Source organism: Rattus rattus, chromosome 1, assembly GCF_011064425.1.
Source record: "Rattus rattus isolate New Zealand chromosome 1, Rrattus_CSIRO_v1, whole genome shotgun sequence".
In the NCBI taxonomy this organism is placed as follows: domain Eukaryota; kingdom Metazoa; phylum Chordata; class Mammalia; order Rodentia; family Muridae; genus Rattus; species Rattus rattus.
In genome coordinates this window covers 141,530,197-141,602,285 of record NC_046154.1, presented here as the reverse complement: position 1 = coordinate 141,602,285, position 72,089 = coordinate 141,530,197, and the positions used below count along the sequence as shown (strand labels likewise).

Sequence of the window (72,089 nt, the reverse complement as noted above, 5' to 3'; positions counted from 1 at the left end):
TGGCTATTATAAATAAGGCTGCTATGAACATAGTGGAGCACGTGTCTTTTTTATATGTTGGGGCATCTTTTGGGTATATGCCCAAGAGAGGTATAGCTGGATCCTCAGGCAGTTCAATGTCCAATTTTCTGAGGAACCTCCAGACTGATTTCCAGAATGGTTGTACCAGTTTGCAATCCCACCAACAATGGAGGAGTGTTCCTCTTTCTCCGAATCCTCGCCAGCATCTGCTGTCACCTGAGTTTTTGATCTTAGCCATTCTCACTGGTGTGAGGTGAAATCTCAGGGTTGTTTTGATTTGCATTTCCCTTATGACTAAAGATGTTCAACATTTCTTTAGGTGTTTCTCAGCCATTCGGCATTCCTCAGCTGTGAATTGTTTGTTTAGCTCTGAACCCCATTTTTTAATAGGGTTATTTGTCTCCCTGCGGTCTAACTTCTTGAGTTCTTTGTATATTTTGGATATAAGGCCTCTATCTGTTGTAGGATTGGTAAAGATCTTTTCCCAATCTGTTGGTTGCCGTTTTATTCTAACCACAGTGTCCTTTGCCTTACAGAAGCTATAATTAATGTTTTTAATGACAGATAAGAGGAAGCATCAGCGATGGTTGGAGGGTGTCACTGCATTTTGTTCTTTTCACATTCCCTTTCACTGCATATAACAGTGGGCAAACTCCCAGATAAACTCTGTGGCTACTCACCTTGCAAAACTGTTTCATTGCTCAAGAACAGATACTAAAAGGGGAAGGAAGTCAGGACTATGAAGCTGTAGCAAATATAGGAAAAAAAAGGCATTTTGAAGCCACAGACCAAGAGATCAGTTTGGAACTTTATACCGAGTGTTAGATTCAGTAATGAGACTTTAGCAGAATGGTCCAGAGACATCCCAGGAGGAGTTACTCAAGGTCCTGGGAGAAGAGTGCAAAGAACAGGGAATGTTTGTCTGATAACTGCGACTGCCTAACTTCTTCACCAAATTTTTCCCTGTCAGAACAAATCCACTACAACATACCACACATATAGTACTGTCCTAAGCTATAAACATTAGGACCTTGCTTTCGTATTAAATTTTATGTAATTTTTTAAAAGTAACCCTTTACTATCTGTAGTCCACCAGTAAGGATGTGTTCAGGGCTCAGGTATACTGGGGAAAGTTGTAGACCAGTGATAGAGCAGTTGTCTAACATATGTGAGGGTTTGGGTCCAGTCATGTCACATACATACATACATACAAACATACATACATCTTATAAGAGAATTAATGACCAGCATGTGTATATCATTTTTCTAATCTAAAAACAATTGTAACCATCCTTCTTCATAGCTGCTTTTTTAAAAATCTGTTAGATCAATTTCAGGAATATCGGGACCATACCCGGACATGTTCACTTACTCATCTACTCGTCTGAGCAGCTTTAGACTTAGACGATTTCTTCCCTAGTAAAGCAGCACGGTCCATGAAAGAGAACAGCATATGGTCAGTCTAGGTTGCTGTGGTTATCAATAATTGCCTTGTGAACTGAGTAAGCCTCTCTTGGTATAAAGACTCCTCTCTACAGCCACAGAGAAAGACCTCAGGCAGCATTCATCAGGCAAATGTGACAATCCCGAGTAATGCCACTAGGTAGCACTCTTGTCACAGCTCAATGCCACCAGGCAGAGCTCTTGTCACAGGGTAAAACAGATGGACTTGCTTTTCTGCAGAATGAAATCTTCTGTTTTCCTTCAAGTTTTGTTTTTTTTTTTTGTTTTCTTGGTTTTTTTTGGTTACGGTGTGGGCAAACAACATGTTGTAGCCCCAAATAGGTATCATGTGCAAATATGAAAATGTTTAATAAAAATTATTAAATAAAATGAGGAAAAATAGGAAAACATGTTCACAAGCAGATATTTGCAACATGGCTTGATACTCTTCAAAAGGAAAAAAAAGAACAATGTTTCTTTACGTGAAAATACAAAGTTGATATTTTAAAACTTCAATTAAACGATTGTATTTAATGAGTTATTGAGCTGTAATGGTAAGTGTGTTCGCTCTTTCGTTTGGGTATTAGGATTTGCACTGAGCAGTCTGTAGCAGGGTAGATAGAATCGGTAAGCAGCTGTAGTTTGTTGATGTGACACAACACTGGCAAAAACAATTGGGAAGGAAGGGATTTGATGACTTACAGGTTACAATGTGTCATCTAGGGAAACCAAGGCAGGAATTCGAGCAGATATCTCATGTCAGAAACTGACCCAGAAAAGTTTCCTGACTTCCTTTCCCAGCTTGTTCAGCTACCTTTGTACAGCCTAGTCAGTCACCTCTCCTCTGCACAGGGACGGTACTTCCACATCAGGCTGGACCTTCCCACGTCAATGACCAATAAAGAAAATGCCCCCACAGACATGCCATGGGTTAATCTGATGGAGGTAATTCCTCAGTTAAGATCCTCTTTCCCAGACAGGTTTGCTTTGTGTTAAGTGGACATAAACTACAACACCAACCCAAGAAAAAAGAGCCAGGCCCCATTTCTAACCTTTCCTGGCACTGCGAGTCTGACTTCCAGGCCTTGCAAAGCAGCCAGGCCACCATGAGTGAGGAGCAGATGGAACAGGCCATAGTGAGATATTATAAACATTTTGAAAATGGTTCCACAAAGCCAAGTGGCCTGTGGAGTGACAGTAGGAGAGAGGGGGAGAAAACAACATCCTGACTCTAAGACCACCCAGCAGGTGGCAAGCACTATCAAATGATGCCGGAGTTAAAGAGGGAGCTGCTGGGAAGTCCTTAGAGCACTATGAGGAGCAGCTGTCCTCCTGCTTGAGTCTGGCAGCCATTTTCTTCCTAGCACCTATTAGGTTAAGGGAAATCTGGGCAGGAGCTACAGTTAAGTCCAACTTTGCCAAAAGCAGGCTCGAAACTCCCAAGATGGTACTCATACAGGACAGGTAGGGTTAAAGCTGACTACTCAGTCTGCTATGGCTCCACAATCAAATCTTTCACTGTGTTCTCAGAATGTTTTCTCATCATTGCCTTTCTAAAAGTCACACCCTACTGAAGAGGCCATCACTTTGTGTCCTCGTGGTCCTTTTTCTACCTCCGACAGTCCTCAGCCTGAAGTGCCCTTCTACCCTCATGTCAAAAATCCTCCAAGGAAGAATCGAGCTGTTACTGACCTAGAGGCTTCTTCCCTGGTAGTTAGGACTCATGATGTCAACAGGTACCATGCAGGCTGCCAAGGGAGAAAAGTCATTAACAGTGCTGCCCAGCTGTAAATCCTGTCAACTACAACAATGACTGACCCAGCAATGCAAGAATGACACAGATATCTCTGGGGTTACCAATAGCTTTCTGTTTGAGCTTAAGGCCTACTCAGTCAGAAGGAATTGAAAGCCAAGAGTCCATGGCTGGGGAGGTCATAGACCTTAGAGAACCTACTGCTGTTGCGTGAAATTTTAAAAAGCCATGCTTTCTCCAGCTATGCGGCGGTCTCGCCCAGCCACCACGGCTAGCTCGGAATGTCAACAACCACTCTGGTCTCACTCAGCTCCCTCTAGCCCCATGAAAGGAAAACACTAGAGACTTATATTTATACCAGCCAGATTTGTATTGATAAATCTCCAACCCCAATATGCCCGTGCAAGGAATCGCAAACAGTTATAATATTTATAAGCTGATGCCTAGATTGGGCAGATATAACCCACACTACTCTACTCCCCAGCTATGAGTTAGATCCCTTGTTACTTGGGGCTCCTCCAGGTCACGTGGGTCTGTTCCATCTCCCTTCCACCCTGTCTTCCGCCATTTTCTCCCTCTGTCCTTGGTCTTATCATCTTTCCTTCCTCTGTCTCTCTCTAAAACTTCCAGCCGTACCTTTCCCTTCCACTGCCCAATCACAGGCTCTACCCTTTACTTTCGGTTAAATTGGGGATCAGGTTCACACGGAATCCCCTGAGTATGTGATCTGCTCCTTGTCTGGGGCAGATTAACACCAAAAGACAAACAGCACCAAGGCAATCCACAACGTATTACTATCATTTTGATAAACTGAAACAGTATCCAGCTGTCTTTGAAATGTTTATCCTTATGCCCATAGATAAATGTTGCTCCCTGTTCAAAGCAGCTTCTCTTTGCAGCAGGTAGAGACTATTACAGAGAACTGTAACTAGTAAAAGTTCAAAGAGGAAGCAACCATGTAGTGCCCACCCCCAAAAGGACCTATATAATCTATAGCACAACCCCTATACTCAAGGCTTAGGAAATTTCACAAAATAGGAGGCACCAAGGGAGCAGGAGGAGTGCTCTGAAATAGCATCTTCTGGACAGGACAGAGACATTGTGGCCTCAAAGGTATAGTGGCCTGCATGATACCGCACCAGTGAATGTTTCAGCATAGATGGGGAAAAGTTCACAAAGTTCTACTCTCACTTGAAGAGCTCCAAGTGGTTGATGCCTGCTGAAGGAGGAAGATCAGTTTCCTATAGAGGAAAGCCTAAGTGGTCAATATTCTACCTATTTGCATATTGCCATATATACTAGTATATGTGCAAATATGCATATAATATATATATTATATATGTATTACGCATCCTTAAACTCTCAATACCCACCTTTAGTGTCACACTTCATTCAACACACACACACACACGTGTTTTAAACTTTTTTCTTTTTATTTATTCCTTTTTTTCATACATCCGGACCACTTCCTCATCTCCCTCCAGTCCTCTCCCACACATCCCCTTCGCACCGGATCCACTTCTCCTCCATCTCCCTTCATAAATGAGCAGCCTTATTAGGGATATCAACCAAACATGGCATAACAAAATGTAATAATGCTAGGCACAAACCCTTATAGCAAGGCTGCATAAAGAGGCAGTAGGAGAAAAAGAGTTCCAAGAGTAGGCAAAAGAGTCAGACACACCCCCAACTCTCACTGTTAGGAATCTTACAAAAACCCCAAGCTAAGCTATCACATATTTTCAGAGGACCTAGCACAGACCCATGCATGCTCTGTAATGGCCACTTCAGTGTCCATGAGCCCCTCTAAACCCTGCTTAGTTGATTTTATGGGCCTTGTTGCCTTGATGTCCTGACCCTACTGGCTCCTAGATCCTTTCTCACAGTCTTTCACAGTCTTCCTAATGTTTGGCTGTGGGTCTCTTCATCTGCTCTCAACGGCTGCTAGAAGTCTCTCTGAAGACAATCGGGCTAGGCACTGATCTATGAATATAACAGAATAGCACTAGGAATCATTTCATTGACTTCTGTTTGACAGTCTTGTTTGGTTCTATTCTAAGTGTCTGGACCATCCAGGTTCTGGTTTCAGGTCATACAAGCATGAACTCCCATGAACTCCCATGAACTCCCATGTCATTGGTTGGCCACTCTCACAATCTCTGAGCCACCATTGCCCTAGCACATCTTGTGGGCAGGGCAGGTTATAGGTCAAAGGTTTTATGACTGGGCTAATGTTCCAGTCCCTTCACTGGAACATGTGCCTGGCTACAGAAGATGGCTGGTTCAGGCTCTGAATTCTCCATTAGTGGTAGTGGGAAAGAAAGGAGAAGCGGGCAGGGGGAATAAACCTGTTTAGAAAGGTTCTTTGGAGCAACTCCCATCAGTGTGGTCTGGAAATCAGCAGTTCAGTTCACAGGTCAGCTGGCAGCGGCAACCCAATCCACTCCCAAACACCTCACAAATACACCAGCAGTCCAGTTCGATAGAGTTGGGTTAGCACCAGCAGTTGGCATGACCTAGCAGAGACAGCCAAGCCTCAGCCTCAGCTCAAGTCAGCAGGAGGGACCAGCAGGAACACCAGGAGAAGTTCTCAGGTGTGCCTCTCTCAGGGAAGCAAAGATCAGTGAAGACTCTAAATCCACAATCGTTGCACAGTTGGCTGTACCAGCAGGCCAAGCTCTGTCTCTGTCACTCTGTGGAGTCCTATTTATACCCTCCAAACATCATGTCTTCCACATGTCTTGCCTCAACATGTGTCTTGCTTCAGCAAGCCTCAGCACATGTTTCCGATCAGCGTGAGTCCTTAGAAGAAACAACAAACTGCAGCACAACACCGGAAGGCTTTTGGTCCATTTTTCTATATGGCATCCTGACAAATGCAGCTCAACTACACAGTGTAAGGTGAACCAATACATGTGTGTCATTAGCAAAGAATCCTTCATCATATGTCCTTTCATGAGCTTGCTTTAGCAAGCTGCGTCAGTGAACCCTTCCTTCACGAGTCTGCCTTAGCCTTTCGCACATGTGTCCACTTTAAGTAAATGTTCCTTCACATGTTTGCTCTGGCAAAACACCATCCAACCAACTTTCCAAAGAACCCTTAAGTTTCCACTTCACCCCTTCCCTCACCTAGAGCCCTCCTTGTTACATAAAGGTCACACTTCTTTTTCTTTTTAAATTGGATATTTCTTATTTACATTTCAAATGTTATTCCCTTTCCTGGTTTCCTGTCCATAAGCCTCCAAACCCCTACCCCTCCTTTTCTATAACAGTGTTCCGCTCTCTATCCCCCCCTTACCACCTCCCCCCATGACAGTCCCCTATACTGGGGGTCCAACCTTGTCAGGACCAAGGGCTTCTCCTTCCATTGGTGCCCAGCAAGGCCATCCTTTGCTACATATGCAGTTAGAGTCATGGGTGAGTCCATGCATAGTTTCTGGGTAGTGGTTTAGTCCCTGGAAGCACTAGTTCGTTGGCATTGTTGTTCTTATGGGGTTGCAAGCCCCTTCAGCTCTTTCAATCCTTTCTCTAATTCCTCCAATGGGGTCCCTTTCTCAGTTCAGTGTTTTGCTGCTAGCATTTGCCTCTGTATTTGACATGTTCTGGCTGTGTCTCTCAGGAGAGATCTATATCCAGTTCCTGTCAGCATGCACTTCTTAGCTTCATCCATCTTATCTAGTTTTGGTGGCTGTGTATATTTGGACCACATGTGGGGAAGGCTCTGAATGAAGGCCACACTTCTTAAGTCTCCCCAAACAGTGCCACCAACTGGGAACCACCTGTTCAAATGCTAAAGCCTTTGGGAGATATTTATCATTCTCAAACCACTATATATGCATACATAATACATACACACAGACACATAATAATAACAAGATATGAATGTGAGGGGGGATGGGGTAGATGGGAAGAGGGAGGGTGAATTGCTGAACATACATTGCACTTTTGTATAAAATAAGGTAGAAAACAAAATAATAAAACAATTCTCTAAGACTGCTGAAAAGCCATCTCCCGAGAAGGTTCCTGGGATCTTAGGGCTGCCTTGAGAACGTTAACAGCACTCTACTTTACATCTCATTTAGACTCAGAAGCCCATCTTCTCTGGGTGGTACCAAGCTCATCTGTGCGCCTTGCACCTAGCCAGGGCCTGTTGCTGCCCCTACTTCAACTTCCATGTCTTTAACCTTTGTGTGCGCATCACCTCATTTTAATCTGTCATCAATCCAAGCCGATAGGTAACTCACCAGTTCTGCCACCCTTGGGTACATCCCTCAGTGACCCCCACTACTGAGTGAAAATAGTCTTGTCTCATTGGGTTGCAGTGAAGATTGAGGTGCATCTCAAACTTCACCCCAAGCCCCAAAACTGATAAAGGTAGATTGAAAGTCAGCCTAGTCTTAATGGATCTTCTTGACCATTACATTTAAAAGTTACTTAAAAAGAAAAAGAAATACTTAGAGCGAGTCTGTTAAAGAAGTGCATTAAACTCACTAATATGCCTGTCATTGATATTGTAGAAGTTGTAAGGATCTTTATGATTTAAGCAAATGAAAACCAGGTACATATTTTGTAATAGAAAAGTTGCTAGGAGACACTGAATATAAACCACTTGCGTGGACACCCATGGATTAGTCGGAGGCAAAAAATATGGTGCCTGTTTTCAAAAGAGTTTATTGGACCAACAAAAATTCTTCAAGTCACCTAATCACTATAGGGCACAAGCTGTGTTGAACTTGTCAGTCTGTGTTCCCCATGACTTGAATTCTTGATCAGAAGACTGTGCATTTTATCATTGAACTAGAATTTTATGCTAGAAAACACTATTGAGCTTAGTTTTGGAAAAGTTTTGGTTAAGTAAAAAAGAAAACCTCTTATCACAGAAAATCTCTCCCACAACAAACTTGATGGGCCTACGTATCCCAGGAAGGAATACTTTTTCAGGGCTAATGCACAATTTGTCACCTTCCTTTGTGTGATTTTGGTAAAAGCTGCCTAGGCCAGGTGCACTGCAATCTGAAAAGACTGGCTGCTCCTCCTATCCACTACTTTATGTAATTCCTCCGTTTATGCGTGTCCTGTCTAGGGGAATTCTTATACACAGACTGATACAGAGTGTTGGCTGTGTATATCAAACAGATAGCCACTGACAGCAAATCAATAATGAGCATTCATTTGCCTAGGAACAAAGGAGAGGGGTCGCATGGGGCAGCAGGTAGCAATGGTCCTTGAACTGGCAGTGATACACACCTGTAGGACCTCTTTTCAGAGCCTCGTCACTAACGGCACACATCAGGGATTTGTTGTTTGGTTGGTTGAGAACATGCTAAAATGGAGTGTAGGTTAGAAGGCAGATGAGGTGTCATTGCATATGTATCAGCCCTTATGTCAGCAAAGGTAGAAATCAGGAGCCATTCTTTCCCAGAACACCAAAATCCTTGGCCGGTACTGTTAGAGCCCCTCATGGCCAAACTCGGGAAACAAGTCAGAGAGGTACAACCAGGTACAGTAGAGGTGGCTGAACAGGCAAATCACGGTGACATTACCCAGCTTCCCTTCCTTAGGTTGTGCCCTCTGGAAGACCATCACCTATATCCTAGTGAGGCTGTCTGCTTCTGAAGAGAGCAGAACATGACTTGGTCCCAAACATTGCCTTCTGCTTTAATCTGTGACTTTCCCCCAAAGGAATACAGCAAAAGCTTCCTGTGTGCTGCCCAATTTACAATACAGGGGTGGTTGGTTCATAGAAAGGAATGAGACCAAACGAATGTGCTCCAACACTCAGGGCCAAACAACCAGGAGGTGAGAAATCCAGGGAGTGAGCTCGTAGGGAGGAAGAGGAGTGGTAAAAAGTGACTGCATTCAAAGATGCCTGCCTTTATAAAAAGACTGCAGTAATCAAGGCTGTTATTAAACATTATTTTAGGGTGGTTTTCCTTACTAAGTGCCATCAGAAAGCACTTGTCAGGGGGTTAAAGAGACAGCTCGGTAGTTAAGGCATCAGGGTTCAATCCCAGGATCCACACATTAGCTCATAAGCATCACATATGTAGCAGAGGATGGCATTATCCAGCATCAATAGGAGGAAAAGCTGTTGGTCCTATGAAGGCTCAATTCCCCAGTGTAGGGCAATGCTAGAAGCAGGGGTGGGGGTATGGGAGAGGGGGGAAAGGGGATGACATTTGAAATGTAAATACACAAAATATCCAAGAAAAATAAAATTAAAAAAAAAAAAAAAAGCAAGCGTATCTAAGTCCGGTCCTAGAGGATCTGGTGCCCTCTTCTGGCCTCTGATGCACATAGTTCACAGACATACATGTAGGCAATAAAACCATATACATTAAATAAATAATTGTAAATGAGTTTTTTCTTTTTCCCAAAAGGGAAGGAAAAAGAAAGAAAGCACTTTCTGAAGACAGAACCCATGCTAGGGGAATTCCCGACACAACTATAAGCTTTCATTTTCAGTTGGCCTTCAAACTCAGCAGGCGTAAATGCAAGCCAGAACAGTGTTATCAATGGTTTGCATTAGCATTAAAAAGGAGCCTTGCCCTGAGACAGTTTGCTTATATCTGGCTGTACTTGTTACTTTTCTGTTGCTAAAATAAAACACCGTGACCAAGGCAATGTATAGAAGAAAGAGTTTAATGGGGCTTATGCTTCCGAAGGGGTAAGAATCCATGATGACAGAGTGACAGCTTGGTGGCTGGAACTAGAAGCTGAGAATTCACATCTTGACTTGCAACCAGGAAGCAGAGGATAAACAGAGAAAGGCACATGCCTTTTAAGCCACAAAGCCAGCTCCCTGTGGCACTTCCTCCACCAAGGCTACTTCACCTAGACAGTGCCACCAACTGGGAGTCATGGGTCAAATGCCATAGTCTGCAGGCAACATTCTCATTCATACCACCACACTGTAGGATGTATTTTCCTTTATGTTCCTTTCTATCTTTTAAAATGCACGAGATATCATTCAGTCCAGTGTGAACAACCAGCACCAATAAATTCAAGGCCTGCATAGAACCAGAAAGCATAACTTACAGGAAAAAAAAAACCAAATATTTGCAGAAACTCTCCCTGAGGAGAAATGCATTGGAGTGAGTAGATAAAGAAATGTATTTTTTTATCTATGCATGCTGTGGTGGTTCAAATGAAAAATGCCCCCCATAGGTCCATAGGGAGTGGCACTATTAAGTGTGGTCTTGTTGAATTAGGCATGTCCTTGTTGGAAGGAGTGCATCACTAAGAGGTGGGATTTGAGGTCTCACAAAGTCTAACTGGGCCTAGTGGATCATGGTTCTCTTCCTGCTACCTGCGGGTCAAGACGTAGAACTCTCAATTCCCCCTCCAGCACCACATCTGCCTGCATCCCACTATGAGGATGATAGACGAAATCTCTGAACTGTATAAGCCAGGCCCAATTAAATGTTTTCTTTTATAAGAGTTGTTGTGGTCATAGTGTCTCTTCACAATAAAACTCAAACTAAGACACATTAAATAAATAATTATGTGCAATAATAATAATAATGATAACTATAAAATAGTAGTTATGAATCCATGTTAATGAATGTGTGCAAGTCTGTAAAATGTGACAATAATATAAGGGGAATGAATACTGTAATAAAACTTTGCTTTGACTTCATGTATGCTATCAGAAAGCATACCTTGGGCATAGAGCATGTGCTAAGATAAGTTCTGATAAGGTTCTAAGCTTTCTGTTCTGAGTGTGTACCATGCAGGTTAAGTTGGCATTCGTCAAGGTAAGTTTTTTAGGAAGCTATCTGAAACCTCCAAGTAGCCAGGGTAGTGGAAGTGACAGCAAAAGGAAGACTTCCACTGGGATGAAGAAAGCATTCAGGTTTTGGTGGTGGTTGCAAAATATTGTGTAAGTGCTTAGTGCAACTGGTTGTACATTTTAAAACTTTCATACTGGTAAATTTCAATTATTTTATCATAATAAAAAATAAGAAAGTTTAAAAAAAAAAAGAACAAAAAACCAGCAATATGGGCTTTGCTCACAAACTGTTCAAACTGCTACTGGCTTTGGAGGGGGGAGGGTACCCAAATCCAGTTCCACAGCACAGATGTCAGAGGAAATTTGAGACAATGCATCCACATTTCCTTTCACCATCACGTCAGGGGAGGGAGGAGGTAGGCAGGCATGGAGCAGCAAACAGAGAGCTCACATCTTACACTGAAAACAGCAGAGAGGGGACCCAAGTGCCATTAGTCCTTAAACAAACAGAGCCCACCTACTGTGACATACTGCCTCCACCAAAGCCACTTCTCTTTAGCCAGCCAAACAGCAGCACCAACTGGAGACTAAATATTCAACCTCCTGCATCTAGGAGGAATGTTCACATTCAGATCACCAAACTGAGTACTACAGAGAGGGATCCTTCTTGGCCTCTGAGGCATGAGGTCTGCCAGACCAGGAGCTACTAGAATGGATCTATCAACACCACTTGTCTGAATATCAGAATAGTTTACAATGTCCTGGGAGTATTTCTAATTTCTCCAAAAGGCAAAGAATAGCATGTAGACCTTTTTTGTTGGACAGTGAAACCTTCTAACTGGGGGCTCCAGGGATTTTTATGAAGCTGCTCCCCCCTTGCTTGGTGTAGGACATAAGGTCAGGCTGCACAGAAAAGAGGGGCTGTAGAGCTAGAGGTGTCCATGTTTGTTGGTTGCTGTTCGCTTTATGTTGTTCTTCTAAGACCTGAGAGCCCAGCCTGACTCCTGAGTTTTAGTGAATGACCTAGATTTTAGTGCATTTCTAATGCTCAGTTTTGTTTTTTTGTTTTTAAACTTTAAAAAGAGTTATCGGGTTAAAAGTGGAATAAAATAAAGTTTTGTGATAAAGAAGAGAAGGGGAAGGGGAGGAGTCAGTATAAGAGAGTGCTGACTGCTTTATGTGATACTTCTGGCTTGAAATGCTGATTTACGATTTTAAAAGAAATTTCTTACCTGAATGAATGTTCTTGTATTTTGTAATTGTGTTATTGACTTCAAACGAAAGTGACTTTCATTTGAAACAAAATGAAAAAATATCTAGGCATATGGTAGGACTTGCTACCCAGTGTGGCAGCTCACAGGACTTCCTGACAGCCTGCTTTAGAAGAAATGTGTGCAGAATTTATTCTCTGTCGAAGAGAAGTTGCTTCTTAATGTCTACTTCAGCATCTCGCAGTTCATGTGTCTGTCTTTGGCAGTTTCTTCTGTGGAAAACATTGCGAGGTTGAGAAACAATTATTTTGCGCTTTAAGACTTTTCAAAGAGCCTTCAAATTTGAATGCAAGCCGATTTGAACTGAAACATCAACAACACGAGGCAAAAGGAAACCCTCAAAGGACGCCCTAGATCTCGTGTGTTGCTGCTTTCCTAAAGAGGAAGGCACCGAATGGAATTAGGCTCACTAATCAGCTAACCTGGAAATGGGGAGATGATCTAGGATGACCCAGGCAATCCAATATAACCACAAGGGGCCTTGTAGGTGGCAGGGAATGCAGAAGACTCGGACAGTGGAATACTGGAAGATGCTATGCCGTTGGCTCTGGAGACAGGGAAGAAACAATAGCCAAGAACGGCAGGTAAGTCGTACGAAGTGGAGACTGCAAGGAAATGGATTCTTCCCAAAGTCATAGCCCTGTTAGCATCTTAATTTTAGCCTGCAAGTTTCTTCTGGTGTCCAAAACTGAAATGGAACCAAACTGTGCCATTTTAAGATACCAAGTTCTTAGTAAGTCGCTATCGCAGTAGGAATAGGACACCAGACATGAACATAAAACTGAAAAATCGAGTAAGTATGGCCTCTACCAGCTGACTAGACCATAGAGAGCATCTAAAGCCAGTCTCTGCACGAAAACCTTGAAATGCTTTGGATATAAGTTACATATAAGAAAGAGTTGGTGTTTTCCCAACTTATTAACAATTCAAAAGCTTTATGCAACATTACCAGCTGTAAAAAGGAACCAAATTCCATAAAATAGTAATGTAAAAAAGTAGCTCTTGACCTGCCATTTTAGTGCTAATTTTTTTCTACCTTTGTCATAGAAAAATGAGAGATTACAGAATAATTGTCAACCAACAGGCAGTTAAAGAAAATGAGGCAAAAGTGGAGAGAAATTGTTCCATATATCAGGGAATTAATAAGAAATGAGGCTGTTTTGATTCATTTTCTGATGTGTCATCAATACACTTTTTGGTGTTTAAATTTTGCTTTAATTTTAAAATTCTAAATAAATATCTAACTTGTATGTAATTTTTATTCACAGTCGTGTATTCTTTATTAACATTATACAAGCTTCCAAGTCTGTAAATCCAGATTGTACCTGGAGACCTGGGTCTCTTAAATGGTCATGGTCCAGCTGTCCTTACACTACCCAGCTGAATGTGGTAACCCAAGTTAATCGCCAAGGTCCCTACCCCAGGTCATTTAGTCATCTCAGAAGTTAAGCTTGTTTTCTTGTTCTTGCCTTCCTGCTCCTACTCTCTCCCCATTCCCTTCTCCCCCTCTCTCTCCATGTGCTCATGTCCGGCCTCTACTTCTCTCTTCTCTTCTCTTCTCTTCTCTTCTCTTCTCTTCTCTTCTCTTCTCTTCTCTTCTCTTCTCTTCTCTTCTCTTCTCTTCTCTTCTCTTCTCCTCTCCTCTCCTCTCCTCTCCTCTCCTCTCCTCTCCTCTCCTCTTCTCTTCTCTTCTCTTCTCTTCTCTCTCTCCCCTCCATTCTCTTCTCTTTTCTTTTCCCCCCTCCCCTTTCTCTGGCTCTACTACCTTCTCAACTCCCCACCCCATGACCTGAATCAACTGTATTCTAAAAAAGAAGGAGGAGGAGGAAGAGGAGGAGGAGGAGGAGGAGGAGGAGGAGGAGGAAGAAGAAGAAGAAGAAGAAGAAGAAGAAGAAGAAGAAGAAGAAGAAGAAGAAGAAGAAGAAGAAGAAGTTGTTGTTGTTGTTGTTGTTGTTGTTGTTGTTGTTGTTGAGCTTGAGTTTAAACTGGAGCATAATTCCAAGGCCTGCTCATTTGTCAAATAACAGTCTCCAGAATAAGATCTTAAATGTAGCGTGTTCTAAGCTGGGAAATGATCTGATGTTTCCATTTATTTGGGTTTCCAGGGGATTCTGACACACTACAGTTTCTGAACCCTTTCACAAGGTGCTATGACTTTCTAAGCCCTGCCAGAATCTCCTTACCTCTTCGTTTGCTTTCTCAGAGTCAAAAGATGCTCAGAGTAGCGATCTGCTGGATATATTGTTAAGTACCGACTTTCTTGTTTCAAAATGAAACTAGCACAGGGCAACCCATCTGGAGTTGTTTGTGGCTACAATGTCTGACAGCGAGGCGCCATCTTGTGGGAAAAAGATGGCCCTGCATTAAAAATAATTCCCGCCGTGATCAGTTGACTTTGCAGTTTTGTTGTTTGGTCTTTATATACCACAATATTTTATATGCAGGGGTAGATGATTTTGTAAAAATAAATAAAAGAGACATTAAAAGTACACAGAACATAGGGTATATTCTTCGAGTGTAATGGCCGTTTCATGTTCCCTCACATTTGTTTTCCCTCTGGGGCCAGTGACAACATGCAGACTAGCAGGACCAGGTGCTGGAGCTGCAATGTGCTGCACGACTGAACAGAAGTGAAATCTGCCCTCCTGGACACAAGCCCCTTTACAAAAAGGTTTCCCTCCAAAAACGGCTTCCTTCGTTGAACTGCTGAAAACCAGGTATGTTGTCTGCCTGCCAATAGAAGGAAGCAGCATGGAGTCAAAATGATTCTGACCCGTCCTTGCCTTTCATACCGAGGTATCTGGTATTTATTCAAACTTGCATTTGCTGTATGTGTTTGCTATTTGTTTCATATCCTTCTTGTATAAAGAACTGAAATTCCAAAAGCAATCTGTGCCTATGAATTATGTAGAGATTTAAAGACCTGTCTACACTTGCTTTTGTCTCCTTTGTTCATTACTCGTGTTTGACATTTTGGTGCCACTTACACGAGCCACAATTAAGTGCTGAACAGCTAGAATCCCCCCCCCCAAACAATAACTAAAACAAAAAGCCTTTGATTTTATCTTTGTTTGTTTTATTTTGTTTTGTTTCAAATCTAATGGAGACAAACCAACCAAAAAGTAGAAATCACCCAGGTGCTGTCTGGTCATCCTCTCTGGTGAACATTCCAGAAGCAGATATAGATAAAAATGCTATTGCTAAATGTTAAAATCATATCCAGAAGAATGAGGAACTGAAATTTGGAATAAGGGTTTCCTACTAACCAGTTGTCCAAAAAATATTTTAAAAATTAACAGAAGCAAACAGCAAGTGATCACAGTAACTATCTAGGCAAAGAGTTTGCTGGGCTCTGACCATACTCATATTTTAAACATGCATTCTCCTCATTACCTCTGAACCATGCATACTCACTACTCCTAAACTTTATATCTTTGGGGGAATGCAAGCTCCAAGTGCTCATTGAGGCTTTATCAATGTTTGAAGTGGTCTTCTCTTGAAAGTTTAATATATGTTTGTTAGCCTTCTATTTATTCTAGTGGTCAAATGTCTTTAAATTTGAAAGAATATCCAATTCATATTATTTATAACTTCTGAAAAAAGTAGTTCTTACTGCTGTAAACTGTTGTTGACAATGGTACTTGCTAAAGTATAGCAATATTAGCAAGAGACATAGCTCCCACCTCAAACGGAGGGCATGTTTTTTTCTGGAATCAAATATAAGTGACCATGCTTCAGGAACATAAATTTAGGTTTATCCAAATACCATGTTCCAACAAAGTAGCAATTTCATGAACTTTTTGTAGTAAAAGGCTACAAAGCTATCAACCAAGACACCTTTCAAATCCTGGTGGGTACATCAGGTATGTGGATTTTAGTGAGATAGGAGAGTGCTGCTGTAGGCTTTAAATGTTTGGAGACTGCACTGTTGCCCTTTTGCTTGGTGAAAAACTAGGGTTTTATTAAAGTTTATACAATCCAAGAAGATTTTTTTCATCCATTGATCTGTTATTTACAGAAGGTTGGATCTGACAGAGTGGGAGCAAGGAATAGCCCATTAGTAGGATAAAGATCACCCAAGATAAATTATAACTAGGCTCTAGACCTGCAACATTTTGGATCTCTGGAGTTTTAGTCATTCAATTAGCCTTTGCAGACACAGATTCTTTCCAGTAAATACCAAAGCTTTATCCTGGACCTGCTCACAAAGTAGACATAACTAGGAGGGAGAGAGTGTGTGTGTGGGCTCCACTCCACAGACCCACCAGGAAGTGCAAACGTATAGCTTTGGAGCAGTTAGAGTCTGTGGACAAAAATTATGAAGAGAAAAATGTGAGACCTGAAGCGAATTCCAGGCCAACTGACCACAGAGGAGTCTTGCTGAAGACTGGATAGTGATCAGACATCACCTAAGTGACAGAACACTGGGCAGTGATCAGACATCACCTAAGTGACTGATGGGGGAGGGGTTGAACACTGGACAGTGATCAGACATCACCTAAGTGACAAAACACTGGACAGTGATCAGATATCCCCTAAATGACTGATGGGGTGAGTAGCCAGGCCAGATATAGAACTTGATAGAGTATCAAAGGGGAGGTTTCTAGAAAATTTACTTAGCAGGATTTGCCTCCAGAAGTGGATTTTACAAAGAAGTACACAGGAGAACCTAGGACAAAGGGCAGTAATGGACCCAAAGTCAAAGTTTGTGTTTTCTCTTATTTAAGAAAGGATGAAGAAAAGATGGTGAGGAAAGGAGGGCAAGAGGGTGGGTCTGGCCACTGGGAACAGGTGGTCCATCTGTTGAGTAGGGCAGTAGAGGAACTCTGCTGGATGGTGACAGCAGCCAGGCCCTCAATGAAATGAAGTCCTGTGAAAACAAAACAACAACAGCAAATCCAGAACAGGTCTCCTAAGCCTTAAGTCTGGTCCCAGTCATCCAGTGAGACTTCTGGGCTTAAGCTCCAGCACCAACAGCTGGCTAACGGGTTAATGGTTCTGATGCACTTCCCGGCTTACGAGGTGATGTCTCTGGCAGGGGTCCAGACTTTCTCAGTGGCCCACACACCAACAGCGCCTTTGTCACCTGTATCTGATATGCCATATATGCTAAAACTCACACTAGTCTACCTGCTTTGCAGGGCGTGATGGCATTTGGGAAGCAGAAGCAGAAACATTGCCTTGTGTTTAAGGCCAGCCAAGGTTATACAGCAAGACCATCTATTTAAAAAAAAATTCACATTGAGACAAATGGACAAAAGAATTGTCTGCCCCAAATTGGCAGGATTTTGGAGAAAGATTGGCTCGTTCAGGGAGGCAGGAAGCATTTGGAAACATTAATTTAGAGGGCCAGGTATTATCTAACATTCAGTGGCTAATAAAACATCCAACAATAAGCAGACATAGAAAACACAAAGTGTGCCACAGTTTTCCATGGAAACAGTTTTTTTTCTTTACAGTCACCTCCATTTCTACCAAAGGTTGCTTTTAGGGCTTGTCAAACTTCAGACAATGTGATGTAGTCCAAAGACTGTCCATCAGGCTTCGTCACAAACCTTTGGATCCAATCTCACGTCTGGTGTTTATTATCCAGATAAACTGAAGAATTTACTGAAAATCTCTTGATTTAGCCACTTCGTTTTTCCTTACATTTATTTGTAGAGGCAGAATCTGTGCTTCAGTGGACATGGATAGGTCAGAGATGGCTTGTGGAGTTAGTTCTCCATCTACCATAAGTGTCCTGATAATGGCCTCAGGCTGTCTGGAGTGGCAGCAAGCACCTTTACCCTTTGAACCACCTCACTGCTCCAGTCCCTTTGTTCTTAGAGTGCTGATGTCTACTCACAAAACTTGCGCTAAATCAGGAACCGTCCTATGTCTGGTGACTTGGGCCTGCAAATCCAGCACACTGGATACTAAGGCAAAGAGAATATGTTTCAGGCAAGTGGCTACAGAGTGAGACCCTTGTGTGAAAAGAAAAATTAAAACAAAATGAAATAACCCAAGAATCTGCTTAACTTGGCACAGGATGTACATTCAAAAATAAAATGGTGGGTGTCAGCATTTAACTCTAATAAATGCCATAAATAGTTTCCACTTGAGTGCAGGTCAGAAATTGATTCATTTATTGATATTTTCATATTTCAAGGCATTCCACAAATGTTTTACAGCTGCTGAGCAAAACTTCTGATTTTGGACTTGTCATTTTAATAACACAATTCTACATGTTGATAGAGATAGGTGCAAAAGACTTTACAAACCAAATCTGCTCTGTGACTCCCTGAAGGATCCTCTTAGCAGTAATGGTGAATCATTTGTGCAGAGAATCAGTAAAATAAACAGAAGCCAATGCTTCCTGCCCTGTTGCAGACATTGGGATTGTTTTGTTTGGGTATGAGTCCATAAGGGGGCAGAAGTGTTCAGCTGGTTATGCTTAAGTTTTTTTTGTTGTTGTTGTTTGTTTGGTTTTTTTTTTAATTTTTTTATTAGATATATTTTTTTACTTACATTCAAATGTTATTCGCCTTCTGGGTTTCCTGTCCATAAGCCCCCATCCCTTCCTCTCCCCCTCCCCCATAGGAGTATTCCCCCATACATCTCCCTTACTGCACCCCCATATTACTCTACACTGGGGGTCCAACCTTGGCAGGACCAAGGGCTTCCCCTTGCACTGGTGCCCCAACAAGGCCATTTTCTGCTACATATGCAGTTGGAGCCCTGGGTCAGTCCATGTCTAGTCTTTCGGTAGTGGTTTAGTCCCTGGAAGCTCTGGTTGGTTGGCATTGTTGTTATTATGAAGTTGTAAGCTCCTTCAGCTCTTTCAGTCCTTCCTCTAATTCTTCCTCTAATTCCCCCCAAGGGGGTCCTGTTCTCAGTTCAATGTTTTGCTGCTAGCATTGACCTCTGTATTGGACATGCTCTGGATGTGTCTCTCAGGAGAGATCTATATCCAGTCCCTTTCAGCATGCACTTTTTAGCTTCATCAATCTTATCTATTTTGGTGGCTGTATATATATGGGCCACATGTATGTCAGGCTCTGAGTGGCCATTCCTTGAGTCACTGCTCTAAACTTTGCTTCCATATCCCCTCCTATGGATATTTTCCCCCTTTTAAGAAGGAGTGGGAGCATCTGCATTTTGGTCATCTTTCTTGAGCTTCCTGTGGTCTGTGGATTGCATTTTGGGTAATTCAAGCTTTTGGGCTAATATCCACTTATCAATGAGTGCATACCAAGTGTGTTTTTCTGTGATTGAGTTATCTCACTCAGGATGATATTTTCTAGTTCATTCCATTTGCCTATGTATTTCACGAAGTCATTGTTTTTGATAGCTGAGTAGTATTCCATTGTGTATATGTACCACATTTTTTCAATCCATTCCTCTGTTGAAGGGCATCTGGGTTCTTTCCAGCTTCTGGCTATTATAAATAAGACTGCTATAAACATAGTAGAGCATGTGTCTTTGTTGTATGTTGGAGCATCTTTTGGGTATATGCCCAAAATGTATTTTTATTTGTGTGTATATATCCATGTAGGTATATGTGCCAGCGGCCACACAGGCTAGATGATGCCCTGGAGTTGGAGCTTCTGAGCTACCTGACATAGTTTCTGGGAACTGAACTTGATTCCTCTCGAAGGGTAAAAAATGCCCTTATCAGCTGAGCCATCTCGCCAGCCCATTAGGCTTCATTTTAAATGATTAGCCAGTTCTATGTCACTCAAGCAGAATTTTCACTGTTGTAGTTATGGGAGTAGGAAGTATATGCCAACTGTTGAAAAGAGTTCACAAGAAGTGCTTGCTGACAGGAGCCTGATATGGATGTCTCCTGAGAGGCTCTGCCACAGCCTTACTGATACAGATTAAGATGCTTGCAGCTAACCATTGGACCGAGCACAGGGACCCCAGTAGAGGAGTTAGAGACAGGAATGAAGGAGCTGAAGGAGTTTGCAACCCCATAGGAAGAACAACAATATCCACCAAACAGACCACCCCACCCCCTGGACCTCCCAGGGACTAAGCCACCAACCAAAGAGTACACATGGAAGGACTCCAGCTCCTTACGTAGCAGAGGATGGCATTGTCTGGCATTAATAGAAGGAGAAGACCTTGGTCCTGTGAAGGCTCATTTCCCCAGTGCAGAAGAATGCCAGGATGTTGAGGTGGGAATGGGTGGGTAGGAAGCAGGGGTAGTGGGGATGGAAAACGGGGGAACTGGGAAAGGGAACATTTGAAACATAAATACATAAACTATCCAATTTTTAAAAAAAAGAAAGAAAAAGATTTCGTATCTGATTCTCTGATCCAAACATGTTTTCAAATGTGTGTTTTGTTTTGTTTTGTTTTGTTTTTAAATGAGTGAATCTGTGGCTTTATTATGAAAACCCCATCCTCAATGCTCAAATGTGACTGAGGCTGGGCTAGGCCCTTGACATGTTACAAGTTCTCAATGTTGTTCTGTTTGCACTGAGAAACTGAATTCTAGAAAGGGTGTGTAAGCTGTCCAAGACTACTTACCTAGAAAATGGCAAACTTGGACCTGCCTTTGAGAAGTGTTTCTAGCCACAACTCTAGACTGCTTCCTCTCAGTACACCTCCTTGCAGGCTACACACCAATCATTGACATATAATGCAATATAACCTCACATCTTGGCTGTTCTGTGGTTTTCCCATTTGTTTTAAAGAGAAGTTATCTTGATATGGAATGAGAGCTATACTTACCAGTGAGTATAAGGACTGATATTTAGAATGTCATGTGTGCTTATGTTAGTTTAGTAAAATGGTAGAAACCTATTCAACTACCTCGGGCTAGTGGGGTCATGGGTCTTGGAGGAGAATCTATAGCCATTGCCCTTCTTACTACAGTGCACTATTTTTTGTCTGCTGCCAAAGGCTCCAACCTCAATAGCCTGAATATTCGCCTGGACTTGTGGTGGGGATGAGGCAGGGAGAGGGTCTACAAAGCTTGAGGACCAGCCTTGTAGTAGCACGGCCAGTGTTCTAACCAAAGAGCAGAGGACAGTTGTCTTTCTGGACTTGTCTTTGATAGCCATCTCCCAGAACTTACTGGCAGTTCACCATGCAGTGAGAGGAGTCAAAACAAAGCTTGAAAATATGGAATGTAGAACCAGACATGGAGGTGTTCCTGCAAGTCCAGTGCTCAAGTAGCTATGGCCGGAGGAGCCAAACTCCAGACTTGCTTGAAGTACATAGGAGTTCTGGGTCCCCCCTGGGCTGGGTAGCAACCAAAATAGCAAAGAGAAACAGAATCTGAGAGAAATTGACAAGTCATAAGACAGATCATAATAAAACAGTGGTGCTCTGCAATATAGAACATTCTCTTCTTAAATTTTTATTTATTGATCTTGTCTCTGTATGATGTATGGCAAGGGATACAAGCTACCGCATGCATGTGAAGGTCACATGACACTCTGTGTAATGTATTCTTTCCTTTCATCTTTATGCAAGGTCTGTCAGGGAACTCAGGCCATCACACTGCTCTGCAAGAACTTTACCTGACAAGCAATCTCACAAGCTCTAGAAAATATTCTGTTTGTTTGTGTCCTCTGTTTTGTTTTGAAACAGTTTATTTGTAGTTTGGGCTATCCTGAAGCTTGCTATATAGTCCAGGCTGGCCTTGAACTCACAGAGATCTCCCTCCCTCTGCCTCCTGAGTGCTAGGATTAAAAGGGAGTATACCACAATGCCTGACTCTTAAAACATATTCTTTTTTTTTTTTTATTAACTTGAGTATTTCTTATTTACATTTCGAATGTTATTCCCTTTCCCGGTTTTCGGGCAAACATTCCCTAATCCCTCCCCTCCCCTTCTTTCTGGGTGTTCCCCTCCCCATCCTCCCCCCCTTGTCGCCCTCCCCCCAACAATCATGTTCACTGGGGTTCAGTCTTAGGGCTAATAGCCACTTATCAATGTTTTTCTGTGATTGGGTTACCTCACTCAGGATGATATTTTCCAGTTCCAATCATTTGCCTATGAATTTCATAAAGGCATTGTTTTTGATAGCTGAGTAATAGTCCATTGTGTAGATGTACCACATTTTCTGTATCCATTCCTCTGTTGAAGGGCATCTGGGTTCTTTCCAGCTTCTGGCTATTATAAATAAAGCTGCTATGAACATAGTGGAGCACGTGTCTTTTTTATATGTTGGGGCATCTTTTTGGGTATATGCCCAAGAGAGGTATAGCTGGATCCTCAGGCAGTTCAATGTCCAATTTTCTGAGGAACCTCCAGACTGATTTCCAGAATGGTTGTACCAGTCTGCAATCCCACCAACAATGGAGGAGTGTTCCTCTTTCTCCACATCCTCGCCAGCATTTGCTGTCACCTGAGTTTTTGATCTTAGCCATTCTCACTGGTGTGAGGTGAAATCTCAGGGTTGCTTAAAACATATTCTTAATGAGAGATTCATAAACACTTCAGCTTAACACTGAAGCTTTAGTTTGACAATGACTTGGAAAACTACGTTTTGTGTATAGATGGTTTATAGATGACTGCCCTTGAGGCATGACTGGGCCATTGCCCTCTTCAAATACCTGCAGCTGTGATTACCTGCAGGACCTGCTCATGATCCTGCCCCTCAACCTTCTGCCCAGGAGGTGTGTGGTGCTTATAAAATCCCACCCCTCCCCAAGGACTTACAGATCTGTAACGATTACTGGAAAAGATGATTTTCTTCTGTGGTTTCTATGCCCATGTTTCTGTAAGTGTCCTCAATTAAATTTGTTGGTTCACTAAATTACACTTGAGCTGAATCTTTATTTCTGTTGATGCCCTACCTGGGGTGAGTATCCATTTGTTCACCTTTCCTCAGGAAAAAAATCATGCAACAAATGCTTTGGTCTTTCTGTGCTGCACTGAGCCTGAATCATTGAGGTGAACGTTATGGGGCTCAGCAGGTCCTCATTCTTGAGCTGATCTATGGAGTCCTTTCAAGTTTGCCAACTGATACTTTCTTTCCCAGATAGGCATTTGAAAGATTATCCTGATCCAAAGTGCTTTGGAGCAGAAGAGACTTGCTGTGCCCACCTTTTCTGAATCTGGAGTCCTTGCATGCACATAATGTAAGACCATGCAGATAGGATACTTCATGTAGCTCATGCAGACAGCTTGGTGTCAGTTTCACATCATAGTTTAGTCTGACTGCATTTTGACTGTGACCCACCCACAGGCCAGATATAAAATTATTCACTTGTGTTTGTGTCCATGTCCAGCTTGGGGAGTGTTTAAAGTTTCGGATTTTCAGACCAACCCAAGCAAGGCTGAGCTGCTTCGATTCCAGCACACATTGCTAGTGACTGGAGACAGGGCCAGAGCTGTGCTGAGTGTTGAGCAGGTAAGAAAGAGCAACACATTTTTTGACAGCCGTGCAGCACACTACATTTACATAGAGAGGTAGATTTTCCTCTTTCTGGCCATGAGCTAGCAGAAAATGAGGGCAGGTCCCTTAGGAACATGCCTTTTCCTGTTCAGTAAAGTCAGCACAATTCAGATTAGATGTCAGATCTGGGTAACAGTACATGCCTCTATTTGTGTTGGGTACTTTTCTAAGCACTTTTAGTGATAACTGATCTTCTCCATGTGGTAGGAATTGTTTCTGCTCCCATTTGGATGGGAAAATGAAGGCATAGATGCTTGGTAACTTGTCTATGTAATCAACTCTTTTTTTAAAAAAAAAAACCAATTACCCTCAAATTTAATATTGCTGACATGCAGTTTTTAACTAATTCAGACACCTACAATGAGTCTTAGTCCTTCCATCCTTGTTCTAGAATCCACTACCCACCCACCCCCATTCATTAAAAAACTTCTGTTTCTTCACACTTCTCTCACTAACACTGAAAAACTGAAGAACTACATAGGCCATGCCTTTGGCTCCACCCCACCACCTCCTCTCTCACCTTATTCACTCTGCTTCTTCTTCATAAGCAGCAACTTGTGCCCACTCCTTAACCCCACGTATTCCTCAGCCGTGGAACTCTTGCTAAGCTCACTGCAGTTGCTAGCTCCTTCCTCCCAAGCTGGTCCCTCCTCCCGGTTTGGACCACTTTTCTTTTACTTCAAGTGTGTTCCCAGCCACCACTCTGTCAAGTCAGGCTCAGATTCTTAACCTGATAAGAGTCATAAATGTTCCTCCAACCCATTACTAGCAAAGAATCAAGATTTTTACCTCTGTCAAAAGCTCCCTCGGGAGTCTGAAAAACTTGAAGATATAGCTACACAAAAATTCTCTCTGATGCCAGAAGTAGTTTCCAGAAGCAGAGCTACTGGGGCTGCCAGGCTGAAGCTAAGGCGATGATCAAAAATGCATTGGTAAACTTTCCTGGGACTAGACAGAAAAAAAAAAAAAAGTCCCCGGTTCTTTGAAACACTGTGAAGAAAAGTCAAACTGAAGAAACGCCAGGCACTTTTCTAGGCTCTAGAACTTTTCAAAAACTAGTCTGATTTCTGAGTTCAGAAGGTGGTTTATAAACCAAAGAGGACCTATGTTTTAAAAACTTGTCCAATATATTGAATTTCTCATAATTAAATGCCAACACACAGAAACTGAGATCGCTATCATAAAAAATAAATAAATGTAGGTTCTAGCTTTCACAGAAACCCAAGGGAAGCCTACATCCTGACCTGGCTACGTAGACCAAAGCAAAGAACCCTGCCGGGACCCATTTACCTCATTTCCTTAACCACCTGGCACAGGAGATCTCCATCTTCTGTCAACTTGACACAACCACACACCCTTGAGAAGAGGGACCCTCAGCCGAGGAATTGCCTTTATCAGATTGGCTTGCAGACATATCTGTGGGGTGTTTTATTGATTGATTATTGATGTGGGAGGGTCTAGTCTCCTTGTGGGCCATGCAAGTCCTTGGCTGGTGTCCTAGGTTATATATAAAAGTAGGCTGAGCAAGCTATGGGAAGTTAGTCAGTAAGCAGTTTTCTGTCAAGGCCTCTGCCTCAGTTCCTACTTCGTCCTGTGACCTGTGGGCCAAGTTAACTCTTTCCTCTCCACGTCACTTTTGGTCATGGTGGTTATCACAGTCACAGAAACCAAACTAAGACACAACTCCAAGGTAAATGGCAACAAGTTTAAATACCATGTTGATGTCAGTTAGTTGGAAAAATTAAAGCAACTATAGGGTAGAAATGAAGTAGACAAGTACGTAAACACTGCCCTCACACAAGTGTATCAGTATCAATAATAACTTTTTCATTAATGCCCCTTCAAAAATATTAGTTTTATTTTATGTACATGGGTGTTTTGTCTGGATGTATGCATGTGTACTTTGTGCATACCTGGTGTCCCTGGGGGCCAGAAAAGGGCATTAGATCCCCCTGGGATTGGAGTTAGAGATTGTTATGAACCACTATGTGGGTACAGGGACCTGAACCCTGGAGCTGTGAAACAGTCAGTGCTTTTAAATGCTGACCCATCTCTCTAGCCTCTTATTAGTGCCTTTTGAATCATCATCTGGTTTCACATTTGGAGATGCAATGTGATCCTTTCTGTCATCCACCGAAGTTTAAGGTAATTGATTATAAAGTAGCAGGCACTGTTCTAGGCTCTAGAACTTACCAAAGAACAGTCTGATTTCTTGAACACACTATTTGTTGCAAGTGGATAGAACACTTACCCTATTGCAAAGACCAATGACTGGACGACTATGAAGCAAATTATGAAGGAAATGGGGTTAGGGTACTCTTCCCAACCAGGTCATCATCTTTGCAAAAGATAAAACTTAATAAAACCCAGTCACCTGTCCCTCAAACTATTGAACCACCTCTCCTTCACTCTGAAGATTTGGCTGACACACCTCACCCCTGGAGACAGAACACATGCGTGTGAGGCGGGAACAGAGCTGAGCCTGTGCTTCTTCAAGTGTCGGGCTTTGGTAACAGCCTCTTGCCTCTTCAAGAAATGGTGTGAAAAAGAAGTCGAAGGTTAGAAAATTAAGACAACTCAGGGTTTAACGGTGTCAGAACAACTCGCTTAGATAACACCGTTCTAAACGCTCAGAACACATTGTGCCCTCCAGGCATGATGCTTATGGAACAAGAGCACTTTCTTATGTGCAGAAGTTATAAAGAAAACATAATTTTCCTTATTCACCTCCCCATCTTTTGTTTTCTCAAATGAAAAACTTTTCTCTAGAGATACAAATGACAAGTTTCTTCTTGTCTTTCTTTTGTTTTGTTTGGTTTTTATTTTTATTGGATATTTTTATTTATAGTTCAAATGTTATTTCCTTTCCCAGTTTCCCATCCATAAGCCCCCTTTCTCATCCCCCTCCTCTACTTCTATAATGGTGTTCCCCCTACCCAAACACCTGTTCCTCACACCTCCCTGCCCTGATATTCCTCTACACTGGGGAGTCCAGCCTTGGCAGGGCTTCTCCTCCCATTGGTGCCCAACAAGGCCACCCTCTGCTACATATGCAACTGGAACTATGGGTCTGTCCATGTGTACTCTGTGGATGGTGGTTTAGTCCCTGGGAGCTCTGGTTGGTTGGCGTTGTTGTTCTTGTGGAGTTGCAAGTCTGTTCAGCTCCTTCAATCCTTTCTCTAACTCCTTCAATGGGGACCCCATTCTCAGTTCAATTGCTTGCTGCTAGCATTTGCTTCTGTATTGTCAGCCTCTGGCTAAGCCTCTCAGGAGATGCCTATATCAGGCTCCTGTCAGCATTCACTTCTTGGTTTCATCAATATTGTCTAGTTTTGGTGACTGTATACATATGGTCTGGATCCCTAAGTAAAGCAGGCTCTGATTGACCATTCCTTCAGTCTCTGCTCCAAACTTTGTCTCCATATACCCTCCTGTGAATATTTTTGTTTCCTGTTTTAAGAAGGACTGAAGCATCCTCACTTTGATCATCCTTCTTCTTGAACTTCATGTGGTCTGTGATTTGTATCTTCGGTAATTTGAGCTCTTGGGTTAATAACCGCTTATTGGTGAGTTTATACAATATGGTTTTTTTTGTTTTGTTTTTTTGTGATTGGGTTAACTCACTCAGGATGATATTTTCTAATTCCATTCATTTGCCTAAGAATTTCATGACGTCATTGTTTTTAATACCTGAGTAAAATGTACCATATTTTCTATATCCATTCCTCTGTTGAAGGGCATCTGGGTTCTTTCCAGCTTGTGGCCATTATAAATAAGGCTGATATGAACATAGTGGAGTGTGTCTTCGTTGCATGTTGGAGCATCATTTGGGTATATGCCCAGGAGTGGTATAGCTGGGTCCTCAGGTAGTAAAATGTTCAATTTTCTGGGGAACCTCCAAACTTATTTTCAGAGTGGTTGTACCAGCTTGCAATCCCACCAACAATGGAGGTGTGTTCCTCTTTCTCCATATCCTCGCTAGCATCTGTTGTCACCTGAGTTTTTGACCTTAGCCATTCTGACTGGTGTGAGGTGAAATCTCAGTGTTGTTTTGATTTGCAGTTCCCTGATACTAAAGATGTTGAACATTGCTTTAGGTGCTTCTCAGTCATTTGATATTCCCCAGCTGAGAATTCTTTGTTTAGCTCTATACGACATTTTTAATAGGGTTATTTGGCTCTTTGGAGTCTAACTTCTTGACTTCTTTGTATATATTTGATACTGCCCTCTATCAGATGTAGGATTGGTAAAGATATTTTCCCAATCTGTTTGCTGTTTTGTCCTAGGGACAGTGTCCTTTGCCTTATAGAAGCTTTGCAGTTTTATGAGGTCCCATTGTCAATTCTTGATCTTAGAGCATAAGCCATTGGTGTTCTGTTTAGGAAATTTTCCCCAGTGTCCATGTGTTCAAGGCTCTTCCCCACTTTCTCTTCTATTAGTTTCAGTGTATCTGGTTTTATGTGGAGGTCCAAGATCCAATTGGACTTGATCTTTGTACAAGGCAATAAGAATGGATCTATTTGCATTCTTCTACATGCTGACCACCAGTTGAACTAGCACAATTTTTTGAAAATACTATCTTTTTTCCGCTGGATGGTTTTAGCTCCTTTGTAAAAAATCAAGTGACCATAGCTGTGTGGGTTCATTTTGGGGTCTTCAATTCTATTCTACTTATCTACCTGCCTGTCTTTGTATCAATACCATACAGTTTTTTTTATCACTATTGCTCTGTAATACTGCTTGAGTTCAGGGATAGAGATTCCCCTAGAAGTCCTTTTATTGTTGAGGATAGTTTTCGCTATCCTGGGTTTTTGTTTTACCAAATGAATTGGCATATTGCTCTTTCTAATGCAATGAAGAATTGTCTTGGGATTTTGATGAAGACTGCATTGAATCTGTAGATTGATTTTGGCAAAATGGTCATTTTTACTATATTAATCCTCCAATCCATGAGCATAGGAGGTCTTTCCATCTTCTGAGATCTTCTTCAATTTCTTTCTTCAGAGACTTGAAGTTCTGTCATACAGACCTTTCGCTTGCTTGGTTAGTTACATCAAGGTATTTTATGTTATTTGTGACTATTGTGAAGGGTGTCGTTTCCCTAATTTCTTTCTCAGCTTGTTTATCCTTTGAGTAGAAGAAGGCTACTGATTTTTTTTTTGAGTTAATTTTATACCCAGCCACTTTGCTGAATACCCAGCCACTTTGCTGAAGTTGTTTATCAGCTTTAGTAGTTCTCTGGTGGAACTTTTGGGGTCACTTAAATATACTATCATATTATCTGCAAATAGTGATATTTTAACTCCTTCCTTTCCAATTTGTATCCCTTTGACCTCCTTTTGTTGTCTGATTCCTCTGGCTAGGACTTCTAGTACTATATTGAATAGGTAGGGAGAGAGTGGACAGCCTTGTCTAGTCCCTGACTTTAGTGGGATTGCTTCAAGTTTCTCTCTATTTAGTTTGATGTTGGCTACTGGTTTTCTGTAACTGGTTTCCAAGACTTTTACCATGAAGGGGTGTTGAATTTTGTCAAATGCTTTCTCAGCATCTAATGAGATGACCGTGTGGTTTTTTTCTTTGAGTTTGTTTACATAGTAAATCACAAATCAGCCATAACTCCAGTTACATGAGACACTGCACATTCTTTTCGTTTCTTTTACATGGCACCAGACATGTGTGCAGACAAAATATCCATATGCATAAAGTAAAGAACTCTTTGAGAGGGGGCAGAGAGAGGTGGTGGGGAGAGAATGTGAGCCCAGGAGCAAGACATTCAGCCGTGTTCCTCCATCGTCTCTGTTTAAGTTTCAACTTCAAGCTTTTGCCTTGAGTTCTTGCCTTAGCTTCCCTCAATGATGACATGTAGGAAGATAAAATCTCCTGCCCCCAGCATGCTTTAGGCCAGTGTTTCCGTACATCAAATAGAAATAAACAAGAATAGTGGGTCTTGCTGTTTAGTCAACTCTGGCCTTGAACTTATGACCCTCTTGCCTCAGCTTCCCAGAGATAGTGTTTCATGTGTGAGCCCCATGCCTGGCTTCTCTGGGATTTTTGAATATGATTATTGTAAATCTTTGTCTATATGTCAAAGAGGACAAATGTTAAAATTTATAATATACTTCCATAATACTTCTAAAGACAAAGGCACTTGTAAGTGTCTTTCTCTGAAGGGCAAAGGAATATACACATAAACACACAAACACATACCATATACTCAGTGGTGGACAAAGTCATAGGAGCTGAAAAGGGGGAGTAGTGTCTTCCATTTGACATTGACCTATAGGTCTTTGTGACACCAATGTAAACAGTTGAAAGATGATTAAAGCAACAACCTCGAATATTTGTGTTGAGTGTGGCACAGGGCTTTATCTGGTCACATCAGCACGCAGGAGGTAGAACAGTCTGGAGTGAAAGGTCATCACTGGCTACAAAGCAAATTCCAGGTTGGCCTGGGCTACCTGAGACCCTTTCTTAAAACAACACATAGACAGCATTTGTACTGTTCACACATCCCTCAAATTTGGGTTTTGTCTATTCTCTGGAAGGATAGGGCTTTTCAAATGTTTTGTCATGGGTTTTTCTTGTAAGTAAGTGAAGGTAATTGAATGAATCCAAGTATGATTTTTGTTGTTGTCCAATGAAAGAATCCAGAAAACACATAATCATCTCACTCCCTGGAACACATGTCAACTATCAAAAGCCACCTGATTTTATTCTATTTAAGACAGCAAAACCATGTTATCTAATCTCTAAAAAACAAAAATTACCTCAGTATACTTGTTACATACATATACATATATGTATATGCAGTGTATGCATATGCACAGGTGTATGTATATGTATGTCAGGTTTCATATATATATGTATATATATATATCATGTTTCATATTATTACTTCACTCAAATAGCTTTCATGAAAAGAAATGACAAATTTTTTCATATTCCTGTTTTAATAAAATTCACAGTTCAAAGTAATGGAAATAAAGGCAACAAATTATTAATAAAGTCTTTTAAATATTAAATAAGAATTACAAAACTGAACACAATATCTGACAAACATATCACTAAAATTATATACAATACTTATTTTTCACTAGTACTGAGCTACAATTCATATAATTAAATATTTACTATGTAATATTAACTATAAAAAATAATATCCCTAGCAAAAATAAGGTACAGTTTTAAATATTCTATTTACAATATGAGATCTAAAAAACAATACTATAACTTTTTGTGTCCAGAACCAGGGAAGCTTTCTTCCTCCTGCAGGACGCCACTCATAGGTTACTCCTGGGAAGTTATTTCATGAAGGTTCGTAGAAAACTAAACGTGTCCACTTTTTACATTAAATATGATTCCAGGTACTTTTTCTTCAAATTATATTTGCATCTTATGAAATGTCTGAAGTGGAAAAGAGGATAAAATAGTAAGAAACTGGTTTTCAAACACATAAAATACTTTAACACTTTTAATGGTTATATTTTATATTTTATATTATTTTTCCTGAAATACAACCCTAAGAAAGCAGGCTGGTGTGCAGACAGAGAGGAGGAGGAATAGAAATAAAAATAGAAATATTATCGGGATAATAAAAGTAAATAAATAACTAAATAAATGAACAGACAGACAGATACTCACAGCACAAGTTTCCTAGGTCTGGGAGCACAGTGGACTCACAGCTAATCTCGTCAGCAATCTAGCACATCTTTTATAATCTAGGAAAGCCATTTAAAGGGAATAATATATATAATTAATTGCTATGAATTCGAAAGAAATAACGTTATTGTCACTTACATGTAACAACCATAAACACTTAGCATAGTAGATGCTTAACCTAGGTTTTGGTATTCGTTCTTCTGCAAACATGGAAATTCAACCACTTTGCTTTAAAGACAAGCAAATGTGACTTATCTCATAGCAACTAGGAGTTTAACTCTCCAAACTGCCCTTTCTCCCCCAAACTGTGCTGTTAGCCAGTGTCTTTGCCTTGAGTTCTTAGCTGGTTAATTGAGTTGTTATTTTGATTGTTTGGTTTTGTTTCATTTTGTTAACGTGATACAGACTAGAGTTAGCTAGGAAGAAGACACTTGCATGAGAAATTACCACCCTTAGATTGTCCTGTAGGTATGCCTATGAGGAATTTTCCTGGTTAATAACTGATGTGGAAGGGCCCAGGCCTACCCCTGGGAAGGTGGTCCTGGGATATATAAGAAAGCCACATGGAGTAAGCCAGTAAGCAATGTTCTTCCATGCCTTTGCTTCAGTTCTGGCTTTGAAGTTCCTAGCCTGGCTCCCATCAATGACCAGACTGTGATGTGAAAGTGTAAGCTGAAGTAAATCTTTCTTCCCCAATCACTCTTGGTCAGTGTTCTATCATAGCAACAGGGAAGCAAACTGGAACAAAACTAGTGTGCTTAATCTTCCATAGTCATTAAATGTAAGTTATTTTGAAGAAATATAAAAATCTAACCCAACATTGTAAATACTCCTCAAGGTCATCTAGCTGACAAGAAACACAATGCTCAAAAGTTACTCACTTTAAAAGGAAGTTTTAGATTTAGAAAGGAATTTGAAATAGGTGACTCAGCTAACCATACACTATTATAACTGGGCATTTTGAAGGATAGCCCTTTAGTGCTATGTTTGGAATTATTATTAAGTCCAGGAACTTAAGTATCCCAAAGAGCTCATTGCTTAGCAGGCTATCATCATTCACAAAAATCCAGCACACACTGTACAAATGACATGATATAAACACCATTTATTTCAAAATAACTTAGAAAGAGATGTTGACTTGCACTTCACAGACAGCTCACTTTTTTCATTTATGTGAAAAAGTATTTTATTTATACCAAGGAATTTGAATAATGATAAACGGTTTCAGTCCTGACAAACATTTTGGTCTTTAGGACAATCTGGCTGGTTTTAGACTTGGAAATAATCCCAACCAGAATATGTTCACTCATTCCTTATAGTTTGGACAGTACACACAACCTTGAGTACTGGAAGGTTATAAATAGCATCTCATCCAATGTTTAGTCTATCATGTCCCACCCAAAGACAGCTGAAGCATGAAATTATATGCATTTATTGTTGGATAAGTTTTTTTTGTTGTTGTTCTTCTAAAGTTTGCCCAGGCAACTTACAAGCTGGCATCGAGCAATCTCTGGTATTGTGATAAAGTCGATGGAAGTGTTTGCTGCATTCAGCTGAAAATGTGACAGGTCCTGGAAAACAGGAAAGAATGCTTACTATAAACAGAGGCATGTCTTCCAAACAAATTGCTAGCACTCTGTGGATGGAGATGGTGTAACTGTAGTTTCCATCCTTCCTGCCCTTTAAAGAACTGGACTGAGAATTCCTCCCTTCACCCAGACTCTGTGGGAGGCAATGAACGTTGACCTAAGTTCATTCTACATTCTCAGTATCTCACATCATGGAACCTTCTGACTAGTAGAACTCTAGAGGAACTCAAAGAGGGTACCCCAGGCTGAAGGGAAATCTGCAAAAACCCAACAAAGACAGAGTGACTTTGATGTCCTTCTTTTTTACTTAATGGGAAGTAGTGTTTCTAGTGATGACATTTCTTTTTAGTTGAAGCAATGTGTGCTCATTAGTGTAAGGATTATTGCAAAGGGGGCAGGGCTTTGAAACGGCACCAAAATGTTTCTCCTTCCACCTGGCCCACAGTCAGATCCCCAACACTCAGTAGCCACTTTTTTCTCTTGGGATGGTTCCAGTCCCTGTTAACAGCTTTTCTTGGCAGGTATCCCATGGCCCTGGTGTCTCTAACCTCTATGGGTCTCCAAGGCAATCCAGACTTCGCTTTCACAGCTTCACAGAAAGGCCTCTCTGAGTCTCCCTGCAGGGACACCTCTCCACATGCCTAGCCTTCATCTATGGGGGCCATACCTAATCAAACCATCAGATCATCTGAGAGGGCTTGCAGTGGGAGTGTGATGTGCTTTAAAGGAGAAGAGTATGGTCACGAGGGACCTACTGAGCCAGGCTATAGTGGGAGAGGACAGGCAGACGGTGTGGATGGACTAGGGATGAAGGGGAAACTCAGGAAGGGCTGTATTTGGCCAATGGACTGAAAAGGGGTGTGAATAAAACTGATGGCCAATGGCCTTCAGGGGTACACTGAAGGATTTAGACTGTGTTTCAGTCAGGGCAGGACTGAGGTTTTATAAATAGGAGACAGATGAGGCAGATGAGCATATGTCACACGTCTCTTTCTCTCTCTCTCTCTCTGCTTTTTTGTTTATTTTTGAAGTTGCAGTTAAATTATAACATTTCTCCCTTCACTTTCCTTTTTCTAAACAGTCTCATATACTCTTACTGATTCTCCTTCAAATTAATGGCCTCTTTTTACACCTCTTTTTATATATACATATACATATGTATATATACACACATTTATATGATGTATATACATATATATATACATATACCTAAATATAACCTTTCGAGTCCATACGAGCTACTTGTATGTCCTGGACAACCAACTGCTCTGCTATTCCTAAGTGAGGGCTAAACCACTGCTCCCAACTTTCCTCAGTTGCCCTTAGTTCTTTGTGCAGGGTTGAAACCTTGTGGCCATTTCCCCAGGCGGTTTGCTATATTTATTGGTACCCTCCTGGTTCGGCCCATATGTTGGTGGTCATGTTGGTGAGACTTTATGGGTGTAGCTTCTGATATCACTAGGAAACACAGTCTCATAACAAGGGCCTTGGTCCTCAGGCTTTTACAATCGTTCCATCCTGCTTTCTGCAGTGTTTTCTTAGGTCGTAGAGTGTTTTGTAGATAGAGTCTATGCCACTCATAAGGACAGATGCTAGCATGTAATATGACACAATTTTGCTCTTTAACTTTGTGAATCATTTCCAAACAATGCACTGTCCAAGTTCTAGAAAAGCAACGGATCACACGCACACGCTGCTATCACTTCTTTGCAGCTACTCATCTCAGCTGTCTTTTACTATGTTACATCCCAGGCTTGTAAAAGGAGAAAGACACGGTGTTCCTTTGATGCTTCTTTCCCCTACTTAATCAAATCTGAGAGTTGTATCTATTAATTATCATATTTAATTTAGTTTTTTAAATCTGAGACAAGGTGTCGTGTATCCTGATCCTCCTGTCTTCCCAGCCCAAGTTCTACAATTAGAGTTCAGTGCACACACACCCATCTGTTAACTGTCAAATGCTGTTGCTAAATATCATACAGAGGCACCTGAAGATAAGGAAGTGGCCATGTTACAGTAGGCATGGCCTTGCTGAAGGAAGTGTGTCACTGTCCGGGCAGGATTTAAAGTCCCCTCTGTTCAAGCTGCACTCAGTGTTGTCTCTCATTCTCCTTCTACTGACTGATATAGAACTCTCAGCTCCTCCAGCACCATGTTTTCTGTGCTCTGCCATGCTTCCCACCATGATGATAAAGAACTGACCCTCTGAAACTGTAAGCCAGCCCCAATTAAATAGTTTCCTTTGTAAGAGTTGCTTGGGTCATGGTGATTCTGTACAGCAATGAAATCCTAAGACACATGATTCTCAGTAAATCATTGCTCCTACTCTTCTCTAAAATATCCTTTATATTCTGTTGCTAATTGAGTTCTGGTACACATTACAGCTCACACAAGTTAATAGAAGTTGACTGAAACACAGATGAACTTTAAGCGTCTTCTAGACATTAATCTCCACAGCTCTATTGTCTAAGACTGGATTCTATATAAAGTCCTTTTTTTGCAACTGAGTCACTGGTAGAGCATATGCTTACCTGTGAAATGCTTTATGAATTTGTCTTTCAAGGTCAGGTCTCTTGGGAATATTTCTGAAAAGGAAAAAAAAAGGACTTTGTAATTTCCAGGATAGATTTCCACTATTAAAACATAAATATAGCACTAAACACATAGATCGATGTGGTGTGCATAGCTTATCTCAAATGCCTTGCTCTGGCCTAATGATATCCCAGGGCTCTCGAGCTCTATCAGAGCTTCCGGCCTTCCTGCTTTCTCTATAGCTTCCCCACCCCAGGGAATCTCCAATAAGCACATAGAGAGTAGCATTATTCAAAAGTATGGCCTTGTTGAAGTAGATGTGGCATTGTTGGAGGAAGTGTGTCACTAGGGCGTGGACTTTAAGGTCTCAGAAGCTCAAGCTAGGTCCATTGATTCACTTGCTTTTCCTGCCTGTTGATCTGATTGTAGAACTCTCAGCCACCTCTCCAGGACCATGCCTGTCTAGGTGCCATCATGCTTCCCACCATGATTATAATGAGCTAAACCTTTGAACTGTACATCACCCCCAGTTAAATCTTGCCATGATCACAGTCTTTCATCACAGCAATTAAACCTAAATGAAGACCATAGCCTACCTCAAGAAGTTCTGCTTAACTGTACTTTTTCCTCTCCACTCCATCAGACTGTGAGTTTGCATACTCCATCTCCAGATATTCATCTGCGTTCTGGCATTTCTATCATTTATTAACTCTGGCTGGCCCAGATATCATACTTCTGTGACTGTTATTAGACAACAGTCTCCTAATCTGTATTGTCCTCCTCATAATTCTTTCTCCAGAACAGCGGCCAGAGAAAGAGAGCTGAGGTGCTCTTGAGGTCATTCATGAGATCGATTGCTTATGTGACTTTAGCTTGCAATGAAGCACAACTTAAAGAAGAGGCTTCACTTCAGACTTCCCTGCTACTCACTAAAACATGCCATCCAGAAAAATGCAGTTTTTTAAACCCACTAGGACTACACACATACATACACGTAGTAGAAAATAAAATGAACTTAATGAATACTTAAGCCTTCGGGTCTGTTGCCTGTTATATATTTACTTTTTTCTTACAAAGGAAAAACAAACAAAAACACCAAGACTTGTACTTATTTATTTTGCGTCTGCTGATATGTGTGACATAGGATGTATATGGTGGTCAGAAAATGAATTGTAGGGATTTGTTCTCTCCTTCCAGCTTGTGGGTCCCAGATATCAAACTCAGATCATCAGGCTTGTCAGCAAGCACCCTTCATCACTTGGCCCTCTCACTAGCCCTACCAGTTGTACATTTAGAACTATGATATTTTCCTTACATTTTGACTTCTTTATAAACCACACATACAGTGAATGAAGCATGAAAGGCACATTTGTTACCCCTAGATGAGTCAGTGTTCATGGAGACTGAGCAATGTTGATGGAGTCTCAGGGGAAGTGAAAGCCCTTCATATCCCAGGAGGTAAGGAATGTGTGAGGACCCTTCTTGTAAAAAGGCTACTTTTGCTAGCAGTGTGTAAGCTCGGAACATGAGTGTGAGAAGGGAAAGAAGGCAAGAGTTTGGGAATCCAAGCTTTGCTTCTGTGTACAGTAAACACAAACATTTTAGAAATAATCAAAAAACTAGTTGTTTGGAGCATTTACTGTGCAAGCATTAAGACCTAAGTTCGAATCTCCAGTTCCCATGTGAAATGCCTATTGTTGATGTTCAAACCTATAACTTCATCCCTGAGGGGAAGGAATAGACAAATCATGGCTCGCCAGCCTAACCAAAAGCCACACTTCTGATTCAGAGATGCCATCTCAAGGAAATAAGGCAGAGAATAATAGAAAGAGGAGTTGCCCGACGTCTTCCTCTGACTTATACATGTATACACACCTGAACAATCACATACATACAGCAGAAACACTGATATACACAGAGAAATAATAAAAATGATTTGATACTATTTATATAATTTGCAAATTATATATGTGATAAGAAAATGATATCAAATAGGTCGTTTCTTACTACTCAAAGCTTTACTTCTTTCTATATGTTCCATTGACCAGTGGTAGCATCTGGGAGCTTCTTGTAAGTACAACATTAGACTGTTTTCCAATGGAATATGGTATGTTTGGAGCACTCCCCATGTCGTATGTAGTGTCCATGTCCATGTCTGCTTAGAATCTACAGACGATCTAGGAGAGTAGTTGTAGCCACTTTTTCAGACTCTAAATATAGAGAAAATAGATGCATTTCCCTTAAGAAATGACACAATCCAGTCAGATTTGTACATCTGTGGTTCTTGCATCTTGAGACTAAACCACTATATATTGAATATTTTGGGGAAAATGTGTCTGAATTAAGTGTGTGCAGACATTGCACTGGCCATTATTCCCTAAACAGTGTTTAATAATACTATTTATATAGTATTAAGGTGGTGTTCAATATTATAAGTAATCTAGAATAAGTTAAAGCATTCAGAGGGCATGCATATGTTATATGAAAATACTACAGCAGGCTATACAGCAGACTTGAGCTGCTGTGGCTCATGGCAACCACATCCTCTATAGATACCAAAATACTCTATAGATATATGACTGTTCTATTTTAGATTCCCAGAGCTACCACAACAAAATCTCAGATATTGGGTGCCAAACATTACCAGAAACTTATTCTCTAATAATTCTGGAAGCCAAAAGTCTGAGATCAGACTGTGAGCTGGGCAATTTTCTGTGAGGGCTCAGGAGAAAGCTCTCTCCAGTCTGTTTTCAGTTTCCATGGTTGACAGAGTTCCTGGAATTCTGGGGTGTCACTCGAGTCTTGCTTTTGTCTCCTTTATCTCTGGAGCATCATGTGGCTATCATGTAAGGATTCCTGTGAAGCTGAACCAAGGGTCCTCTCTTTCATATTCTGGCCTCACTTTAACTAACTACATATATAGTTACCTTACTTCCCAATAAAGCCATGTTCCCTGCTACGCAGGACTAGAGCAAATTTGGGGAGAATATACAACTTGACTCATATGGAAATCTGAGCCCACTAAAAAACTGAATTCGTGATGTGAGAGTCTATTATTTCTTTGGGAAAGAGATCATTGGTCAAATTGGCTACTGTGTGCTGTAAAGATCTACCTACCTGCAAAGTTCTCCCAATGAAAGATCCTCCACACAGGACATGCCCCAGGTTCATTGTTACTGTTTTACCTTTTGACAGTTCCAAACATTTACATAATACAGAACATGTTCCAGGTCACTTAGATTACATCAGAGTGTTTCAGCTATAATGGTTAGGTTTGTATTAGTTTTTTCTTTTTTTTTCTTTTTTTTTTCCTGTTCTATGACTTTTTTTTTTTTAATTAACTTGAATATTTCTTATATACATTTTGAGTGTTATTCCTTTCTGGTTTCGGCAAACATCCCCCCCCCTCCCCTTCCTTATGGTGTTCCCCCACCCTCCCCCCAACAGTCAGTTCACTGGGGGTTCAGTATTAGCAGGACCCAGGGCTTCCCCTTCCACTGGTGCTCTTACTAGGATATTCATTGCTACCTATGAGGTCAGAGTCCAGGGTCAGTCCATATAGTCTTTGTAGTGGCTTAGTCCTAGCTCTGGTTTTAGCAACAATGGGGTCTCGAGCCCCTTCAAGCTCTTCAGTTTTTCTCTGATTCCTTCAAAAAGTGGTTTGCTGCTATTCGCCTCTGTATGTATTCAGAGCGATCTACAACTTCTTTGCTTCATCTTGTCCTTATATTTGGCCCACACTCTTGAAAAAAAAAATAATCATTTGAGAAATCCTTTTCTACTCACAACTGTCCTTAAAGAGACAGAGTTCCTAATACTATGAAAAAAAGAATATTTAAGATCTCTGTCAGTTTTGAGAGTATTTATTTTCATTTTTTTGTTTTTCTCTGGCAAATTCATATGCGAACACAATGCATGTAGATTAAATTTATCCCATCTCTCTCTCCACCTCATACAGAACACCTCTATCCTTCTCTTAGCTTTAAGAATGCTATGTTTTTATTTTAGTCACTTTTTATATGTATAGGTGTTTTGCCTGCATGCATGTCTGTGTGCCACATGCATGCCGGGTGCATAAGGAGGCCAGAAGAGAATGAAAGATCCCCTGGGACTAGAGTTAGAGTTATGAGCCGCCATGTTAGTGCTGGGAATCCAACCCAGGTCTTGTGGGAAAGCAGTCAGTTTTATTAACCACTGAGCCATTTCTCCAGTCTAAGACTGCTATATTTTTAAAACAACTTCATTCTTGAACAGATTTAGAGGTCCAGGGAATTTTATTGGTATTCCCAAGCACTCTACACCACACTTCTCCTCTTTAGAGTACTGGGCATCAATTTATTGGAGTTAGTGAACTTGTAGGGTACCTGATCACCCAGCAAGGTCCATATTCTCTGAATTTTCAGAGAAGCTTGCTTTTTACTCAATGTTTTGTTTCCACCTTATGGTCTCACATTACAATCACCTTGTCTCCTTGCGGTCTTCTAAATCTGATGTTTTTTCAATGTTTCCTTTTGTTCTTACTGTTTTAGACAGGATGCTTAGCTGATCTGGAAGTTGCTATATATGCTAGGCTAGCCTTCAACTTGTGATTGTCATACCTTAGCCCCCCGAGATCTCTGGTTGATAATATCACTATCTGATATTTTCTAGGATTTAGGTGACTTTAACGGTTTTATGGAGTCCTTGCAAAGGATTGAATAGAATGTCCTTTTGATTTGTGCTTTTCTTATGATTAGACTGGAGTTATGGGTTTAAGAAATACCTCATACGTAAGATATCATTTTAATCTGATCAAGTATACACATAATCAGCATAATTATGGTTGCCGATGTTAACATTTCTTTATCTGGTGTAGGTAGCATTTATCATGTGTGTCTCCATGGTAGAGTTTCTGCTTGCCCTTCTCTAGAAGGCTATAACTATATTCTACATGAATGTTAGGGAGACTGGTTCTTTCTTCTCCTGAGCATGCTTATATGAACAATTTAGAATACTGCATGAGACATGTGTCCCCAAGGTGGTACTCTATTTATACCAATGTGAACCATAGATGTTTATTTTTACATTGAATTACATTCTAGCATTGCTTTTATTTTATTCTCTTGGTGAAATAAAAGGGGTACAGTTTGGGCCATTTTGGTTTTTTGACATGTTTGACATTGTAGGAGTTTTGCCATTTTTATATACTACTTTCTATTTTCTGCCTCTCCTGTAGCCCCTAGACTGATCCAATGTAACTACTTGTCCTATTGCGGTCCTAACCATAGCATCAGGTTTGTTAACAGCAAAGCCTTGTTCCTTTAATTGCAAATGGTACTGAGTGTTCAGATGTACCTTACTACTAAGATATGTTGCTTTTATGACTTCTCAGCTGATATAAAGAAGCATGTGCTGTTAGGCAGGGGTCTGACTTTAATATGTTCAGTGTTTAAATTACTTCTACAGTTGAACTGGGGTGGTAGATAGAATATATTTTTAGGATGTATGCCAATAGGGCATAGACTCACCTTCTGATATGGTAAACACTTTCTTTTATGTTTACTTAATCATGGTGTGTGTTTGTTTCCTTTATGGTGATAGAAAAGGAATTAAGAAAATGCAGTGTGTAAGAAGCAAAAGTTTGTGTTTACTGGGATGCTGAGGACCACGTAGGAAGAATGACAAAGGGATTTAGGACTCATGGAATTCGGCTCATTAGTTACCACTGCCACGATGGATGTGTACACCTCTGAGGAGCATGTGTCCTGAGGACATCAGGCTGTTACGGAGTTCTGCTCTGCCTGTTGCCCTCATGTCCCTCTTGATCTAAGAATTGTATGAAAACTTTAACGAGGCTTCCAGTTTGCCACTCACAATAATAATTTCGATGTCTTTTAGGCATTGCTGCTGGAACAGATTCGTGATTCAATCACCACCTTAGAGAAGAACTTAGAGATGTAGATTGTCAGCAATGACCACCAACCTTAGAAAATAGTTGGAAAAATAAAATTGTTAGTGAAGCTAGATTGAGATGGTTTTGCTACTGGCTTTGATGTAGAAAATCTTAGGGGAGAATTTAAAGTTCAGAAAGGTACACTCTTATTATTTAAATTGGGGACATTTTATGGTGAGGGAACAATAACAATGGCAGAACGGGCTGACTTGACTCTCATTGATGATTGATTTCTTAATCATCAATTTTTGCCCATAGCATCCTGGTATGACTTTATAAGAATTGCTAATGAATATATATATATATATACTGAAGATTTAAAGAATATATGATTGATTTTTATATAAAAATTTAGAGTTTTGATTCTCTTAAGATTTTTTTAAGATTACTTTTAAAGATAAACAATACTCCTTTCTTTGTAACTAGAAATTGTCTGAGAGAACTACCTTTCTTGCTTACACTTTGATAATCTATAAAAGTTGCTTAAGTTATGAATGTACATGAGTTTCTAGGAATAATTTGTTTTCTTTACCTCAACTATGCTATGTTATTTCTTGTAAATATATTGGGAAGCATACTGGGTTTTTTTCTTAGTCATTCACTAGGAAAAAACTAGAATATAACCACATTTTAATTTTATACTGCTTCAAAGGCTTTTGATATTAATGCTATGGATGAAAAAATAAAATGTGGAGTTTGGAACATTGTTCCTTCCACTCATCAACTATGCATGTGTGTGTGTGTGTGTGTGTGTGTGTGTGTGTGTGTGTGTATTGGAGCTTGCTCCATCCACCAATTGTGTCTATATATGTATGTGCATGTATATGTGTAAAATGCTTGGAGACTGCTTGCTGGAGCTTTATTCTAACCATTCAATGTGTGTATGTGCATATGTCTGTCATAGTTATATAGGCATGTATGTATGAATGCATATATGTGTGTGTGTGTGTTTGTATATAAGAGGTTATTGGAGTCTGCCTTTTGCTTCATTCACTTGTGTGTGTGTGTGTGTGTGTGTGTGTGAATTTTATATCTTTTCTTCTCTTTCTTGCCAGCTTCTTAAGAGAGTTCAGAGGTTTTTGCTGGCCAGAGGGAGTGACAGCCCTAGTAACTTAATCTTTACTCCCTTAAATCCCTCAAAGAAATATCTACTGAGCAATTTCTCTAATTGCTGGCTTCCATCGACAGCAGCCCTTGTCAGTATCTGCAGCAGCTCCTCATCAGCTGCCTGCCTCAGTTTACTTACCCCCCATATGGCAAAGATGGTAATTAGCACTGTGGCCCGAAATAAAGAATAGAGAATAACTGTGAAGGCAGGACACAGGTTCCTGTGGGAAAATGTCAGGTGTAAGGTCCTTGTGTTGAAGACATAAAGCATATAGTGATGTGAATGTAGAGTTAGGGAAGGAGGAGGAAAGGAGGTGTTCCTTCAAGTAAACAGGTGAAACAAGAAAAGGGAATGTGGTTACACAGGGAGGTTTTTGGGAAACTCCAAAAGAAAGAATGAAACCTTGGATGAGTTAAAGCTTTTCAGAGAAGCAAGTTAGAATAGGAATTGACATTAGGGGTTTACTTAATGAAGGTGTGGATGTCAACAGCACCAAAACTTCCCGGAGGGCAAGATAGATATGGATCAACTGCCCACTGCCCACCAGAAGTGACAATGCCCAGTTCTTCCCAGGCTGCACAGGTTAGGAAGGATATGGACTACAGGTGAAAATGACAAAGGAGACCCTTATATTTTGTCCTATGAAAGGTTCAATCATACAAAGCCATCCAAGACCTAAAAAATGGAAATAGAAACAATAAAAAAATCACAAATAGACAAATCCCTGGAAATGGAAAACTTAGGAAAGAGAGGAAGGAGCTACAGATGCAAGCATTACCAAGAAAATACAAGAGATAGAAGAGAGAATCTCAAGCATAGAAGATACCATAGAAGATATTGACAATAGTCAAAGAAAATACAAAGCATAAAAATCTACTAATCCAAAATGTGGAAGAATCCAGGACACAATGAAAAGACCAACTCTAAGAATAATAGGAATAGAAAAGAATGAAGATTCCCAGTTTAATGGCCAGAAAACAACTTCGACAATATCACAGAAGAAAACACCCCCAACCTAAAGAAAGAGATGGCAATAAAAGTACAAGAAGCCTATAGAATACCAAATATAATGGACCAGAAAAGAAAATCATTCCGTCACATAGAAATTAAGACACCAAATGCATAGAACAAAGAAAGGATATTAAAAACTGTAAGGGAAAAAGGTCAAGTAACATATAAAGGCAGACCTAACAGAATTACACCAGATTTTTCAACAGAGACTCTAAAAGCCAGAAGATCCTTGACAGACGTCGTGCAAATCCTAGGAGGACATGAATGCCAGCCCAGGCTACTGTACCCAGTAAAACTCCCATTCATAAATGGAGAAACCAAAATATTCCATGACATATATATTCCAATATATGTCTACTAATCCAGCCCTACAGAAGATTCTAGAAGGAAAGCAACACAAGGAGGGAAACTATCCAAAGGAAAACAAGAAATTAATCATATCACAACCAACCCAAAAGGAGAGAATCACAAACACACACATAATATCACCTCCAACAACAAATTCAACAGGAACTAAGAATCATCTGTCTTTAATATCTCTCAAAATCAACAGACCCAATACCCCAATAAAAAGACATAAGCTAACAGACTGGATATGTAAGCAGAATCCAACATTTTGCTGCATACAAGAAACTACCTCAGAGTAAAAGGCTAGAAAAAAGTTTTCCAAGCAAATGATCTCAAGAAACAAGTAGAGTTGCCATTCCAATGTCCAATTAAATAAATTTTCAACCAAAAGTTCTTAAACGAGTTTGGGAAGGATACTTCATATTCATCAAAGGAAACAGCCACTAAAATGAAGTCTCAATTTTGTACATTCATGCCCCAAATGGAAGGGTACCTACATTCATAAAAGAAACTTTACTAAAGCTCAAAACACACACTGAACCACACACAATAATAGTGGGAGACTTCAACACCCCACTCTCACCAATGGACAGGCCATTGAAACAGAAACTAAACAGAGATACAGTGAAACTAGTAGATGTTATGAACCAAATGGATTTAACATATATATATATATATATATATATATGTATATATGTAGAGAGAGAGACAGAAAGACAGACAGACAGACTGACTGACTGACTGACTGATATAGAACATTTCACCCTAAAACATTCATAGTTTTGGTACAGAGACAGACAGGTCAATCAGTTGAATAGAATTGAAGACCCAAAAATAAGCCCACACACTTATGGGCATTTGGTCTTTGACAAAGAAGCCAAAAAACATGCAATGGACAAAATAAAGCATCTTCTATATATGGTGCTGGTATAACTGGCAGTCCGTATGTAGAAAAATAAAAATAGATCTTTATTTCTCACCTTGCACAAAGCTCAAGTCCAAGTGGATCAAGGACTTCAACATAAAACCAGATACACTGAATCAAATAGAAGAGAAATTGGGAAAGAGCCTCAAACTCATTTGTACAGGGGGAAATTTCCTAAACAGAATTCCAGTGGCTCAGGCTCTAAGATCAATAATTGATAAATGGTACCTCATAAAACTGAAAAGCTTCTGTGACACAAAAGCCACAATCAATAAGACAAATTGGCAACTTACAGAATGGGAAGAAATCTTCACTAATCCCACATCCAATAGAGGGCTAATATCTAAAATATGTAAGGAACTCAAAAAGCTAACATCCAAAGAACCAAATAACTCAATTAAAAATTGGGTACAAAACTAAACAGAGAATTCACAATGGCAGCATCTCAAATGACTGAGAAGCACTTAAAGAAATATTCAAAGTCCTTAGTCATCAGGAAAGTGAAAATCAAAAGGATGCTAATATTCTACCATACACCAATCAGAATAACTAAGATTAAAAAAAAAACTGTGAGGTGACAGCAGATGTTGGCAAGGATGTGGAGAAAGAGGAGCACTCCTCCATTGCTGGTGGCATTGCAAGCTGGTACAACCACTCTGGAAATCTATCTGGACCTTCCTCACAAAATTGGAAAGACGTATACCTGAGGATCCAGCTATACCACTCTTGGGCATATACCCCAAAGATGCCTCTCCATACCAGAGGGACACATGCTCCACAATGTTGATAGCAACCTTATTTGTAATTGCCAGAAGCTGGAAACAACCCAGACATCTCACAATGGAAGAATAGATACAGAAAATGTGGTACATTTATACAATGGAATACTATTCAGCTATGAAGAATGAGGCCATCATGAGTTTTGCAGGCAAATGGATGGAACTAGGAAATATTATCCTGAGTGAGGCAACCCAGACCCAAAGGGCATGTATGGCATGTACTCACTAATAAGTGGATACTAGCCAAGAAGTACAGAATACATAGGATACAACCCACAGGTACTAAGAACTTTAACAAGCAGAAAGACCAAATGAGGGGTTGGGGATTTAGCACAGTGTAGAGCGGTTGCCTAGCAAGTGCAAGGCCTTGGGTTCAGTCCTCAGCTCGAAAAAAAAAAAAAAAAAAAAAAAAAAAAAAAAAAAAGACCAAATGAGGATGCTTCAGTCCCACTTAGTAGGGAAATGAAAATAATCACAGGAGGCAGAAGGAAGGAGGGATTTGGGTGGGGGAGGGGAAGGAGAGGGAAAGTGGAAAGGACCAGGTATTGGGAGGCAGGAGAGAAGCCCAGAGGGCCAGCAGAATGAATGGAAATAATGTAGCCTCAGAAGGTAGGAGTTGAAGAGATCCTCTAGAAAGTACCAGAGACCTGGGAGGTGAGAGACTCTCAGGACTCCATGGGAGTGACCTTAGATGAAATGCTGAACAGTGAGGAGAGGAAACAGAAAGAATCTACGTCCAGTAGATAAACAGGGCCTCAAGACAAGGCCAACTGACAATCGAAATTTCTGGCCCAGAAGTGTTCCTGTCTGAAAGAACTGCAGGACAAAAATAGAGAAAAGACTAGGGGAAAGGCCGTCCAGTGACAGGCCCACCTGGGGAGACACCAAGGCCTGACACAATTACTGATGCTATAATGTGCTTACAGACAGGAGTGTTGCATGGCTGTTCACTGAGAGGCTTAACCAGCAGCTGACTGAGACAAATGCAGATACTTACAGCCAAACTTTGCACTGAAATCGGGGACCCCTTGATTGAATTAGGGAAAGTCTAGAAGAAGCTGAGGAGGAGGGTGACCCTACAGAAACACCAGCAGTCTCAACTAACCCAGAACCCTGGGAGCTCCCAGACACTAAGCCACCAACCAGACAGCATACAGAAGCTGGTCTAAGGCCCTGGACACATCTACAGCAGAGAACTGCCTGGTCTCAGTGGGAGAAGATGTTCCTAGTTATGGAGAGATTTGAGGCCCCAAGGAGAGGGAGGCCTGGTGGGGGGGAGCATCCTCTTGGAGACAGGAGGGAGGAGGCATGGCATTCGGAACTGTGGGAGGGAGACCAGCAGAGGAAGATGGCTGGATGGTAAATAAATTAAAAAAAGAAAAGAAAAAGAAAGATTAAATCATGTTTTGTTTTTCTTTTCTAGATCTGTCTTCTAAAAAATCAATTACAATTTAAATGAATATAGAGTTAATTCATATTTGTCTACAAGATAATAAGTGCATTTTGTGGCATAAAAATATATCTTCTGAAATTCAAACCACATACACTATTTGTTTATGCAAGTGACTTAGATAATCAAACATAATGGTTATGTTATCTAGAATAAAACGAACTACTTATAAAAGTCATATTTAATCATGTTTATTTATAAATCACCATCCTAGTAATTGTAATTCCATTAGCCTGACCATGACCAAGAACATAGCCACCTGTGACTGCATTTCTTCACTGAGCATGAAAGAGGAGTCAAATTACTTCTGAAGAGAGGTCAAATGCTGTCAAGTTTCGTTTTAGTTTCATTCAAAGGTGGAATTTATATTAAAGGGAAGTTATTTCTACTTTCAGATGTGGGAAAGGAAGAATTGGTCCTGGGGAAGGCCAGCAGGAAACCTCTCAGCAAGGACAAATTTCATTCAGAACTGGGGTGGTTCAGGGAAATCCCTCAGTGGGAAGTCATCTCTAGAAGCTCTTATATGTTTACTAGAGGAGGGGAGAGAAAGGAGGACCCTTTGTCATCCAAAATGTCCTTGGAGATCTACTGGGGACAATAAAGGGATTGAATGAAGAGTTGGAGGAACAAGGCTGAGGTCAGATGCTTTGATTCAGCAGAGAGAGAGAGAGAGAGAGAGAGAGAGAGAGAGAGAGAGAGAGAGAGAGAGAGAGAGAGAGAGAGAGAGGCAATCAGGAGATTACCAAGGTCACTTTCCTTATCACTGGAGCTGGATTCTACTTCTGAAAACACTGGCCTATGACTTTATCCAAAGGAAGCCTGGTAAAACTTCTGCCAGAATGGGAATAAAATGTGCTTTGTTTTTAGAGAGAGCAGGATTGGGATGTAGTTGGACTGAGGGAGGGCTCATCATCTCTTGGCCTTGTTCCCATGGAATTAATAGGGATGCAGGGTCAGCAATTGTCTGAGGGTGAGGCAGCCGGTCACAGGTGGGATTTCCTTGGTCGCTAATCAGGTGGTGTAGAGCATGTGCTGTTTGTTCATTTACCCCTCTCTCCTTCCCTGTAGCAAAGCTAGAGAGAGAAAAGCTCTAGCTTCAAATGGAAGTCTGTCCCACAGTGCAGGGTTACATGCAGGACGAGGGATCAAGTTCAGAAATCACAGATACACACTGTATTTAAAATATCAAGTGCATAAGTGTTTTTCCCTAAAAGTTCAAATTCAGAGACCCTTTCAGTTGACTTTTGTCTATTGTGAGCATTTTCTCTTCTTAGAACAATGAGGATTTTAGCACCCAAGTTGCTAACTAACAGTGGTGTGTCTTTCTTTCCTCCTTGATGTCACCTGCTCTTGAAAGGAAACTGGTCCTTCCCAGTTCCTTAAGCTCTCCAGCACATCAGCAGCTTCGTGCTATGATATTCTACTTTATGAAGTTTCTCTTCTTTTCTGGTAATTTCCATTCTTCATTTCCTGTGGGATTTTGTTTTTTTGTCTGGAAATACTTCAGATTTTACTTTCTATTGATCCTGGCCCTCACTGTCTGGCATTTCTGCTACAAAACTGCCTCTTCTCTCTGCAAGGTTTCACTGTACTCTGTAAAGCTATCACTTGCCCTAGTGACTTTAGATTCCTGCAGGAGACTAGCTGTCTTTCTTTTGGAGAGGGGTTTCTTTAAAGGAGCATGTGACTCTGTTACATGAGTCTGTTCCTTTTGAGTTCCCTTTGGCACTAAATGGAACACCTTTCTGTGGTTCACTGCACTTGAATCGTTTGCCACCATTGGTCACACCTTCTTCAAGCATGGCATCCCAGTCTTCTTAACTGGCCAGCAAACATGGAATGATTGGAGGTCACTTTTTGAAAATTGTGACAGCCTTTCTGTACATTGTTTCGATTCTTAGGGAGTTTCCTATCTATTCCAGTCACCTAGTCTTCCCATTCTTCAGCTTCCTGTAGATGCCTTTTCTGGCTTTTGAAGTTGGTAATTCTCATTCACACTAGTATTCATTGATCCTTCAGGTCACTTTTTTTTTATTTGAAGTACCCTGAGCGTCCTTTTGGCTTCAGCTGCTTGTAATCTGGGAACTTCAGCTAGTGACAGTATCTTTTACTAAGTACCAGCCATTAATCTGTTTTGTGCAGAGTGTTCAGATATCTTTTAGTTCTTTCTCTAGAAATAGTATATCATCATGCTTCAACATGGACCCCTCTGTGGTGGTTTGAATATGCTTGGCCCAGGGAATGGCACCATTTGGAGGTGCAGCCTTGTTGGTGTAGGTGTGGTGTTGTTGGAGGAAATGTGTCACTATGGGCACGGGCTTTGAGACCTTCCTTTTAGCTGTCTGGATGCCGGTCCTCTCCCGTTTGCCTTCAGAACCAAGATGTAGAACTCTCAAGTCCTCCACCACTATGCCTGCCTGGATGCTGCCATGCTTTCACCGTGATGATAAAAGACTGAACCTCTGAACCTGTAAGCCAGCCCCAATTAAATATTGTCCTGATAAGAATTGCCTTGTTCATGGTGTCTGTTCACAGCAGTAAAACCCTAACTATACCCTTTCTCGAGTGTCTCTCCATTTGCCTCCAACTTTCTGCCTGTGTTGATTCCTTCCCAGATGCTTCTAAGCCTTCATGGATTTTTTTTTCTTTTAAGCAATTCAAACTTTTTCATGTAGTTCATGTTTTTCTTCATATTTTTCTCAATGAGGCCTAAAAGCTCTAGAACAACATCTTTCTCCTCCCACATGAAACAGCCCGTTAATCAGTGGAAAGACCCTCTAGAACACCAAGAGAAAAGACGATAGTGACACACAGGATCAGTTTCCATGAAAATTAGGGGCTGTGGTCCGGTCTTCACAAAGCAGTGCCACACTCTACATGGTTCTCCCAGGACCAGCACCAGTAGGGCAGTAGGTGTCTGGGCCATTCCTAGGTTTCTGTGTGGGACCAGGTGGTTGCATAGGTTATTTGGGCCTCCGGTGCCAACTGGGCCACAACACAAAACACACCATGGCCTTCAGAACTGAATACCAGGTGATAGTGGGGCAGGCTATTTCTACATATGAGCAGGATAAGAAATACACATTACGGCACCTGGCTTTACATGGATTCTGGGTACTTGAACTGAGTTCCTCCTCATGCTGGTACCCACTGAGCTCTCTCCATTGGATACTTCTGTAATTTTCCATCTAATGCTTTCTTTTTAAGTCCTCATTGGGTTATTGTATGTGTATGGGTGTTTTCCCTATATGTATATCTGTGTACCATGTACATAAAGTGTGTGCCCTCTGATGCCAGAAAAGGCCATTGGATCACCTGGGACTGGAGTTTTCCACAGCTGTGAGTCACCATGTGGATGCCGAGAGTCAATCTTGTGTTCTCTTGCTTATCGGTCAGTGTTTTAACCACTGAGAGGCACCTCCAAGTTCCATGTAACACTTTCAACCCTTGAGTGGCCATAGATATGGGAACACTTTACAATTAACAGTAAGGGTAAGGCTTCAAGTTCCCACAGACATAGGAGGGGGAAACACCACCTACCTGTCTATCTGTCTCCTAACATCAGCAAAGATCTTGGAAATCTGCACCTAAACATTTGAGAGTTTTCTTACAGATGTAAAAATGAAAAACAAAGGAGAAAATGTATGATTGAAATGGAATTTTAGGACTAGGAAAATGGCTTAGTAGCTAAAGGTGCTTGCTGCCAAGAGTAAGACCGAGGTTCAATCGCTGGCACCCACATGATAGAACTGACTACCGCAAGTTGTCTGCATGTGTGCGCCACCAAATGCACACTCGTGCACATGCACATAGGCAAATAAATATAATAAAAAATTTAAAGGATTGAAAACCTGTAACTTCCCTAGGTAATCTCTGATTAAAAAGTACTGTTCTGGGGAGAAAGAAATACTGGGTGATTCTATCAACTTCCTGCATGGAATTTCTTTACTTTGTAGTGAGATAAATGGGTCCTTCAAGCAGATAACTGTCACTGCCAAAAGCACCGTGAATGGGGAGAAATCCATTCATGTAAGTGAGCTCTGGCCGCTCATAATGAGTGTTTATGATCAGAGCATCTGGCTACTGGGCCCAACAGACAGCAGACATCTGGTTGTAGTGCCTGCCAAACACAAAAGTGGAGCAAAATCATATGTATCCTTCCCACCTTGACCTCTTCCCACACTAACAGTTTTCGGGGGAAACAAATAGCTATAAGCTATTCTACAAATAAAATATTAACACGTGGTAAAACCAAGGGCGATGGGCATGCTTGTTTGACTATACTAATCATTTCCTTGTGCAGATGTACAGCAAAGCATCAGGCTCTGAACCTTAATCATATTTTATAAAAACATTTTAAGAAAGAACCCACATAACTAGTCAGGGTGGCACATGTCAGTAATCTTGGCCCTCAGGAGGCTGAAGCAGGAGGACCCAGCTTAAGTTCAGCCTGGACTATATAGCAAAACTTTGTCTTGAAAAACTAAACAGACTATACCTTCTGTCCTGGTAGTAGGCAAAGTCGCGGAAAATATTTTCACCATTTCATTCGGGAGAAATTGTTCGTCACCAGTTACTATAGTATGGATGTCTAATTGGACAGAGAAATGCCTTCCATATTTATAATAAGAGAATGTGGATTACATAAAATAGAATTCTATTATTACGCAAGTGCCGGCAGTATCCAAATATATCTAGGATATTTTGAGATTTTTTCATAAATATAACTATGAGACATGTTTGAGTATTTTTGAACACAGAGAGATATAAAGGAAAAAAAGATGTGATGTTGAAAAATACGTAAAGGTGCCTCATCCCTGCTCCCTGAAGTGCAATCTTAGGAATCTCCAAGATGAGCCTGTATTTTGCATGCCAATGATTTGAATAAGGATTAGAAGCCTTCAGAGTGTTTCAGGTTTGGAAATGGTCACCAGAAACAAGAAGACAAGATACAGGGCTGGTCCCAGGATAGGGAGGAGGGCTGGCGGTTCGGTTGAACACGGAAGACCAGTGACTCAATCAATCCTAGCTGTGTAATAAAACCTCCACAAACCCTTCAAGATGCTGGGACTTTAGAGCTTACAGGTAGCTGGGCACATGGAGAGCAGTGGAGGCTGACTTCCACTCGCAGGGCATGGAGGTCAGTGACTTTCCCTGGCCTTGATTTTTTTAATCGTTTTTTATGATAAACAAACAAAGGTAGGTACAGTATTTCCTGAGTTCTGTTAGTTGATCTAGCAAATTAAACCAGTTTGTAGCTGTTTATCAAGGAAATCAGACTGGAGTTAGCACTTGCATAGAGGACTAGAAGTGGAGCCAGGAAACTGTCTTAGTTAGGGTTCTACTGCTGTGAACAGACACCGAGACGAAAGCAACTCTTATAAAGGACACCATTTAATGAGGGCTGGCTCACAGGTTCAGAGGTTCAATCCATTATCATTAAGGCTGGAGCATGGCAGCATCCAGGCAAATGTGGGGCTGGAGGTGATGGGAGTTCTACATCTTCATCCAAAAGGAGACAGGAGAAGACACCTGCCAAGCAGCTAGAAAGAGGGTCTTAAAACCCACTCCTACGGTGACACACTTCCTTCAACAAGGCCACACTTTCTAATAGGGCCACGGAGGCCATGGTGAATCCCATTTCACATAGGTGCACGCCTGAACTAGGCTGCAGACAAGGTGTCCTCCACACCACACATAGAAAGCCACCACAAACACACATACCCCTTCATACAAGCCTCCTACACAAATACATACCCCTTCATACAAACCTCCTACACACATACATGGTCAAACCAGTTTCCTTAAGCAGGTAATCCCTGCCTTTGTACGTTAGCTCCTTTGCCCAGACCAGTTGCTTTCTTATGTGGAATCCTCTCCTCTGTCAGCACAAGCCATAACGCCCAACAGGTGATCCATTTGGAGTTAGATAAATACAGTCGTTTGTTTGAAGCACAATTTTAAGATATCTTGATTTTGTGTTTTCCCATACTGCAACCATAATTAATACCAAATTAATTTAGTTTTCTCTGTTCAGGGGTAGTCCTGTTCAACAGTCAGAAATGTCAGGTGCTTTGAATTGAGATTAGTGTGAAGTAAGATCACTCACTTGGACCCTGTCTCCCCATGGACAGCATCAGGATTGAGCTGGATTTGAGAACACCAGGTGGTGTCCAGTGCAAAGTAGACTGTGTGCTGTTTGTGCAGAGAAAACGCTATATTTTTGATGTCACAGATGTCTTCCATTTTGACTGCTGGGGCAGAAGAGTGTGGAAAGGCAGTTTGTTTTTACCATAGAATCCAGAATGTGCGAACAGAATTCCATCAGGCAAAGATAAAAGAAGCGTATTGGAGATCACAGTCGGACAGGTGGGAAGGGCGGAGTAGGGATAGCATCTGAACAGATGAGCCTGTGACTGCCACTAACTATGAAAAGAGAAACATTCAAGAAGGTAGCAATGTCCTGGAGAAGAAGCAGAATGTGCCTTCAGTCATCTTAAATGTTTAACTGAAAAGTACATCCATCTACCTAGAGCCTCTTTTCCTTTTCTATCTGATTCCTGGTCCGACATTGCCTTTTAACGGACTTAGGACTTCTTGGGAAAGTGAAGAAAAGCCATGGCAGATTTATAACTGGAGAGGGGCCACATCCCATGTTACTTAATAAAGAATGTCATTTGCAACTGTTTAGAATGACCTCCCTAAAGGGATCTTCAGTTTCCTTTAAGGCTCCACCATCAGCATGGCCTTACATTTACACAACCCTTCTGAGACTCTGACTTTAGAAATTTTATAGAATTAATGAAAGTGTGTATAGGTCACAAAAGGGGAAATATCAAAGTCAAAATTTTCTTTTATACTTCTGTTTGCTCACATTTCATGACAATTTCCTTCTGATCTCAAAATTCTCCAAAATTCCATCACAGCTCATTTTCAGCTTTCTGACTTGTCTACATGTCAACACATGAACACCTTTTTATGGCAGAGTTTGGAGTTCCATTTGAGCTTCCTCCTGTTATAGTGATGATGAGCCAGTATCAGGGGTCAGGAAGAAAGATCGAAGAAACACACATTTTAGTTCTCATCCAAGTCAGAAGCAGGAATATTGTAAGAGGTACAGAGACCATTTGAAGGTCACTGCAGCACAAGAGCTTGGACCCAAGAAGTGGGAAAGACAATAACATGGAACAACAGATTCCAGGCATTTGAGGCACCAGTTATTAGCAAAAGTGAATTGACAATCAAAATCCTCACAATCAAAAGTCTGTCAAAGAGACCTCAGATATTGTTGCATGACTAATTCAATTGAAAAATGCCCTCCTGAATGGCAGCCAGGCTATAGGGAAGAAGGGAAGGCCACAGGTGGTTAATCACTAGTGTTTCTGGGAGCCAAACACCCCACCACTACCACCCCTGATCAAACAATTCTAGGGAGAGAATCCTGGCTGGCAACTCTTGTCCCAGGCTTTAGGCTTATTGTCCCTTATGCTTGGGAATGGCCCTCCCACCTCCAGTCTTGCCTTTGATTTAGGAAAGGAAGCTGACTAACTTACTTAAAGAGGACAATGTACAACTCAATGCTTTGATACTGTAAAACTCATAGTTGGCTTTCCTGGTGTACAACTCAGAAACTGCTTGGAATCTTGGAAATGCTAATATGTTAAAAAGATGACTGAGGAGTGGTAGCTTCTGAATAGCTTCAAGATGGGTCTGATGGGTTAGCTGATCACCACTGCCCAGTGATTCAATCTTATCTACGTAATGAAACCACCACAAAAACGTGAAAGCTCCAAGTTTAGGGTTTTTGGATAGCTGAACATGAAGACTCACTGGGGGAGGGGGTGTTTGCTCTCACATGCACTTCCTCTGTACCCCATCTTATGCACATCTTCATCAGTAGCTATTATGATACCGTTTATGAGCCACTGTAGAAAATTAGTGTCAATCTGAGGACACGGTACGGGAATCTTGCTTCTTATTTTGCTAGAGGCTCAGAATCACAAGTAAAACCACCTGGAGATTGAAGTTGGCATTGGAGGCAGTGACAGTCTTAGAGACAGTCCTCAACTTGTGGGTTCTGACTCTCATCTTCAAGAGATGGTAAATGCCAGAAGCAAGTTAAATTGGAACCCCATCTGGTGTTTACTGCAGAACTGCTTCTGTGGCGTGCAGGGAAATCCACCACAGTGCAGTGCCAGAGATGATCGGTGTGGTCACAGTACCAGAGGAGAAGCTGCATCTGAGGTAGTTTATTCACTCACGTGCAGCAAGAATTCTAGAACTTAAGTCTAAAAATATGGGGAGCGGTGTGTGTGTGTGTGTGTGTGTGTGTGTGTGTGTGTGTGTGTGTGTGTGTGTATGAAAAGGATGGACGAAAATCGAAGTGAGGAACACAAAAAGACTTCCACTTCCCTCACATAACAACTCAGTGGGAGTTCCAGGACATTCTAAAGCCCCCTGGGTTTGCTTGGTCTTCTCACCAGCTCAAGCTGGGTGATCTTGCAGGTTCTACTTTAGACTCACAGAGGGCAATTGCCAGCTTGTCCACAAGAATGACAGTCCTCAGCCTCGAGGACCTGGGAGATGTTTCCTCCTGGGTGAGTTATAACCCCTTGCCACTCCTATGAGAACTTCCAGATGGGAACTTGTCTTCCTGTATTCATGTCCTTGTTTTTCCCTGATCTATGTCAAGAGTTTCATTCATAGACTCAGAGGTAACCAGCCACCCTTTCTCTCCCCATGTAAACAAGTTACAGGAATCAAAAGATAAGGCCACCTCAAACAGCTGCAGAAGGCAATGGATTTTGGGGGTGAGCCATAGCTCTTTTTTTTTTCAGGCTATACTACTTTTATATCTTCTCTGTCATTGGGAAAAGGGGTATTGTGGATTGAATCTAGGGCCTCACATGTGCTAGGAACGTGTTCTACCAAAGAACTATATCTTCCAATTCCCTTCTATGTCTTTAACCAGAGAAATCATATTAAATGAAAGTAAAACAGGTAAAGCTCATGTACTACCACAAATGATTTTGCAATTTCAGGTTTTTCCTCACATTCCTTTTGTATTCCAAAGCTATACTAGTACCTGAGATAAATATTTTTGTTAGCAATAATCTTCAAGTCAAGGTGGATAACTAATGTGATATACTTCCCCCATACTGAATGCCTCTGCTGTCTCATCTGGAGGGCATCCAAATAAATAGGCTTGGAATAGACCCCTATATTAGCTACCATGCCTTACTGTCACTTCCCTCTGCTTTTCTCCCTACCTGGCTCACTTAGTCTGTCCATGTGCAGTGCCTTCCCCTCTCTCTCTCTCTCTCTCTCTCTCTCTCTCTCTCTCTCTCTCTCTCTCTCTCTCTCTCTCTCCCTGAGACATATTGTGAAAGGAAGACACACTTGTTTTCCTATCAATCTTCTTAGTCTCACTTCTCTGCAAGATTTGTACCATGGGAAGTAATTTCTCAGTAGAAGCTATGGGGTGACTAGGCAATATTTATGCCATAACTGGTAAGAAAAGTATGGTTTACCTCTTACCCCAACACTTGTGATGTGGATGCAGGAAGATTTCTCCAAACTCAAGGCCAGCCTGATAGCCTGAATTATGGGATAAAACCTAGAAAAGAAAAGGAAAGGGAAAAAACAGAAAGGGAGAAGGAAAGAAAGAAAGAAAGAAAGAAAGAAAGAAAGAAAGAAGAAAAAAGAAAGAGACTAAAAACTCAGTACCTCCTATTTTCTTAAAGAAACCACCTGTTGTCTTAAAACAATGATTTCATGAAACTTGCAGGCAAATGGATGGAACTTGAAAATATTGAGTGAGGTAACTCAATCACAAGAGAACACACATGATACACACTCATGGAAAAGTGGATATTAGCCCAAAAGAAGCTTGGAATACCCAAGATACAACTCACAGGCCATATGAAACCCAAGAAGAAAGAAGAACACACCAAAGTGTGGATACTACAGTACTCCTCAGAAGGGGGGAAGAAAATAATCTTGGGAAGTAGAGAGAGAGGGGGATCTGATAGAGAGAGAGGGTGAAGGGGGGGCAGTTCAGATATGGAAGGAGATAGGGAATAAATACAAAGGGTCAGAATTTGAAAGGAGACGTGTAGCAATGGGGTATGGGGAACTGGGAGTAGCCACCAAAAAGTCCCAGATGCCAGGGACCCAAGAGGTTCCCAGGTCCCAACAAGAAGGGCATCAGTTGAAATACCCAACCAAGGGGAGATAGAACCTATAGAGACCATATCCAGTGATAGGCACGTCCCCCAGTTTAGGGATGGGGCCATCCATCTACCTCAAAAAAATTAATCCAGAATTCTTCCTCAAAAGGAAGTACAGGAACGAAGAGTGAAGCAAAGACCTAAGGAAAGGCCATCAAGAGACTGACCCACCTAGGGATCCATCCCATCTGCAGACACCAAACTCAGACACTATTGCTGATGCCAAGAAGTACTTGCTGACAGGAGCTGGATATAGCTGTCCCCTGAGAAGCTGTGCCAGAGCCTGACTAATACAGATGCAGATACATGCAGCCAAAAATTGGACTGAGCTTGGGACCCCAATGGGGAAGTTGGGGCAAGGACAGAAGGAGCTGAAGGGGTTTGCATCCCCATAAGAACAACAGTATCAACCTACCAGATCCCCCAAAGCTCCCAAGGACTAAACCAACAGCCAAAGAGTACACATGGGGGGTCCCATGGCTCCAGCTGGGTATTTAGCAGAGGATGGTCTTATCTGGCATCACTGGGAGAAGAGCCCCTTAGTCCTGTGGAGGTTCAATGATCCAGGGTAGAGGAATGTGCTGAGGCAGGATTTGGTGGGCAGATGGGGGAGGACCCTCATAGATAGACGTAGGGGAAAGAAGAGGGCATAGTGATTTGTGGAGGGGAATCTGGAAAGCGGGATAACATTTGAAATGTAAATAAATAAAATAAACAAAGAAAAAAGAAAAAACAGAAAGGAAGGAAGAAAGAAAGGAGGGAAGGGAGAGAGAGAGAGAGGAAGAGAAAGAAAGAAAGAAAGAAAGAAAGAAAGAAAGAAAGAAAGAAAGAAAGAAAGAAAGAAAGAAGTCCTCACCTTCTGTTTTCTTAAAAGTGAAGCTTGAGCTGCTTATGGTAGAAAATGCTAACAATCCTAAGGCTAAGCCAGGAGGCTGAGAAGTGGGGTCTACAAAGTGAGACTCTGCTTCAGACAAAAGGGAATCAAAATGGATGGAGGGAGAAGAGAAGGAAGGCAGAAAATAAGGCTCAAGGAAGCGAGGGAGGGAGGGGAGGAGGGAGGGTGAAGAAGAGGCCTTGGCTGCAGTGATATAATTGAACTGACCCACCCCTGTGCTTGCTTTGTCCTCTCAGCAGTTTCCATGGAGGACAAGGGGAAGATCCTTTGCTCCAGCCTCCACCTTGCTCTGTAACTACAGACTTAAGTAAAGACACCCTAAAGTGGCTTCTCTCTTCCTGCTAGCAACTTAGACTCTTCCCAGCAGTCCTTCCTCTATACCTCCTGTTCCGCAGGCTTTCTCCCCTTCCTTCCCATTCATACATCTCTGTGTGTAGGTGTCTTGCAGTACTGGTGCTGTATCCTGACAACTTTTCCTAACTTCTTCCTAAGCATCTTGCTAGCAGGAATATCCTGAGTTGGCATGGGAAGAGGTGGTAGCATTTAGGGTCCATGGCAGCTTACTGAAATTCACACGCCAGTCGCCCATTCCCTGGGACCAGCTTGAAGGGGGAAGAAAGGGACGTTCCAGAATGTTAGGTGCCTGAAGCCTGCCATGTTAGTAAAACTCCAGAAGACCAAGAGCAAAGGTATTGACAGGTGCTTAAGTTGTCCATCATCCTGCAAGGCTTTCCACATCATCCCAGGTCTTTCCACAGTTGGGCTAATACCTCCCACGGTTAGGAAGGAGCATATAAAGCTGATTTACCCACCACCCCCACCCCAAAACGAGTTTTGTGGTCGAATTCTGAACCGAGGCAAATATAGTAAGCTGGCTACTTCCTTCCCAGGGAAAGATTCCCAGGACTCTACAGGTGTCCACCCTCTGCTCTGCTTAATTCAGCCATCCCGACACCAGCTTGCCCAGCTTTAAGAGTGGTCAGGCTCTAGCAAGGGCAGATCAACGGGCATGGCTTACCTGTGCTCCGGGAGGCTCTGGGAGCCAGGCGAGTCCCTGTCACAGGGAGGAAAAGCTGTGGCAAGAGCTCAGTGACACGCGCCGCCCTGCGTCCCCGGGGCCGCCCCTGAGTCCCGGGTAGGGACAAAGCCAAAGCCAGCAGCAACAGTAGGAGCACCCGGGTGCTGAGCTTAGCCAGCCACATGGCCTCGGCGTCCGGAGCGGGGAGTGCAACTAGGGTGGCAGTGGGACTTGGAGGCGCGGGTGGCTAGGTCTAAGCGCTCCGGGGCGCGGGGCGGGGATCGGAGGCGGGGCGGCTCTGGGGGACAGGAGAACCCAGGATGAGGGCGGGTCAGGACACAGGACCATCGGGAGCACATGCGGCCTCCCTGGGACCCTTTCCTGGTCTCCAGGACGTGGGGCAGAGACGGGGCCAAGTCACACTGCGAGTCACAGGTTCTACTCGGCTCTGCCACAGGCCTTAACTTGTGGATCTCTGGGCCATGGCTTCTGCTGGCCCATGGGATCAAAAGCAACTTGTAGCTCTGGACTCAAGAAAGCGGATGGGGTTTCTGCTGGCAGAGGCAGGGTGCAGAACACACTGGCCATGAGCCCCGCGGCGCCAAAGGGCTGGCCAGGTGAGCGCTGTAGCTGTTCCTGAGTCCAGAGTCCCCATCTGTCCAGGGGCCCAGAGGAGGCAGAGCCTGCAGAGCCTCAGGAAGTGATCCCGGACAACAGAAGCCAAGAGTCACCGCACCAGGGCTCACCCAGGTCTCTCTGGACAGGAGACCAGAGATCCTCATGGCTGGTTTTTTTTTGTTTTTTGTTTTTTTTTAAATTATGGAACTCTAATTACAAAGTTTTGTCGATGATAATATTAAAGAACAGAACGAGAGACGGAAGTCCATGAGTTTTTCAGATGAAGCAGTACTTTGTCAGTTATAATTTGAGCCGTTTTGTCTGAGCCTGCCTTACTCTGCTACATTAAGTATATAGATCAACATAGCCATGCTAACTATCCTCTCATAACTGAAGGAAGAAACAAAACAAAAACAAAACAAAACAACAACCAAAAAGGCTCTGTGGTTCTCTAATCATTGGCTGACTTGAAATTTCTTTTCAAAAAAGACCTGTGTGTTTCAACTGAAAATAAAACAAAAAACAACAAAAAACAAAAACCTCCAGCCCAAGCATTGTTTTCAAACATGCCCAGGACATTGTGGCAGGAGGTACAAATCATTTTTATAAACTTTAAAAAGTCATGCCTTTGACTGGAACTCTTTCAAGAACGTTGTTGTGCAAAGGCTTCCCCTCAGAATGCCTGAGGAAGCACGAATCGAACCCTGTTTCCTAAGCAGGCGCCATAGCATGTAAGAATGCTTCTACTGCCCTGAGGAGTCCTTAGCAGACGGAACAAACTTTCTCACATCTCGAGTGAAATGCTGAGAAATTACAAGTTTGCAGACATGAACAAGAATTGCACATTTAAATTTAATTAGAAATACGGGATCGGAAGTTGAGTATTACTCTGGAACACACGGCGCAGGGAGTGTGTGGGGAGGAGTGGGGTGAGGGTGGAGACCAGAGTGTGAAATAATGCTAGAGAAAATACAGAAGTGACAGACATGCACCCCCAAGTTGCTGCGAGTGAAAAAAGCTGGATAGCTTTTTTTATTTCTTCCATGTGCCAAAAGGAAGGTAGCAAACCAAGGAACTCTTGACAGTGTGGGCTCGAGGCTTGTTGCTTGTGTTTGTGAAGCAGAGCAAGATTTGTTTTCTCTCAAAATAAAGGTGAACTTTATTCCTTTCTCTTTTTTCCTTACCCTCTCATATGTTACATTCCAACCAGTTTCCCCTACTTCCTATATTCCAGTCCCTCTCACTACCTCCCCTTCCCCCCAGATCCACTCTGCCTCCATTCCTCTTCAGAAAAGAGCAGGTCTCCCAGGGATCTCAATCGAACATGGCATAACGAGTTACAGTAAGACTTGGCACGTACCTTCATATCCAGGTGGGATAAGGTAACCCAGTAGAAGGAAAGCGTCTTAAAAACAGGCAAAAGAGTCAAAGACAGCTCCTGCCCTCGCTGTTAGATGTTCTACAAGAAATCTAAGCTCTACAACCATAACATATGCAGAGGACCTAGGTCAGACTTATATAGGCTCCCTGCTTGTTGGCTCAGACTCTGTGAACCGCCATGAACCATGGTTATTCTGTGGTTTTTCTTGTGGTATCTTTGACTCCTCTGGGTCTTACTATCCTCCCCACCCCCACATCTCCTTTCTGCAGGATTCCCCAGGTTCTGTGGATCTCTCTCTGCATCAGCTATCAGTTGCTGGATGAAGCCTCTCTGATGACGATTATCTAGGCTTTGGTCTATGAGTATAGCAGAGTGTCATTAGGAATCATTTCGTTGATTGGTTTTGTTGTTTGCTTGCTTGTTTGCTTTTGCTTTCTTGCTTGCTTGTTTGTTTGTTTGTTTTGCCAGTCAAACTGTAGCGGCCATCTATTATAGTCTTTGAAAGTGGGCATATTCCAGAGCTTCATATGGTGGCAAAGAACTTTGGTGTCCTGTTGGAGGTTAAGATGGCAGGATTCCTTGATCTCAGAAATTTGGGACCAGCCTGAGTCCCAAACCCATCACAAAAATATTAACATATTTTTTTCTCCATCTTTATTAAATTGGGTATTTCTTATTTACATTTCAACTGTTATTCCCTTTCCCAGTTTCTAGGCAAACATCCCCCTAACCCCTCCCCACCCTCCCCCATTATCGCCCTCCCCCCAACATATTTTAAAATGCAGAATTTTATTCTTCTTGGCATTCAGTTCTGCTGGAGGGACCCATGGATCTACAGTTCAGAGTAGGCAGGGTAGTTTTAAAGCAAGCAGGCTTTCAGTAGAACAGAAATTACTTGAAGATAAGTCGCAGGTCAGACATGGAGGAAGCCACTGCAGTAAATTAGACAAAACCCCTTGTCTCTGTGAAGCATTAGTTTCATGGATTTAATTGCTGGCATAATGATTTTTGTCAGAAGTGAGCATATCATCTGTACCTCTCTGTTGTTCGACTTTTCTTTGTGATTTCTCTATTCCCTTGAGTGCTACCTGCTACCAAATGCTAGTTTGTTCAAGTGACTACTTGAAGTTTCAGCTTAGATATAATCTCACAATAGTTGCTAACTTCCTTCATGTATTATTTTGTATATAACTAATGAGTATTCTGTTTAGGAAAGGACACTTGGTAACTGTGATGGTTAGAACCAGAATGGCCTCAATAGGCTTGTAATATTGAATGTTTGGGCCCCAGTTACTGGAACTATTTGGTGAGGATGAGGAGGTGGGGCCTTGTTCGAAGAAATGTGTCACTGGAGGTAGATTTGAGGTTTCAGAAGGCCACACTAGGTCCAGTCTAGAACATAATCTGCCCACTCCCTTTCCACTTCTGTCTGCTTGTTTTATAGGCAGGGTCTCACTCTATAGTTTAGGATAGACTAGAACTCAATAATAGACTTGGGTGGCCTTGAAGTCATAAAATACACCAATGTCAGATATTTCAGTTCTGGAACTATAGAAATGCACCAATTACACCCAGCTAAATAATTCAAACTTTGAAGTGTACATTTAGAAATATGTTTTTAAACCTCAATACTCAAGGTTTATTTCTTTCCTTTTTTTTTCCAACAAACTCATACTAATTTACCAAGATTAGGCTTGAATTTGTAATTCTCCTGCCTTAGCACCCATAGTGGTAGGATTATAAGTGTGTACCATCAAACCCAGCCATTTGTTTTCTTTTTAAATGATTTAATAAAACATGTTACATTCCTCTAAATTCTTGACCCCAATGCTCTCTGTGCTGGGGTCTGGTTTGCACAACATGACAAAACACAGCAAAGGACCAAATCGTTCATACATGCCAGAGCAGCTGTGATACTTCCCCTGGAAAATGGAGAAGGGAACAAGTGACTTTGGTCAACAAAATAAGTCCTTCTTTGGGGAAACAGAAGTTAGTGGTACCTGACCCACTTTGCTGTTATGTTCAAATGCTCAGCAGAAGACTGAATGATGTGGAGGACAAGTAGAATCCTGTGTAACAACTGAAGAACACCTACTAAAGTACTACATAAACCTTATTCAATATTTCAAGTTATGGTCATATATTTAATACATTGCAAAAATTTAAAAGAAAAACATTGAGGGGAAAATCTATTCTTATGTATTTTCCCCAGTTTTCCCCCTTTCTTTACATTCTTCTTTCCTGTGCTAAAAATCTAACCTAGGGTTTTCTATGTTCTCAACCAACGCTTTACCTATAAACTACATTCACAGCCCTATCCAAAAGTAATGATAATATTAACCTAAATATTCTTAATATTACCTTTTCTTTATTAAAAATTTCATACATGTATACAATGAAACATAGTCATATCCACTCCCTGTTTCCCTTATAACAAGCCCCCTAAAGTTTCATGTCCTTTCAGTTAAGATACACTAAGTCCAACTAGTGCAGAATTCATGTATGTGGCTATCCTCTAGAGTATAAAAAAAAAATCTACCAAGGGTGGGGAGAGAGAGAGAGAGAGAGAGAGAGAGAGAGAGAGAGAGAGAATTGAATGACTCTCCTTCATCTGGCAGCTATCAACTGCCAACAGTCCTTCCCAGAATTTTGGTTAGATTGATTTTGTGCAGCTTGCGTGCCAACAGCTGTGAGTTCATGAGTATGGTAACCATGCCAAGTCTGAAAGTTTGTACTTCACAGCACTGATCTCTATATCTGCCTCTTACATTCTTTCTACCTTTTCTTCTCTAATGTTCCCAGAGTCCTGATGGTGGTCGTGAAGACTGGGTTGTGTTGAGAAAGATGTCTTATTTAGAATTGAGCACTCAGCCTCTTATTCTCAGGAAATTGACGAATATGCATCTCAGCACTGACGGCTAAGAGCTGCTGAAGAAGCTTCTCTGACTAATGTTGAGAAAAAGCCAGGTCTATGAACAAGAGCGTAGATATTTAGAAGGCATTTTTGACAACAAGACCACTTAGCAAAATAACAGTATCAGGTTCTACCTTAAGGCCTATAACATTGAGGGACAGTCATGGAATTTTGATTAGAATTATGCTACTAGGCATGAGATTACCTACTGTGGAAAAGGACTCAAATCCAATCAAAATATGGCTAATTACTCAATTATGGTTGTACTACTATTGCACCAATAGGCACTTCTTGCCCGAGGTTGGTTTGAAGAATACATGGTCCAGTGCCAGAAGAGTCCATTGATATCACTTCCCCCCAGCAGTCTGCAGAGCATCTTCCTGAACTATAAAAGAAAGCTACCTGTGCTGGTTGATTTGTCAACTTAACACAAGCTAAAGTTATCAGGAAGGTCAATTGAGGAATTACCTCCAAGAGATTGGTCTCTAGGCAAGTCTGTGAGTAATTTTTCTGTTTAATGATTGATGTGGGAGGGCCCAGTCCACTGTGGGTAGTTCTGGGTTGTATAAGGAAGATAGCCAAGAAAGTCTGTGTGCAGGGTTCCTCCATGGCATCTGTTTCAGTACCTGCCTCCAGGTTCCTGTATTGGCTTCCCCCAATGGTCTGTGACTCGAGATATGTAAGCCAAATAAACCCTCTCTTTCCCAAGTTGTGTTTGGCCATGGTCTATAAACTATGAAGTTTATAGAAGAAGGCACCTTTAACATTTAATTAATTAGTTAGTTAGTTAGTTAGTTAGTTTTACTTCCCAACCATAGTTTCCTTCCCTTCTATTCCCCCAGTCATCACCCCTACCCACTTTTGTTTTCTCTTTTAAAAAGTAAAGGCTTCTCATGAATATAAACCAGCCCTGCATATTAAGACTAGGCACATCCTCTCTTATTGAGGCTAGATGAGGTAACACAGTAGGAGGAAAGACTCCCAAAGGCAGGCAACAGAATCAGAGACAGCCCCTGCTCCCACTGTTAGGAGTCCTATATAAAGACCAAGCTACACAGCTGTAATATATGGGTGGAGGGCTTAGGTGAGTCTGAAGGAAATCAGATTCTTTTTACAGCAATAAAATCATACATACCCACATCTCTAATAGTATATTCCATCTCACTCTGACTGTTTAAATTTAAACCTCTTACATATGTTTTAAGATAACATTTTTTACAATTTTTCTCCTGTCTTTGTTTGTGGACTCTTGCATATATGCACACACATGCACACACACTAAGTTGAAAGATTGCTTAGTAACTAACTTGAATTTCACCCAATAAAATACTGTAAATGGAATTATATTTCTGTGGGGAGCAGATGAAGTCCTGGGTGAATGTATATTATTGACATGTATAGACTTAGATTTTTCAAATACTACTTTTAATAAGGATTCATAAATACTTTAACCTTCCTTCAAGCATACCACCTACCAGAAATAGTGGAAAAGAAAGGTTATAAGAATATGGGGAAAGTGGACCTGTTTAGAAATAGTTCTTTGGAGCAAATACAATCTGTCTTGTCAGGATATCAGCAGTTCAATTCAGTAGTGTCAGGATAGCAAACATGAATCAGCAGCAGTGGCCTGATCCAGCAGAAACAGCCAGGCCTCTGCAGAATTGGCAAGAGTCAGCAGTCACTAGGACCTGTAGGGAGACCAGGAGAAGTTCTGTGCCATGCCTCTCTCAACAGAGTGAAAATCAGCAAAGACTACAAAGTGAGACCAATGAAGCATTGCAAAGCTAGCTTCTATCACTGTCTATTTATATGCCCTCCAAATATCACGTGTCCTCCCACGGGTCCTGTTGAGGTACATATTAAAAATTAGCTAAACCTTTTATCCTGTGCTAGTGCTGGTACCCTGGGGCCACATGGCACTGCAGGGTATCTTTATCTCAATGGCTCCATGCTGCCCTCATGTACTCTAACCCAGATTGTTCATGGGCTATTTCATGGCACACTGGTCTCTAGAATCAGTTCTGGCACCAGAGAGTCATATGGAACTAACCATAATTAATCTCTGGTTAGTATCTTTCCAAGCAGCTCTCTTCTAGCTGCAAACTTCCTGGTTCCAGCTACCTGGTAAAATCAGGGCTCTAGAAGTCTGCATGGGCTGGCCTATTGTGGTTCCCTGCCATGGACTGTGCCCACACTCGGCACCCCCTAGTAGTTAAAGTATAAATTCGCAATGACCCAATGAAATCAGGACTCAATAAACTGTAACTCAACAACCAGATTTATATGTTAAATTCTTAATCCACAATACAACCACACAATACACTCACAACCAATTGATAAAGATATAAACCACCCACCTAGATAAGATAAATTGACCTATAGAAATCCATCCCTTAAGAAATAGTCATAACAACCTGGATCTATGTAGAGATTCATGGCAAGGATTGTTTACATCTGCCTCCATGTTGCATCTCTCCTCTCTTCTGCTTCTCCCTCTCCTTCTAAAACCTCTGTTCCTGCCTCCCTTCCTTCTCGTCCAATGACAGGCCTCATTTTATCTTGTGACTGCCTTCACTTGCATAATGACATCTACCTCCAGGGTCCTACCCCAGCAAAACATCATGTGAGTCTGTCTTAGCAAAACTCTCTGTGAGTTGGTTTCAACTGACATATCCAGAAACTTTCACTTCACTCTGACAATTGACCCAAATCCAGAGAACCAGCAAGAAGCCACCAGAAGTTTTTTTGGTACATTTCTTTCTAACAAATCACAACAAACAAGGACTAGTAAGAAATGGCAAGGTGTACAAATACCAGCATCGTCTACCATCTCCTGGGTTATATTTATATTCCTCCTTAACATCATACATCCTTTCATGTGTTTGCTCCAACAAGACATCCTTCACCTGTGACTGCTTCAGCAAAACACCCCTTTACCTGTGTCTGCTTTAGCAAAACATCCTTTCACCCCTGTGTGCCCCAGGAAAACATCATTTGACATAACTGACTTTGCAAAGAAACCAGAAGTTTCCACTTCAGATATGTTAAGAATGCCCAGGAAGAAACTCTGAACTCTTTTAACTCTTAATGACTGGCAAAAAAGAAAAAGATGGAGAGTTATTCATGTACACACACACACACACACACACACACACACACACACACACACACACACACACACACCTACATAGTTATGTTTGTACATACATATAGACTGTTGCATGTTGTTTTAAGTTGCTACCATCTTTGCCTGAGATCGCCCATTCTACCAGCTCTACCAGCCCCTCCTGGCATCCCTTTTGCTTTACTCTCCTTTAGTTCCATGAGGTGACTGCTCCACCATCTCCCACTCAAGACCCTTGAATCCACAGATGAAACACACACACACACACACACACACACTTAATTCCTTTATGATTTGCCTTCTTGGCACAATTGCTGGACATTAATATCTCCTGCCTAGAAAAGCATTCCCTTACCAATTTATTATCTCCATCTCTCCATCTGCCCTAAACTTTGTGGCTAGTCCCACCTAGCCCCTGCCAAGCATCCTTGCTCACCTGCCTGTAGCAGAAGCCACAGGTCCTAACTCCTCCAGAATCCTTACTTGGTTGCTGTGTTCTTCTTCCTCCAAAGCTTGACAAGAAAAGCTCCTCTCTCCTTTCTTGCATCTCCTTTTTCCTCCTGGGACCCAAAGTTCCACCCGTACCTTCTGCCTAACAATTGGCCCCTGGCCTTCTTACTTAAAAATCAAGAACCTCCCTTTATAATAGACAGGTACACACACACACACACACACACACACACACACACACACACACACACATACTCATTTGGTAGATGAGTAGAGCCCCAACAACTACACTTTATTTTTTCTCTTAGCCTTCCTATAGCTTCTTAGACAAAAGTTCTGTATAAAATTACCTAACAGATAAAATGATACACAAAAAGGAGTTACAGAGGATATAGGTAGTAAGTTCAAAGCAGTGTTTCATTCTATAAGCTCATTATAAGTCAAAGCAATAGTTTCACATGGCTTTGCTTTATCATGGTGCACACCTGTGGCTTCATCCTTGGACCTGACCTAGAAAGAATGTTTTTCCTTGATCACACATCTGTCCCAAGCCTATTTCTCTCCTTAGAACAATTTATAAAAGCTCACTGTGCTCCTTATTATGCAGCTTTTACTTACTATTTTATGAGGAGGGGCACAATCTATTCTTAATTCTAACTTTATTATATTTTTCTGTCAAAACAACTAAAACCATCTCCTTAAACTTTCTTCCTAAAATTATTTTAATCAAATCAGGAATTCTATAAAGCCATTAATACATCTAAACAACATTATTATATGAAAGTACATCTTCATATTGATCTTCAGGAAATTTGCCCAATAGGGTGAGCTGATGCCCAGGAATCAATAAGATGTATAAAGTGGCAGGAAAGACATATCAGCAGCAAGAAGCAGTTCTGGGAGCAAGTCTCTGGGGTCATGCTTCTCAGAGCACACCCATTACAGGCATGCCAAATGGTGGCCATCTTCAGAAAACTCATTTGCTTGCCATATTGTTTCCTACATGTTTTGTGCCAAATTCCAAAGCCAAGCAAGTCATGGTGTATAACAGTTTTCTATAAGTACAATTTAAAAATATCATATCTTTTCTTTATTTTATCATAGATTCCACCTTCTCTTGCCATTCTTGGGCTTTGAAGCCAGAACCACTCTTATACATCAGACAAGGGCTTATCTCTAAGATACATCCATAGTACTGCTTCACTTTTTTAGCATAATTAAAAATGCATAATAATCTCGAATGAATTATTTATTTCCTTATAAGTCTTTGAAAAAGTCTTTACTTTGAACATCCTATAAAGTCCATGTGTTGAAGATGTAATCTGCTCTATATTAGGTAGATCCATTAAGAGGGGGGTCTCAGTAGAACAAAGTGGGTCATTAGAGGCATATTCACAAGGAGAATATTGACACAGTGTCCCCTGTTTTCTCTCAGGCTTCCATGAGCATGAATGAGCAACTTCCCTTGACATATGTTTTTCCTGTAAGGTACTGCTTCACTGAAAACCTAAAAGCAATGGACTAGAAACTTCCACAACTGTCTTCTTTCAGGTAGGTTATCTTAGATACATGGGCACAGTGATAGAAAATAGGATATTCAGACCCAATTTGGTCAAATGGAAACCTCTAGTCTACATCCTTTCTCTTCAACAGCCTACAGCACCTGTACAATCAGCCTTCACATCCTAGCAGTGGAAGTGTTGTGCCTGGCATGGCTCCTCTCCAGGAGACATTGGTAAGAATCACCATCAGAACATTCCACAAGCATTAGACAATTTATAATCTAAGGGTTAAGAAAAGCCACTGTATAAAGTGTCTACTCACAAGGGTAAACTGCAGGTTGCAGATGAGCTCCATGGACTGAAACTATGTTTGTGTATAGAGGAATATAAACAAATAACACTAGCCAATTGGAATAAATAATCTGAAACTTCTACCTGAAACACCTAGGTGGGTAAAAAGTGTAATCCATAAACAATTCCTTGTTTTTGAAGAAACTGAGATCACATGACTCTGGTCTTGGTTTCTTGGAGTTTTCTCAGAAGCACTAGGAAGTTTTCTCACAAGTCGATTCTTCAGCCACATTCTGAATCCCAGTAAACTAGAATGTGGGGAAAATAAGAGTCTAAAAGACCTCACAACCATTTGAACGATAGCTAGTTATTTTAAAATTTTTAACTGTTATTCATTGAATCTGGTTTTTCCACTGAATTCTACACACAACATACACTATTCTATCATAAAAATAAATAAATAATAAAATAAATGTTTTCTACACAGCATTTTTGATTGCCTGTATAAGACCTACACAGCTTGTTCTCATCAAAATTTGTTACGAATAGGAGAGGGGATTATAAAGTCTTCTGTTCCCCAAGGAGCTTTTGGATGCTGATGACTGTCAGTGAAGAAGGAGACACTTTTTTATGAAGTAGTCACTGGTAAGTTGCCCATGTTCCTGTAAATACCCCTCATCCATACTCATATAAGTAATACTAGTTAAATGCAATCATTTACCAAGACAAAATAAAAGATATGAAGGTAAAAGGAAGACTAGTTTAAAAGAGAAAGGGGGCAGCAAGAGTTGGAGGAGAATAAGAGAGAGGAATTGGAGTTAAATATGAAGATATACATGACATATATAAGATATATTTATATGAAAATGTTATCAAGAAGCACAATGTCATATATAATTAATATATGCCTTCCTGTTTCTTTCATTTTTGAGTCTAAACACAGATGTCAAGTTCTGCCACTTGCTCAGTCTCTTCTTTCAATTATGTTTGTACCAGCCTTTTGTTGTTAAAGTTTCCCTTTCCAACTTAACTATTTACAAGTTTAGCAGGGTGGGTCTTGCACCACAGTAACCACTCTCCTTATTCCATTTAGCATCAGGCTTTTCTTTAAACTTTTGTCTCTTTTTTTCTCCTAACACCATATATTTTATATTTCTCCTTGTTTCACTTGCTCCTTTTCCCTATAGATCTGTATGAGAGTGACTGATAGTAACCCTTTGGAAAGTCAATACTAGTCTGTCTTGAAATCTCCTCTGCTAATTCCATTAATCTAAAACTCATCCATTTAGCCCCAGGTAGATTTTTAGGACAAAAGCAGAAAACAGCCACATTCTTTGCCAAAGTATTCCAAGGACAGTGTCTAGGGCACTTACTCATTTTCTTTGCCTCTGAAACTTCTTGAGCTGAGCATTGACAGTTCAAATCTTCCTCAGCACCGTCTTCTATATCCCTACTAATATGGCCTATTATGCCCCATTAGAAGTGTGAAATTGATTTTCTAGTATAAAGTTGCAAAACCTTTCATATTATACCAATAAGCAGCAAAGTCAGGCTTGTCATAGCAAGAGCCCCCAGTTCCTGGTACCAACTGCTGTCACAGTCACTGTTCTATTGCTGCAAAGAGACACGATGACCACTGGAAACTTTTAGAAAAGAATGCATTCATTCTGATTCATACCACCACACTTGATCTTGTCTGGAAATTCCAAGGTCATCATTGGTTTCATCATGGTTTATATCAAAACGTTTTGAACCACAGAAGGAATTCAACCTTGGCTGAAACTGTCCTTATACCAACTTATCCATGGGAATTACTTGGCTACCACCCATCATCTTAACAACTGCTTGTAGTATTTTGTCATTTTGGATATAGTCATGTTCTACCTGGCATGAATTTTACTATCTTCAAGCAGTAGAAAAAAACTGGATGCCATGTATCCATAAACTGACAGTACATAGTCCTGACCACAGCTGCTTCATCTCTGTCAGACTCAGCTGCAAACATTCTTTGATCTAGGCCAGCATAGCACAGCAACTTACATTGTCACTGGTGACTAATGTTGAATATGCATATGGTATACTGGGCCTCTCTGTTCCTGTCTTGAAGAAAAGAATTTAGTCCAAACTGTTTAAGTGCGACTTTATTTAGCAAAGTCATTGTGAGCAAAGTAAGCATGGAAAAGACAGACTGGATAGGATGCTCTGAAGTGGAGAGGGTGATGCACATCACAATGGGTTCTGTACTCTGGGTTTAAAAGGAGTTTTTATGAGTATTTAGGGGATAGAGGGCATATTCATGGGGTAAGATAACCCCTTTCCCCTCCCAAATCAGGATGAAACAGACCTCCCTTTTAGGGCATTTCTGTCGATGATTCTTAAAGAAGCCTACAAAGTGGGTGGGAACACAGCAAAGTCATAATATAAATATCATAATGAAATTGAAGTCTTCTGAAGCTGTAAACTCATGCTTCTGCACAAGTGTAGGAAAATGTACTGATGCCTTTGTTTGTTTGTGTGTGTGTTTGTTTGTTTGAAATAGGGTCTCAACCCCTGATTGGCCTAGAATTTGTAGATTGGCCTTGCATGCACAGAGATCAGCTTGTATCTGCCTTTGGCAAACTAGGATTAAAGGCATGCATCGCCATGCCTGGTCTCACTATGGCTCTTTATATAGCAATAAAAGCTTCTGCATCCTGATACTAATGTTGAATATGCATGT

General features: G+C 41.3%; 1 protein-coding gene across 1 annotated transcript; it reads right to left on the bottom strand.

Moving 5' to 3' along the window:
* Positions 1–30,846: 30,846 nt before the first annotated feature.
* Alkal1 (ALK and LTK ligand 1) lies at positions 30,847–59,274 on the bottom strand. The gene is made up of 5 exons (XM_032890533.1): positions 59,091–59,274; positions 35,395–35,448; positions 32,765–32,845; positions 31,257–31,333; positions 30,847–31,019 (listed from the first exon to the last, which is right to left on the bottom strand). Exons 1-4 carry the CDS (start codon positions 59,272–59,274, stop codon positions 31,269–31,271), a joined length of 384 nt encoding a protein of 127 aa, XP_032746424.1. The 3' UTR covers positions 30,847–31,019; positions 31,257–31,268.
* Between the last annotated feature and the right edge of the window lie 12,815 nt (positions 59,275–72,089).

Excerpts from the sequence above, each read along its gene's own strand:
- Alkal1 (XM_032890533.1), bottom strand. The coding sequence starts at position 59,274 with ATGTGGCTGGCTAAGCTCAGCACCCGGGTGCTCCTACTGTTGCTGCTG. Across the intron at positions 32,846-35,394 it reads ATTCATAAAGCATTTCACAG|GACCTGTCACATTTTCAGCT; the intron begins GTAAGCATATGC and ends CCTGTTTTCCAG. Across the intron at positions 31,334-32,764 it reads AGATTGCTCGATGCCAGCTT|ATTATAAAAGATGTGCTAGA; the intron begins GTAAGTTGCCTG and ends TGGCTTTCCTAG.